At 38.6% G+C, this 72,089-nt stretch overlaps 1 protein-coding gene across 2 annotated transcripts; it reads left to right on the top strand.

Annotated features, from left to right (window-relative positions):
- Nucleotides 1–20,649: 20,649 nt before the first annotated feature.
- On the top strand, nt 20,650–63,964 carry LOC131235470 (magnesium transporter MRS2-F-like). 2 transcript variants are annotated; one of them, XM_058232655.1, is made up of 7 exons: nt 20,650–21,212; nt 29,176–29,541; nt 31,521–31,649; nt 40,305–40,450; nt 45,396–45,531; nt 57,332–57,513; nt 63,784–63,964. In XM_058232655.1, the coding sequence occupies exons 1-7, from the start codon at nt 20,817–20,819 to the stop codon at nt 63,818–63,820; spliced, it is 1,392 nt and encodes a 463-aa protein (XP_058088638.1). In that variant the 5' UTR covers nt 20,650–20,816; the 3' UTR covers nt 63,821–63,964. The 2 variants fall into 2 exon arrangements, with proteins under 2 accessions (XP_058088638.1, XP_058088639.1); XM_058232656.1 differs by having other exon boundaries at nt 20,654–21,212; nt 57,459–57,513.
- The last annotated feature ends 8,125 nt before the right edge of the window (nt 63,965–72,089 follow it).

Below are 72,089 nucleotides of genomic sequence, written 5' to 3'. Positions count from 1 at the left end.
TGCCGTCCTTCTCCACGCGTGATGCGATTGAACGTAACATTTGTCAGCCACCGTACCTTCGCTTATAAAGGCCGTTGTCGATTACCGTCCAAAGAAGGGAGGGAGCGGATTGGTTGCAGCTCCGGTCTCACCCAAGACGGTGAGGCCCTTGCCATCGCCCCCTCCTTATGCATATATTTTATACCCACACCCTTCATCCGTTTTGCCATATTATTTTAGGCCATGCTGTAGAGTGGGTCGCGGACAATTTCATAGTCAAGATGGATAAAAAAAGGTTTAACAGGAAATGGAAGTGCTCCAGACCATCGGATCTTAAAATGAACATATCTCACAAACTATAATGAGTTATTGGACGTACCATATATGATTTTGGGTGAGGACGAACTACTTTAGCCATCCAACCCTGCTATGCCTGGTCATCTGTGCTGAATTTGTGAAATATCATTAGATCAATGGTCAAAATCCTGTCTTAAATTCATTTTTACTATTTATATATGGTTAGTTTTACTTTGAGTATAAATCTTCTTACATTAGGCTCTAGGAGCCGTGCCCAACAAGAAATTTGCTTAGAATAATTAGGAGAACATCATGGTTTGACCAAATAGGACACCATTTTTTTACCGAAAACCATGTGCGCTAGTAAAAATTACAACCATTTATAAATAATAAGTTTAATATTTATAATAAGTTGCGAATTCTAAGAGTTTTAGTTGTAGTTTAATTCTAAAACTTGTTTCATTGCTTAGTATCCTTATTTAAAGGAGTGTAAACTTGTTTATTCATTCATCAATCAAATTATGAATTTTATAGAATTTATTTTATATTTTTCCTATTTTTCTTTTTTCATGGATTCAAAAGTCTCTATGAGAAGTAATCCAGAGAAGCTCCGTGGATTCATAGTTATCCTTGAGGAAGATGGTGACCGACCTCGCATCACGTTCATCCCTGCGTCAGGGCATGAACTGAAAATGAATCAAATCCAAATATCTAGTGGACCATAAGAGCTTGACCCCAAAAGATGAAACAGATCTAAATTTCAGGTGGACCATGCTATAGGAAATCGTGGTGATTAAACGTGTGCCATTAAAATCTCTCTAGAGCCCATTGTAAACACTGATTTGTTTTTATTTGTCACCGAGCTGGTTGATAGTGTTGTATAAACCAGTGTGCAAGTAAAAAATCGATATAAGCTTGATCCAAAACTTGTAGCACATGATAATAAAAAATTTATAGTCAATCACCATTGTTTACTATGGTATATATGGTCCATATGTGATTTGGGTTACTTCATTTCTTAGGCTCATGCCCTAAAATAGTATGGTAAAACAGATGGACGGCATGAATACATAATATATGCATCAAGGTGGGCCCACCATAAGGGCCGCACCATCTTGGGGCGAGGGCCAGGGTGCACCTAATTCACTCACATTATGGTACGTGTCATAGTAGTGTTTTTTAAGGGGTTAACCTTGGACACATATTACATACCGATGCTGCATGCTTTAGGGTGTTTTATGGCTCCGTGATGATATGTGTTTTATCCATGTTGTTCTTTTTTTCTTTTTCTTTTTTAATGGAGAGTTTTGAAGGACTACACCACCTAAAAGCAACGGTGATTGAATGCCTACTATTAAGAAAAATTCTTCTCAGGAAAAATATTATAGTACTAAGTCTCATTCATTTGATATGTATTTTAAATATATCTCTATCAACTAATTTCACCATGAAATCAGCTAGCATCTCTCTAGTTAGATATATAGTTAAGCATAGCTTATCAATTCCACACTTGATCTCTGATATAATAATATTTAATTTTGATGTGCTTAAACTTTTTTGGGCAATTCCAATCCCTTATGAGATTTATAGCGAATTTATTATCTATCATTATCAAGAGAGGACCTTTAGTTAAAGGAGTAACATTCAAAAATTAAAATAATCTCATGATCTATATACTTTCTTAATTTGCCATATAGCATGCATTGTATTTTTCTTCCATGGTTGAAAGGACAATTGAGGACTACTTGTTGGACTATAAAATGACATGTCCATTTAACATAAAGACATAACTTGAAATAGACTTACTTTCTGTTGGGGATTTGTGCTGCGGAATCATGCAGATCTAAATCAAGGATAACAATTTAATGGTAACAAGCAATCACAGAAGAACACAAAGTTTTAACGTGAAAAATCCTCTCGGGAAAAAACCACGGCACAAATCCCCAACAAGTAGTATCAGAGCAATTGTTGGGGCACAGATCTGAATCTGCAGGATTAGTAATAATGGGAAACGGCAAGTTTGATATTGAGAAGTACTCAGGCAAAAATAATTTTGAGTTATGGAAGGTTAAGATGCTTAGCCTGTTAACCAACTAATGCGAGATTAAGGCTCATGAGGAGCGGAAATCTACCATGAAAGATGATGAATGGGAAAACCTTGATAGTAATGATTTAGCCTCTATCCGTTTATGTCTCACGGATGAGGTTCTATATAATGTTTTGAGGGAGAAAACTGCGGCTGGTTTGTGGGCGAAGTTAGAGAACAAATATGCAAAGAAGTCCTCTGAAAATCGCCTACACTTTAAGCTACAGTGTTATTCCTTCAAGATGGCAGAGGATGGAGATCTAGAAGCCCATATCAGCAACTTTAATAAATTGATGTGCAAATTGTTGGATATGAAGGAAGTGGTCAAAGATGAGGAACAGACATGTATATTGTTGAATTCTCTTCCTGCATCATATGAGTCTTTCAGGGACACGATGTGCACCGCAGATAAAACCCTAAGTGTTGACACTGTTATCTCAGTCCTTCAAGGGAATGCTATGAAAAAGTTAAACGGCGATATGGGGGCATCTTCCGAGGCATTAATTACGAGGGGCAGAGATTCTGAGCGAAGTACAGGATCCTCAAGACCTAAATCCAAATCCAAGGGCAAGGGCAAAGGAAAATTAAAGTGTTGGAATTGTGGGTTATCTGGACACGTGAAGAAGGATTGTAAAAATCCTAAAACGAAGAAAGAAAATTCAGCGGCTTCTTCCAAGGAGGCCAACATGGTCACATCTAATGAAGAATCAAGTGGTGGTGATATTCTGTCTGTTTCCATGATTGGTCACTTACACGACATTCATAAAGACGAGTGAATACTTGACACAGGAGCATCTTATCACATGACTCCTCGTCGGAGTTGGTTCGCCAATTATAAGGAATGCGATGGTGGACAGGTTTTTATGGGCAATGACAATGCCTATAATGTTGTGGCTATTGGCACAGTAAGTATCAAAATATTTGATGGGATGGAGCGTACCTTGACCGATGTCAGGCACGTTCCTGATAGGAAGAAAAGTCTGATTTCTCTTGGTGCACTCGAGGCTATGGGGTGCAAGTTCATTGGTATTGATGGTGTCCTTAAAGTTTCAAAAGGGGCACTCGTGATTATGAGAGCGCAGAGGCATGGAAACCTTTACAGGTTGATTGGGAGCACTTCCACAGGTGGAGCGGCAGCAGCTATTACAGACTCCACGTCTATACGTATGTGGCATGCTCCTCTGTGCCACATGAGCGAACGGCGCATGAAGGTACTTTCTGATCGGTGTTTGATTTCAGTTTTTAAAAATTCTGATTTAGATATATGCGAGCATTGTATATATGGTAAACAATCTAGACTGTCTTTTAAATCTAAAAAACATGTTTGTAAGGGAGTGCTTGATTATGTGCACTATGACGTATGGGGGCCATCGCCAGAAGTTTCCCTTGGGGGGTCGTTATGGTTTGTTTCATTCATTGACGATTACTCCGGGAAAGTTTGGGTTTACTTCATGAAATGTAAATTCGAAGTTTTTACCATATTCAAGTAATGGAAGGTAATGGTAGAAAAACAGTCAGGGCAGAAAATAAAAGTTTTAAGGATTGACAATGATAGAGAAATTACTTTCACTGAGTGTAATGATTATTACAAGCATGAAGGGATCATCAAGCACAACACAGTGCGCCACACGCCCGAGCAAAATGGTGTGGCCGAGCAAATGAATCAGACTCTCCTGGAGAAGGCCAGATGCATGTTAAGTAATGCTGCGTTCGGCAATGACTTATGGACTGAAGCCGTTAACACGGCTTGTTATTTGGTAAACCGGTCTCTTTCAATGGCAATTGAATGTAAAATCCCAAATGAAGTATAGAGTAGTCAAAAAATCGACTACTCATATCTACGCATATTTGGTTGTGAGGCTTACTCTCATGTACCGTCAGTTGAGAGAGATAAGCTAGACCATAGGGCCAAAAAGTATATCTTTGTTGGCCATGGCATTGGTGTGAAAGGTTACAGGTTATTCGATAAGGTCACACGCAAGGTCATCACTAGCTATGACGTCAGATTCGATGAAAGCTCTCTATTTCGCAAGAATGATCAAAAGGAGTAAGATGAACGGAAAAAAGTGATCGTAGACGTCCAGATTGATACAGATGAAACACAAGTAGAGACAGATGCGAAGACAGAGGTACATGGTCAGGTGAAGCAGCCACTTATGAGAATGAACCCACCGCATGATCGCAGGTTACCGGCAAGATACAGAGACGATTCTAATATTACATATGCCCTCATTACAGATGAGGGGGACCCGTTTACTATTAAGGAGGCTCTTGATGAGCCTGATGCAGAAAAGTGAAAGTTGGCGATGAATGATGAGATGGACTCGTTGCACAAAAATCACACATGAGAGTTGGTGGAGTTTCCTATGGGCCGAAAAACGATCGGATGCAAGTGGTTATTCAAAAGGAAACATGAGAGATACAAAGCAAGGTTGGTAGTGAAGGGTTATACTCAGAGAGAAGGAATCAACTTCATAGAGATATTCGCGCCGGTGTTTAAGCAGGTATTTATCAGATTCATGTTGGCGCTGGTTGCCCAATACGATCTCGAGCTAAAACAGATGGATGCGAAGACTGCATTCCTGCATGGAAAATTGGAAGAGCAGATCTACATGAAGCAACCAGAGGGCTACGAAGTTAAAGGGGCAGGGAACAAGGTTTGCAGGTTAATGAGGTCGTTGTACGGCCTAAAACAGTCGCCTAGGCAGTGGTATAAAAAAATTAATTCTTTCATGGTGAGTCAAAATTTTACTCGAAGTGAATACGATTACTGTGTCTATTACAAGACACTGAGTGATGCAAAATTCATCATCCTAGTACTGTATGTTGATGATATGTTAATCGTTTGTCATGATATGTTTGAAATCAATGTACTGAAGACTCAGTTATCAGGAACATTTGAGATGAAAGATCTGGGGGCTGCAAAGAGAGTTTTCGGCGTAGATATTCATAGAGACAGGAAGAGGAGCAGACTTTGGTTGTCACGGGTATAATACTTTGAAAAGGTATTGATTAAGTATGGGATAAATCAGGCAAAGTCGGTAAGCATTCCCTACGCGGCTCACTTCAAGTTTTCCTCAAAACAATGTCCTAAATCCAATGAGAAAAAACATATTATGTCTCATGTGCCTTATTCAAATGCGGTTGGCAGTTTAATACATGTCATGGTCTGTACGAGATCGGATATTTCACAAGCAATCAGTGTTGTGAGCAGATACATGTCAAACCCCAGTAAGCAACATTGGAAAGAGATGAAATGACTACTTCGATATATTCGAGGTACGAAAGACTGCGTCTTAACTTTTGAAAAAACAGGGACAAAGTTGGTAGGGTATGTGGATTCTGACTATGCAGGCAGTATATATTCCAGGAAGTTTACTTCAGAATACTCGTTTGTACTATCGGATGGAGCAATCAGTTGACTGTCGAAGCTTCATTCCATGGTGGCTCTTTCCACGACCGAAGCAGAATATATGGTAGTGACAGAAGCGTTTAAAGAAGGTGTTTAGCTTAGAGGCATGATAAATTAGTTGAGACTTCAGCAAGAGCCCATGCCGGTTAACTTGGACAGCGAGAGTGCTATCAATTTGGCTAAAATTTCTGTTTATCACTCACACACTAAACACATTGATATTCGTCACCACTTTATCCAACAGGTACTTGAGGAAGGAGGCGTCATACTGGAAAAGATTCACACTGGCGTGAATCCAGCGGACATGCTCACCAAGGTCGTTCATATAGAGAAGTTCAAGTTCTGTGCAACTTTCCTGGGCTTGGCGATAGCGTAAAAGAAGGTCGGAGTATGCACGAGAAGCATTGATTAAAGCTATGATGCGATGAAGAGATAAGAGAAAAGGTCCAGGAGCTACACGGTTGAAGATTGAAGACATGGTGGAGATTGTTGTCAAATGTCTTAAATCTGAAGATTACCGTGCACGACCGGTTGTGAGACTGCAATGACCGGTCGTGGGAGTTACACGACTAGTCGTAGCCTACTCGACTCAAAGTCCAACGACTTAGGTCTTTTGATGTCCAGGATGCTCGACCGGTCGAGGGGATGTCACGACCGGTCGAGGGGGTCCCACGACCAGTCATAGCCTCGGCTCGACCAGTCGTAATTACGCAGATTCGTTTCCGAATTTGATGTGGACTGTGAAAATTTGAGTCGCCTTTCGCAAGGGTGCAAAAGGGAAGTTGCCTAAACTATAAATAGGTGTCCCTAGGGCTTTTCTAATATAATGAAAAATAATTATAAAGCGTTTTAAAGGAGTTATAGGGAAATTAAAGGGTGTAGCAAGGGTGAGATTCGAGGTTGTTCGAATCGGCCAAGTCCTCTCTCTTGTAAGTTTTTTTTCATAGTGGATTTTTGTCGCTTTGTGCCGTGGTTTTTTCCCGAAAGGGTTTTCCACGTTAAAACTTTGTGTTCTTTTATGATTGCTTGTTACTATTGAATTGTTATCCTAGATCTATATCTGTGTGATTCCGCAACACAAATCCCCAACACTTTCATCATCACTATCTCTTTAAAAATATTAAAATAAGCTTCTATCATTAATTTAGTGCCTTGATACAATAGTAATCCTTTGTGCCTCGAAAATAGTTTTATAAAAAAATATTCTTAACCACTTGCCAATGTGGTTGGTTTGGGCTAATTTGATATCAACACATGAGCTCCATAGCATAACATATATACAATGTATTGCATAGCATCATACACATGAGATTACATACGCGCTAGCATGAGGTATAGAATACATAGATTGATTTTTGAGATCAGGCGTGGAACACATGCTTATACTTAACTTATAATATTTAACCATTAGAGTTTCAACTAGTTTGGAATTATGCATCTAAATCGCTATAAGATCTTCTCAATGCAATATGCTCGTGATAGTCTCAAAAACTACTTAGAGAGAAATCTTGTGGTTTTTCACTCATATAATAAAATTTTGTCTTACTAAGGTCCTGAAATCGCTTGAATTGTATACCACGGCACACATAAGCTTGATGGAGCTTAAAATTCCGGCTAAGACTAGAGGGAGGGGGGTTGAATAAGACCACTTAAAAATTAATTGCCTAGTTAAATCAATTTACCAATTTAAACAAATAAGTCAATTAAAACTTAGGCGTCTAAGCTAAAGTGGGTCTAATTACATAAAATATAAAAGATGCAACACTATAAGCAAATAGTCTATAAAAGAAATAGTGTCTTGTGTATGCATACAAGTTAAGTTCCTAGCATGCAATTAAATTCAAGCATTCATATAACTCAACTAATCAAACACATAAGTATGAATAGATTGCAACACCATCAATCGCAAACACAAAGATGCATATATATTAGTTTAACCACTTGCTTACTCTACTCCCGGTATAAACACTCTTCTCAAGTGTACTAGTATTTCACTATCGGATGTTTTAAATTAGGTTTACCTATAACCTTTACAATGGTTTTTCCTAGGTTAACCACTAACACACGCGTACACTCCTATATTAGATGAACATGTTTCCACTCGTATCGGTGACTTCTGTAGCGATTTAGTTGATTTTTTATCAGTTAATCAACAACCATTAGCAGTCCTAATCTAAGGCCCTATGTGCACAATTCGGCCATACACAATAACTAATCGAGTTTGTGTTACAAACTCTACACCTAATCTTACACAGAAGAGAATGGGAGGGGGCTATTTATAGCCCTAAGCCAAATTTCTTGTAATTCTAGGCAAGTGCAAGATTGAAAATGGTTTGGATTACCTAGATTTGAAATCACCACATAGCATTATCTCAATGGTTGGATTGGATGGCATGGGTTGTAACTTTGGTGTAAGGGAGGGACGTCGAAGTCAATTCATGTCGTCACACATTTAAACCTTCAAAAAGGAGATAGACCACACGTGTTGCCCCTTTGCCAAGATAGGGAAGCTAGCATGCGATTGAGCCACATGAAGCGCCCTGCTTCGATAGGTGAACTCTCGTACACGTGTGGACGCTATGATTCCTAAAATGCTTGGTTGTTGGTGCTCTGGATTTTGAATGGGCTTTTGGTAAATGAGCTTAGATAAGGGTTGGTTTAGGGCCTGATTTGACCATGTGAGTTGATTGGATGGGTTAACCCAGTGGGTTGAGTTGGCGGGTTGACTCAGTGAGTTTAATTAGGTTTTACAGTTTAGGGTTATAAGGCTAGGTTTAGGTATGGTTTAGTTGTGGATTTGGTGAAGTTGACTCGTTCAACTTAATCAACTTGTCAACCACGGTGCGACCCTTACCATAGGGTTACCGTGTGACCCACCTTGATATATTTAGTATGTATCCACGTCGTCCATCCATTTTTCTATATCATTTAGGACATTATCCAAAAAATGAAGCATATCCAATTATCAGGTGGACCATACCATAAGAAACAATGGTAATTGACCATCTTACCATTAAAAACTTCTTAGGGTGGACCTTAATGTAATCACATAAGCCTAGATGAAGGGAAAAAGCAAATATCAGCTTGATCCAAAACTTTTGTGGCCCATTAATGGTCAATCACCACTATTTTTTATGGTATGGTCCACCTGACAATTGGATTTGCTTCATTTTTTGGATAATGCCCTAAAATGATCTGGAAAAAAAAAAGAAGATAGACGGCATGGAAAAATAATACATACATCAAGGTGGGCCCCACGGAAAGGGTCATGTTGTCTTGGGTGAGGTTGGGGTCTCACCTAATCTGCTCTCCGCCAGTCTAGAGCTCGGCACATGTTGGGGCTCTGATGGGCACACCATAATGTGTGGGTTTATCCGCATTATCTATATATATTTCCATATCATTTTAAGATATAAGTTTAAAATTGAGGCAAATCTAGGTCTCAAGTGAACCACATCACGGGCAGTTGCATTGATAATAACACCTATTGTTGAAATTTTCCTAAGTCCCACCATGATGTTTATTTTCCATCTAACTTGTTCATAAGGTCACATAGACCTTGATGAGTGGAAAGCACAAATATCAACTTGATCCAAAACTTCTATGGTTCTAAAGAAGTTTTTAATGGTGAGAGTTCAATCTCCATTATATGGTCCACTTGAGCATTAGATTTGCTACATTTTTGTTCTTATACTAAAAAAAATGAAATTAAAAAATGGATGGACAATGTGGATAAATCCATCCATCATGGTGGATCCTTGGGAGCATTGGCCTCTACGAATGTGGGACTACTTGGTAGTACAAATTTGCGTCCATTTAAAAGGACGTCACCTGTAATCTGACCAATCAAATCTCACTATGTTCCCGTCACAAAATCCGGTTCTAGCCAAGGATGCGGATTTCCTGTGAAAGTCTTTCACAAAAAGTTTGTGCGCTATGATGTTAGGTGGGGCCATTATGATGCTTATGAGAAATCTACTATGTCCATCTGTCTTTCCGGATCATTTTAAGACAAGAGACCAAAAATTAGGTAGATCTCTAACTCAAGGTGGTCGAGCATACAAGAGGGAAAACTAAGGAGAGAGCTTCCTACCTTTGAAACTTTCCTAGGCTCCACCTCGATGTTTATATGCTATCCAAAATACTGTCTAATAAGGTCATTCCCATTGGGCGGAAGTGAAAAAACAAAATGCCTAGTGTAATATGAAACTTTTGTGGCCATACAAATGTTTCAATGGTGGTCAGTAAATCTGCGTTATTTCCTTCATAATGGACGCCTTGAGTTTTGGATCTACCTGTTTTTCAATCTCTTATCCTAAAATGATCCGGTAAAAGAAACGGACATAGTGAATTTCTCACAAACATCATGGTGGGCCCCACCTAGCATCCTATTACATGAACTTTCTACTAAGGGCTTTCAAGCATCCAGATTTCTTGTGAAAGGCTTTAGCAGGAAGTTACTGCATTATGATGTTAAGTGGGGGCCAACACGATGTTTAATGAGAAATTCATACCGTACAACAGTTTTGCCAGATCATTTTAGGATAAATGACACCAAAATTCAGGTGGATCCAAAACTCAAGGCGGCCATATGAGAGGGAAAACTAGGGAAATTGTTTTCTACCGTTAAACCTTTTTGGGCTCCACCTTGAAGTTTATATGCCATCCAAACCATTTATAAGGTCATTCCCATTGGGATGAAGTGAAAACACAAAATGCTTATCCTAATATGAAACTTTTGTGTGGCTATACAAATGTTTCAACGTTGGTCACTAAATCCCCACTGTTTCCTCTAGTATGGACGCCTTTAGTTTTGGATCCACCTGATCTTTGATCTCTCGTCCTAAAATGATTCGGCAAAATAGATGGACGGAGTGAATTTATCATAGACATCACGGTGAGCCCCACCTAGCATATGATCACATGATCTTTTTGCTAAAGGCTTCCGCGCCTTTAAGTTCCTTGTGAGAGCCTTCCGCGCAAAGTTTCTGCACTGTGGTGCTAGGTGGGGCCTGTCGTGATGTTTGTGAGAAATCCACTTCGTCCATTTGTTTTGCTAAATCATTTTAGGATGAGAGACCAAAAACTAGGTGGATCCAAAACAAGGCGGCTATTCGAGAGGGAAAACTAAGGAAAGAGTTTCCTACCGTTGAATCCATCTTGGGCTCCAGCTTGATGTTTATATGCCACCAAACTGTTTATAAGGTCATTCCTACTAGGATGAAGTTAAAACACAAAATGCTTATCCTAATGTGAAACTTTTGTAGCCATACAAATGTTTCAATTGGTGATCATTAAATCCCCACCATTTCCTCTTATATGACCCCTTGAGTTTTGGATCCACCTGATTTTTGGTCTCTTGTCCGGAATGATTCGGAAAAAAAAAGATTGACAAAGTGGATTTCTCACAAACATCATGATGGGCCCCACCTAACATCACAGTGGATTTCTCACAAATAGATGAACGCTCCTTGGGATGCTAGCTGGGGCCCATCGTTATGTTTGTGAGAAATCATTCCATCTATTTGTTTTGCCGGATCATTTACTCAAGACGCTAGGGAAAGAGTTTACTAAATCTTCCTAGGCTCCACCTTGATATTTATATGCCATCAAAACCATTTATAAGGATGGCACAAGAGCCTACCTTGTATTTGTACCTAGGACGTGTATTTATTGGGAAAGCCTTTCCGGCGCATGATAGGTGGGGCCCACTGAGATGTTTGTGTGAAATCCACCCTGTCCATCTATTTTGAGAGCTCATTTCAAGATGTGTAACCAAAAAGGAGGTGTATCCAACACTCAAGTGAGATAAACATGAAGAAATAATGGGAATTCAATGAGCACCGTTGAAGCATTCTTATGGCCATGAAAGTTATGTATCAGGTTATATTTTCGATGTTTTCACTTCATCTCATCTGAAATGACCATATAAACATCTTGGATAGCATAGAAACATCAAGGTGGAGCTCAAAAAGGTTTGAATGGTGAGAATTTCTTTGTCCAATTTTTCCCTTTAGCTCTGTATTCATCTCAAATTTGATCTCACGTCCTAAAATGACCTCGGTAAACGGATGATGGAACGAGAAAAGAATGTATTTCTCAACCACAGGCCCCACCGGCATCCCTGCGCAGGAACTCTGCGGAAGGCTTGGGCAGTAATTCCGCGTCCTTGTATCCATGCTCTGTGTACGTTTTTCATGGGAACGGACTGGCTACTCCCCCTGCCACCAGCCCCTTGGCTAGTGGTCGGTGCTTGTGGGCCCCACCATGATGTATGTGCTTCATCCATTCCATTCATCCATTTTTACATATCATTTTGGGGTTTCTTGCAAAAAAATTGACGAGAATATAAATCTCAGGTTGACCACACCATACGAAAACAAGAGTGATTGGATATCCACCGTTAAAATCCTCCTAAGGCCCACTATACTGTTTATTTAACATCCAATATGTTGATTAGGTCATAAATACCCAGATGAAGGGAAAAAACAAAGATCAGCTTGATCCAAAACTTTTATGGCCCCCAAAAAGTTTTTAATGGTCTAAATTCATTCAGCACTGTTTCCTGTAATGTGGTCCATTTGAGATTGGGATATATCTTATTTTTTCTCTCTTATAATAAAATGATCTAGAAAAATATATGGACGGCATGGATGAAACACATACATCATGGTAGGGCCCACAGAGCACCGAACCATCAGCCATTGGCTGGTGGCAGGGGGAGTACCTAATCCGTTTCTCTTTTTCATATCATTTTATGTCATTTCATGACGTTATTGGAAAAAGGCAAGCAGATGAAATTATTAGGTGGACAATACCAATACCATAAGAAACGGTGTTACATACTGCATTCGGCATATGCAGCTACGCGTTTTCATGTGCCACACTCAAGAGCACCTCTTGCAAGATCCAAAACACTCATCAGGTGTCTCACTCAACCAAAATGTTCAAGCCTAAAAATCAGGATGGACTACTTAGCCCCTGGGCCACGATGGTACATCAAACGTGGACTTTGGTTATCGTGATTGTATCCGTCCATTTTTTTTAGTAGATGCAAAGCCCTCCTTATGAGCCAATTGGCCTGATTCATCAAATAAATAACATTCCCCGCGGACCCAGTTGACATATGTTGGATTTATCACACGCGTGCCACTTTGACAGGTGTGGCACGCTCAGGCGCGATGCTTTGTAAGCGCGTTCACGAGCAGAGTAGCGTTATGAGTTTGCGTGAGCCGGCGCGAAGAAAATAAAAGCGAAGCTGCATGCGTCCTTCCCTGCAGAACTACGTATTGACGGTAGAATCTCTTGCCAGTAACCAACCAGGGGTTACACAGCTCCCCTGCTACCCAAAGCTCTTTGGAGCCCACCATGATGTTTATGTTATATCGACTCCGTCCATCCATTTATTTGGCCCATTTTAGGACATGAGCCAAAACATGAAGTAGATCCAAAACTCGAGTGAGTCACACGAGTGTAGATTCAGCTATCACCATTGAAACTTTAGTGGGGTTATATAAAATTTCAATTACCTTTATATTTGTATTTTTCCATTACTTGGGTGGGAATCAACTTATGAATGGGTTGAATGGAAACTAAGGGATATTTGAATGGTAAGTTATATTTTTAAAAGTTGCTTATACTTATAAGGAGGTTATCTTAATTTCCGGATAACGAGTAAATAAGTATATTTGGGAAACATACTTATTATCATTATCATCCAAGTGCAGGGAAGCATATTTGGTTTCCAACATCCATCGTAATTATAGTTGAAGTTTATTTAGTCCTTTTGTAACGTCTTGGAAAAATCAGTGCAAAGACCCGAGTACCACCTTAGGTAGAAATCACTAAGGACCGAATTCTTTAGAAATTAGACGAAAATTAATTAAGTACTAAACTGAATTAATTAGTATATTACCTTGAATTGCTTTCTATGCAAACTACAAGACCCAAAACCAGCAGAATCGCTAACTCTACATTACCTAAAAACCTAGGGTCAATATCAAAACTCAATTGCTCTCGGGAGCACAATGAAACTCCGTATAGGACCTGGACCGCACGTCGAAAGTCCGATTACCGCGAAACTATACGGTTATGACCGCCTTACTGAGCTTGACAACCATCTCGGAAATCAAAATCTCGGAAATCAAGTCCAAATAGTATCAAGAAACGCATAACTTGAGCTCGGAGCGAAGTGTGTGAGAAACGCGAATATCTTTAAAAAACAGACTCAAACTTAAGTGAATTAGGTCGTTCACTTGCAGGCCAAATATAAGGCTTCAGACCGTGAGATTCTGACCCAACTACACCCTTAAATCAAAAAAATTTTCCTACACATGTCAGTGCACTTGTGGCCCTGATCGAGTGCCGATAGCCATTGAACCGAAACTGGTCCTCCGCGGTCGATATACAAACTCGATCCAACCGAAATCTTAACTTAGCGTAGATCCATTGTCGAGGTACTTTCTCCGGACTGTATATAGGAAATAGACCTCCAGATGAGCTCCGTTGGCCCAAATCAGCCACTCTTTGACTATAACCTAAGTATACCATAACCCTGGGGCCATTGACATCAGTTCTGGGCCTATATAAGGGCTTTAACCTACCCCTCTCTCATTCCATACGAATTTTCAAACCCTGAGAGAGATAAGAGAGAAAAAGAGAAGGAAATAGTGATGAGAAGAGAGAGAGAGTGTAAGATAGTTACTGGGAATCATTTCCACCGCTCCATGTGCGGAATCATCCTACCTATATCGTTATACTTGCAATTTCAACTCCATTCTTGGGTAAGAAATTCTAACCCTAATCTGTGTTAGGTATCCAAATAAAGTAAATGGTGAAATAACTAACTTATTTCATGCTATAGGTTGTCGTTGTGTCGTAGACAAAGACGTAGTGTTCAGACTAAGTACGATACGAGTTTACCGACGGAAGGTGTGGACTATAAACATTTAGGTTATGGTTTCCAAGGCTTCCAATGTCAGTTAATGATTTATGACTGACTTGATTGCTATCACACATGCTTAGATGTGATGTTTTCTGCGTATTACATATATATATATATATGAACTATATTGAAAATAATGCATTCCATGTGTTTGTTTAAATGTTTATATGAATATGAAATTATGATTTGTACTTGCCGTGATTGTTGTTTGGGAATACATGATTGATTATACGCGTGGTAACTCCCTTATGGAAGGATTTGCCATAATATACTTTTTAACTAATTTATTACATGTATATGATATGTGTAGTCTAAATGTTTGATAAAATGGATGAATGAGGAAATGCTTGTTGAAATGTATTTAATGAGGGTGTTGAGATAGGATTCTTAATTCCCTTATCTATAGTTACAGTTTCCTTTATGTAACCTATCTTACTACTACGTGATTTATGGATGAAATGCCTATGTATAATGACACGTGCATTATGTGTCTGTTGAAATATTCAAATGAGATTTATATTTAGATTGGTTGTCACATGCTGTCTCTGACTATCACATGTGAATGCTGTTGTTTTGGAGTGTGATTGGGGCTACGATGTAGTCCAGGCAATCGGTAACGACTTCCAATTGAGTGACTGAATTAGTTTAATTGTGTATACGTCTGATGAATCTGAGTCGTACGGTGATTATCGACAGTGGTTGGGCCGTAATGAGTGTTTACGTGCTCCATGTCGATTAATTCAACATACGCTCGTACTAGTCGAGCTTGTCAAGTAACCCGATTGACCTAGTGTATGTTCACTATGTATGAACGCTACTGCTTGAATCTAAGGTACCACTTACCAGTGCAAAGCCTGTTTAACCTTGGTACCACGATCCGCTAAGACTCATGAGCCAGGTATAATGATGTATGGGACACCGTGGTCAAGCTGTCGGCCTATGCTGGGGTGACGAGTCTCCCCATAGTGACCGGTGAGCAACCCAAACTCATGAACCAAATATGGTGGTGTATGTGACACTGTATTCGAGTTGTCGGCTTACGATCAGGTAACAAGCCTCTCGTAGTGACCTCGAGTATACACTATGACTACGCTAAGGTGACGAGCCTTCCTGTAGTGACCTCGAGTATAAACTAGGCCTGTGCTGAGGTGACGAGCCTCTCCGTAGCGACGTGGAACTACCTATCGTATGTGATTAATTAGGATTGACGACCCTAGATGGATAATTGTTTGGGTTAATGATTTAAAGGGAGGTACTTTAGCTTTCCAAAGTTGTTATATGAATAGGTCTAATTAAGAACTTAACTAATCATGTACATGCACCGCATTACATGTGCCTTTGACGTTAGAGTTGAGCACAACGGGAGTGTTCCATGCGCGACCGTGAGATGATGTCGCAGAGGGAGTGTAGGCGAGGGTATACATCATTATTGCATCCCATCCTTGCATTAACAAGAGTACTTAGGGCATTATTGTTGTATTGCTTTATCATTACTGCTTGATTGAATTGATAACATGTTAACCTTTGCCTTATAGTTCCACTGAGTTGATCACTCACTCCCATTATGGGATGGTGTTTTAAAACACCAACCGGACTCTGTTGTAGTTTCAGATGATGACGAGACTTACGAAATGGAGCTGGCCTTCTTCGATAACGAGGAGGAGTTTTCCTACATGCAACTCTCTAGTAGGTTTATGTAAAGCTGGAGTTGCGTCATCGGGGGCTACGGGGATGTGGATTAGATGACATTACACTTTATCATTTTGTACATTTTGGAACTATGCATGTAATTATTTTACCTGATATCATGTTTATACTTTGGAGACCTACAACCACTTATATGCTTTATATATTTATCACGGTCTTCTGCTTGCGTAATCTAATTGTCTTTAGGATGCTAATTTGGTATAATCTTATTCATGTTTAATGCACTAATACGGACAACATTTGATTGTTATTATATATGTTGCATAAGTGATGCGTTGGAACTCGGGAGTTGAGCGTCTGCTCGACCCTCGATTTTCAGGTCATTACACCTTCTCACATCCACAACCTATTATGTGTGACTGACTTTTGATATGGATCATTCCTTGGTGATTGAGCTCAATAGTTAACAACTATGATATAATAATAACTTAGTGAGATTTAACTCGAATCTCCAAGGAATGAAAACACAACTTATAACTAATGTTAGTCTAATGGTTTGTCTGTGTTTTTAATCCAGTGATTATGGAAATGGTTTTAAAACAATAAAAATAAAAAGATTAAGGATATATTAATCCACTCATAGCCATCATATATTTAATTTACTAATTCAATGTATATCTTAATTGGAATCGAAGTTTTGTTATATCCAACCAGAATATAATTATGTTAAACTATTCGTAAACACTAATAAAAATATAATTTCAATTAATCGATTTTCTCGTGAATTACTCGAATCTCAACCGCAGTAAAAAAAATGTCTAAAATATTCGAAGGTGTCAATAGATCAATCACTTATATAGATTGAATCATTTTCTGATTCAGGCTAAACATTTGTAAATGAAAGCATTCATTATACATGGAGTACAAAGTAAATATATTTATAAATAATTCAAAGAGTTTAAAATAAATTCAAACGAAGTCAATCTAATTTCATCAGTTAAATATAATATTATTGAATCAAATAAACTAAATATTATAATTGAAGTACAAGCTTCATCCATTGGCCTTAGCTAAGAGATTAGTCTAGCATGGCTAACATCTTAGAAAAGAATAGAAAAAAAAATAACTAAAAAAAACAAATTATAAATGAGGTGAAGAAGAATGATGGCTCTGTAGAAGCTCCACCACTCCTAGGTTTTTTCCCCAAGCCCTAATTCATATTTTGGAAGGTTTAAAACATCCATTTAATATAGGAAAATTTCGCACCGACTTGGAATCGATTTGAGATTTACGTACTCTAGCACTCTTCGATTGCACTAGACATCTTTTTTATCGCACATAATTAGTGCTCGATTGCAGATAAATTTCTTCAATTTTCATATGAAGTATGACTCTCTTGGGTCGCACCGAACCTCCCTTTAGTGGCACTGAACTTGGCTTCAGTCACAGCTAAGGTCAAGCCAAATTATCTCTGAAAATTACAGTTTGTTTGTTTGACTGTTTTGTGCACATTCGGTCGGACCGAGCCAACCTTCGGTGGCACCGAATAATTTGTTTATTTTATTATCGCTCTTTATGATTACGCCAGTTTTTCTCTTAAATTTCACCTAGTTTTCTTAGGTATTTGGTACTTGAATTCTTCATTAATGTCTTCCATATATCCAAATATTCAGTGTTTTCAACTTCATCTCCTTTTGTGCTTTAAATCTTCTCCTTGAGCATGCATTTATCCCTAGGTCCAAAATCACTCTACATAAAGAAAACATTATATCGAATTAATACTTAATTACAATGAAAGCTAATGTAATTAAAATGATAAATAATTGTATGAGCCCCACCTTTGATGTGGGTCATTCATCATCCAGAGGCTACCTTGGTTGTGGGCAATTCATTATTAGAGGCCAACCTTTAATATGCATAGTTCATTAAGTAGATCCCACCTTTGATTTCAGTCATCCATCATGTGGAGCCTAACATTGATGTGGACCGTCCATCATGCGGGACCCACCTTGGATATGGGCCACTCATCATTAGGCCGACCTTTGATATGGACCGTCTATCATGTGTGGCTCACCTTGATGTGAATCATCCATAACGTGGGGCCCACCATTATTAATTTCCCAACATGTGGAGCCCGCCTTTGTGCCTTACCTTTAATGTGAGTACCTTTAATGTGAGTTACCCATGATACGGGACTCGCCTTGGATGTGGCCATTCATCATTAGGAGTGGACCTTTGATATAAATTGTGTATAATGTAGGGCCACTTCAATATGGGCCATCATCATGTAGGGCCAATAGATCATCTATCCATTCATTGGATGATTTTCCAATCTCATGAACTCGAAGGGTTCATGAAGAGCACATATATTTCCTTAAATGATTTCTTAAGTTGCTATGTCACAAAAAAAGGAAAAAAGGGAAAAAAGAAAAAAAGTTACTTTTAAAAGTTAAAAAACAATAAAATAATAAAAAATAACTTATAAATGAGTTTTTTTTTTTTTTTTTTTTTTTTTTTTTTTTTAAAGCTATTTATTTTAGTTTAATAACCTAACTAACTTATTTAAGAAAAGTAACTTATAAACTTATATGGCTTAAAAAAAGCTACTTATTTAGTAGTATCCTAACGGCCCTAAATATTAAGGTGGGCCCCAAGAGGTTTTATTGGTAGTTTTATAGGTTAGTGTCCCATTTTCACAGTCGCCTGTGGTGTGGTGAACATGAGTTTTGGATCTGCCTTGTCCAAAGTCAAGGGAAGCAGACTGTGTCCCACCCCATTGTTTCTGCCCTAGAACAAGCAAATCTGTACGGGGGCACATCATGATGTATTTATTATCTATACTGTCTATTCCTTTCTTAAATCATTTTTAAGTATAAGCCTAAAAAATGAGACATCCAATGATCTGAGTAGACCATCAAATGGACAAAGCATTAAATGCAAGAGTTACCTATGATGTGGTCCACTTAATCAATGAATCTACTTCATTTTTAAATTCAAACCTTAAAATAATACTAAAAAAGGGATCGGCAACATGGATAAATAAATACATCACAATGGGCTCCCACATGAGATATGTCCATTCCTTGCAAGATACGGGCAAGGTATTACGCAATCAGCTTCAAAGTCAATGCATTAACATATTACACCGTCCAATTACCAATGCTCATGGGTAGTTAGGCACACCATGGAACCTTACAGGAAACTTCCAAGGCATCCAAACTTCTTAAACGACACAGGAGATGACTTATTTTTTATTGGCAAGTCTTTTAAATGACACGTTAGATGATCTATTTTCCATCCCAGCCGTTCATTCATTCATACAATTAGATATAAGCTATGGTGCAAAATTAATGGGAATGAAGTGATCCTAAGCTTCAGATCAATAACACGAGAATGAACAGTCAAGATTAACCAAAAAAATAAAATAGTTCCAACCATCATCTTAAAACATTTGTTAGATAAATCCTATTCTGTCTTTCATATGATTCTTAAATAACACTTGGATCTAATGATTTTAGCCATCTGATTTATGGCTTGTAAATAATGGGCAATCATAACAAATTGGCCCCATTTAAAGGGTTAGGATCATCTTATCTCCATGATTCCTGTGCCATGAATTGCTACTAATTCTGTGATTGAATGAATGGTTCAGATCAAAATAGGTTAATCTTTGTCCTGTGTATGTGTGTATATATATAGCACCTTCTTAGGTTAGCGCCCGTGCATACCTTCGCACACACGTTGTCGGCACAAAATCCAATCTGTCTACGTGATGCGGCCCCACTTTACGGGCCATGGAAAAGTGAAATAGTTTCCTTCATTGATTTGCCTTTCTCTTTTCTATGGCTCATGGCTTATTAGAGTTTTTGATCAGGCAGAAAATTTAGCTCTTGAGGTTTCATTGAGTGGCTCATCACATGGACCGATCGGATTTTGTACCTATGACACGTGTGAAAAGGGGCATATAGGTGCGCACGTAAGAAGGTGCACAGCTGAGCATCTCTCTGTATATTGAATCTAGACCGTTAAATAACAATAAACGGTTAATTAGATGTCTGCTAAACAGCCAGTTAAGACTTCAATTAAGTCTGATTCTTCTTCCCAGCCCATCTAATGAGCGTCCCACTATTTTTGCTTTTTAACTTTGTGTTGATGATATTCCACGAGTACAATTTATGAGTACATGCGTATGAACCAAAGAGTCCGCCAGAGCATCAACGATTTCCATCTCCTCTTCCTCCCAACTGCTCCGCGGGAAAAAACAAATGACGGTTGCCTCCCGGCTCCCGCTAAAAAAATAAAATAAAATTCCTGAGACTCGAATATCCTACAATGAATTACTTTGATAAACCTTCCTGAGATAGTCTTCACAGTCTTCAGACCATAAAACCCCCGAAGCCCTATCACTCCAACCCTTCGAATGTCGATTCAAAAACCCCAAACCTTAGAAAATGAGATCTCGGAATATCCCCATAAAAGCCGATCGGATCACTCCCGTCTCGCCATTGCTGCCGTCGCAGCAGCAAACGCGGCGGAAGTCTGCAGGGACCAAGTGTTGGATCGTGGTCTCGGATTCCGGTGAGTCCCACCTCGAAGAGGTTGGGAAGTACTCGATCATGCGGCGGACGGGCCTGCCGGCCCGTGATCTGAGGATCCTCGATCCCATGCTGTCGTATCCATCAACGGTGCTTGGGAGGGAGCGGGCCATCGTCGTCAATCTGGAGGACATAAAGGCGATCATCACTGCGACGGAGGTGTTGGTGCTGAGTTCGAAGAGCCCGTTGGTTTCGGCTCTTGTCGAGGATCTTCGGTACCATGTGTTGAATCTCCACAGGACTCCTCGACAGGTAGAAATTTCCGAAATTTATGTCTTTGACCTAGGCTAGGGCTTTAGCTTGCTACTCTTCAAGGCAGCATTTTAACCCGTCTGTTGTGTACATGGCATGCATGTGTCTCAATCCAGGCCACTCACATGATGGGGTCATTGTGCTTGGAGCATATCTCAAAAAATCAGACTGATCTGGGGATCTTAACTGGTCAATTTTACGTGTTGAGTTTAAACCGTTGATTGCTTTCTTTTTAATCGCACATTTGATGTCCTCAAATATGGAGGTGAGGATCATTCTGTCAGTGCAGTTTCTTTGCTCTCCATCTGCAATGGGGCCAATTGCTTGGACAGTGTGGATGGATATTCATGTAACCATTTGTTGTGGATATGCTGAAAATGCTCTCTCACATGTTGCAACATCGCATCTTAGTCCATCTCATCAAATTTTATTTTGTTTTCTATTATGGTTATTGTAACTGCAAGGTGGGTCGTCCAAGCAGGCCCCACCCTCTAGTAGATAGAGAGATGGGATGTGGTGGTTACAGGGTAATTGACTGCCCATTACTCTGGCAGTTTCCAAACTGCATAAGCAGTTTTCTCCTGCAGTTTGATAACCATCGTGGCTGCATTTTCTATAAAATGTGCCAAGGATTCAGGACCAGATTTAAAAAAAAAAGAGATCTGATAGATTTTCGAGCACCAACTCGTGAAGTGCAGAGAGATCAACTGCGAAGGAGAAGAAATCGGGTTCCATCATTTGCGACACGATTTACAGTGTGGATCTTGCTTAAAGAAGAGAGTTCCTTTAGACCTCTTCTTATGCTAGTGAAAGCGGTGTAACCTTCTTCCTGTGATGTGAGACACATCCGGGAAGATCCAACATCCGAGGCTCCATCTTCCACTGCCGTTGGATCCAAGGAATCGCTTCCAGGTAGATGATTTCCTAACAGCTACAGAATTACACAGACTGATGGATCCAAGGAATCACTTCCAGGTAGATGATTTCCTAACAGTTACAAAATTACACAGACTGATGGATCAACTTTCTCTACTAGTATTAGACTTTTGTGAAACTTGATGCAACTACAAGGCCACACAAGCTAGTTGATCAAGGGTCCTCCAAGCATTAAAATTGTCTTGATTGATGATCTGGACCAAATCAATGGTCTGATGATAAATCTGATAAGATCAACAATCAACTTACATTGTGGCGCTGATTAGATCAATCCAATGGCTCTTAATTCATAGAATTTGTAGTTTTAGGTTATATTTAGTCATGGCTTATTTAATAATTTCCCTTTTGAATTTCCATCACTCTTTTGGTGGCCACTTTTTGGGCATCAAACGACGCACGAAGTTGGTCCCGTTTGATAGCATATTGAATCAGTTTTGAAATGCCCAAGATCATGCAATTTCGATGTTGTTTGAATGAGTTATTTCTAATTAACATATTGAATCAGCTTTGAAATGCCCAAGATCATGCAATTTCGATGTTGTTTGAATGAGTTATTCCTAATTAACAGAAGGCCTGTAAGGTTGTACTGAAATTTAAGGGTATTGTACTCTTCTCATTAATTAGGGCTTCCTTTCTTTTATCTTTAGCCTAAGATGAATCCTCCTTACTGGATGTGTGATATTAAGATGCATTGGCAAATAAAATGGCTTTGAGTCTTTACTGTTATTTGCTTGGAAGGGGATGGGTGGAGCACTACTTCTTAACTAAAGGGTTGTGGGTTCTCGCATAAATTTCATTATCCTTTGCATCCTTTGGGTTTGCATTAGTGGGGCTTGTGGTTTATTGGTCCAAATCATTAATAATGTAGGGTCCACTGTGGAGGACCCATGCATAAAGTCTCCCAAATGGAAAAATCTTAACCCTTCAAAAAGGTGGCAAAACAAGTAAATCATTGAGAAAGAAAATACAATATCAACTAAAAAAGGGCAAATATTCCTTAGGCAGGATCTTCCAATATGTGGAACTTTTAGTGCATGGGCCATCCAGATTGAGGCCCATCATGTCAGCAGTTTGGATAACTGGACCATGGGCCCCATTTGTACAAACTGAAAACCCTAATGTAATGTACAAACTCTTTGGTCCCGTAGTGTACATTGCAATACTTCTTAAAATTTTGCTTAAAACATAGCAAGATCCGGTAGATTCCATATTGATACCTTTAGTCACTGAGGAATGATTAAGTGGGCCCCATCTTTATCAATCTAAACCATCCATTTAGTGAATCCTGCCATGGATTGAGTTACCCTTAAAAAAAAATAAAATCTTGCCATGGATTTCTCATGGCATGAAAGTTAATTTGCTTGGCGATAGGCTGATCCTAACCTACTCCTTAAAAAACTGCATTTTGATGGGAGGAAAGAAAAGCATTGATACATCCATGGTGGTTTTTGATTGATTGATTGGAGTGATTTTGGGCCATGGGCTGTCTAAATTGGGGCCCACCTCATTAATGGTGTAAATCAATGATCATATTTTTGGCATAGAGGGTAGGATGGGGGGCAAATCACAATATGTATTGGATATTTGTTGGATCAATCGTACAAATTTTTTGCTTTTAAATTCTATCCAATTATTTGTTCGACGAGGACAAATTTTTGGATTCCTTTTCCTTCATTTTTTGTGTTTATTTTTCATTCCTTGGCAACCAATATAGTTGGTTGTTTTCCCTTAAATCGATTTTGTCTAATACTTTGCCTGGGATTTTTCCAAAGAGACCGAATAGTTATTTTCTTTTTATGAATAAGAAGAGACTAAATAATTGTGCATGAAAGGCTATTCTATTGTTCTAATCATCTGATGTAGTTCCACGACCCATAGTAGGGCCCAACATGTGCAGATTTTGAACTATTTATTATGTATTTGGGGCTTAAATATCAAGAGCCACAACTTACTATTTATGGGAGATATGGGGGGATGTGATGGATGATATGGGAGGATGTGATGGATGATATGGGGTTGTTTTAAAGATGTGATTAAAGATTTTGAGTATTATTTCCTAGATTTACTTTTACTATTATTAAGTTTGTTACCATCTTTGGTAAATTAGATCGATTTGAAATCAACTATAATGATTTGAAATGAATCTCTTAGTTGGGGGTGATTTTCATTAAAGATTCATTTAAGGTCTGTAAAAGGAGTGGTGGTGTAGGAGGTAGACATTCCAAAAATTTTCAAGTGTGAGTTTTTCTTTAGTATTGTATGAAGAGTTTAATATCAATAAAGTTATTTCTCCCTCTCCACTCAACTATTTTTGTGCGTGCACTCTTGTCCATTTTTTTTTTTTTGCAATTCAGGTGTTGATATCTCATTGACTCGATTACCGAGTTGCACCATTTTAGTATCTGTGCAGGTCATCTTTAATGATTTTTTACTCTACATTGTCCCCTAATCGCTTCGAAGGGGGACAAAGGAAGAGTTTGTGCAAATAATCCAATTGATCCGCACACTCTTAGAGCGAGTACATCAACCCAAGCAAACTGTAGGCAATTTCACTAATCAAGTGGGAGAGCTTTGGCATGGAGAGAATCCAAAGACCAAAGTTGGAGTACGTGGACATGTAGGGGGAGGTCCCCACAAAGGTCCTAACTAACAATGGATAGCGCTGGCTTGTGAGGAGACTAATAATCTAATTCTTCAATTGTTGGAACATGATAGAGAACCTAGAATTAAGGTAGAAATTCTAGAAATCCATGTTCATTTGCATATTGACAACTTCATCGATTGGCTAATGAAGGTGGAAAAGGTATTTGAGTACATGGAAATCACGGACAATTGGAAGGTTAGGTTAGTAGCTATGAAGTTTTCCAGTCACACGTTGGCATAGTGAGACAATTTCAAACTAAATGAATCCATTAAGGTAAGGAGAAAGTAAATATGAAAAATAAATTAAAAAGGAAGTTCCTACCTGTGAATTATACTCACGACCTCTATTAAAGATGTTACAATTTACATTAAGGGGGTGTTTGATTTTTCGTTTACAAGTGTAATTCATGGTAAATGAGTAATGATTATTTACCCATGTAAATGCAGTAGCTGTCCCGAGGTCGATATTGACAAGGAGCTTGTTTGCGAATATATTCGCACAATTTCCACGTGTAAAAATTGTGGGGCCTACTGTGATGTATGTTTCTTATCCACATTGTCCATCTGTTTTGCCAGCTCATTTTAGGGCATGAGCCCAAAAATGAAGTAGATTTAAAGCTCAAGTGGACCACACCATAGGAAATGGTGGGAATTGAACGCCTAACATTGAGAATTTCTTAAGGGCCACAAAAGTTTTAGATCAAGTTGATATTTGTATACCCTTCATACATATCAGTGTGATCTTATGAACAGGTCGGATGATAGATACACATCCTTGTGGGCCCTAGGAAGGTTTCAATTTTGAATGGTGGACATCATTAACCCCCCTTGTTTCCTTTGTTGTGGTTCACTTGATCTTCCAATCTGTCTCTTTTTTGGCTCATGCCCAAAAATGAGATTGTAAAACAGATTGTAAAACAAATGGACAGCGTGGATCACACACATACATTACTGTGGGACCCATGGATTTTAAGAGTACCCAATCCCTCTCGATTTCATGCTTTTGGACATTGTTTTCGACATGTGATTATGTAGTTATTTTACTCTTCAAAAGTGTAAAAGTAATTGAAAAGACAAACACCCCCTAAGGGAACAAATTGGTTAGTAAATACATCAAGGAGTTCCATACATTGACATTACAGGCAGGGTTTAGTGAGTATGAAGACCAAAGATTTCAAGACATCTTAATGGTCTTAACCTAGACATCATAAATGAATTGCTTTTTAAAGATGTTTTAAAGATATTTGATGTATACAAACTGGCATTAAAGCCGTGGAGATAATTAATTGGGGACTTGATAGATAATTTAGTGCCCCATGAGGATCGTCATATATGTTGGGGCAACATTCTAACTTACCATGTAAGGCAACCACGGGGCCTCCCATAGGTTAAGGGACAATGGGCCAACGTCCAATAATGAAGCTAAACCCCAACTCGAGAGAAAGTGGTTATGGATGAGGGGCTAGTGCGACCAAGACAGGGCAAAACAATGCTCCATTCATGTGTTTTAAGTGTGGGCATCCAGGACTTTGTTCTTTTCACTATTTTGAACATCAATCCATAATTAAAGTAAATTTGGCTGAGGAATGAGAATATGTTGAAGACACTCTCTATTGCATGTAAATGAAAGCCGAAGATGATACATAATATGATGAACATGCATATAAAGATTGGGTAGATGTTGAGAAAGATTTAGAAGATGTGCACGGTGATAGGAGTGGGTTGTTGGTTATCCAATGGAATATGCCATCGACATCTCGGGTGATTGATGAGGGGTGATGGTTGAAATATAATATCTTCTGCACCATTTGCACTTCTGGTGGGATGATATGTACGATTTTGGTAGATGGTGGAAACATTGAGAACATTGTTTCATAGGAAATGGTGGATAAATTAACCCTCCAAGAACATAAGCATCCACGCCCATACCAGATCAGTTGGTTCAACAAAGGGGGAGAAAATTCTGTCAACTCCAAGTTCTCAGTTTCCTTCTTCATTGAATAAAGTACGGATGAGGTGTGGTGTGATGTGATCCATATGGATGCATACATTTTTTAGGGGAGATTGTGGTTATGGGACCGAGATATGGTGCACTTGACTTGGGCTAACACCTATCCCTTCGTCAACAATGGTGTTAATATCACATTGTACCCAATGAAACATCTTACAACACGAAAATCTGATAAAAAGAAGGGTCAGAAATCTCTGTGTACAAAAGTCTGAAGAAAGGATGGAGACCGAAATCATCTGTCTTAGTTTCTAAAGAAGAAACAAAATAGTTGGATGATTCACCTCTCATGCAGAAGCTCCTCCCTGAATATCAAGCTTTAGTGCCTAAAGAACTCCCAGTTGGACTTCTTCCTATGAGGAACATTCAGTATCATATTGACTTGCTACTAGGTTCGAACATGTTGAATCTTGGGCATTACCTAATGAGTCAATACAAATACAATTAACTCCTACCGATTGAATGGTCTGAAACAAAGAAGTTCAAAAGAAGAAAGAGAAAGAAGAAAAGAAGGATATTAAGGGAGCGGAGCCAAATATCCAGAAGCTATAAATGTACACCACAACAAGAATATATATAAAAAGGTGACTTAGTTATGGTTTATCTCTAGAAAGAAATGTTTCTAAGGGAAACTCACAACAAGCTCAAGTATAAAAAGATTGGTCCATGCTGAGTTGAGAGAAGTTGGGTGACAATGCCTATGAGATCAAGTTCCCAGATGACTTAGAAATCTCGTAGACTTTCAATATGTTGGATTTGTTTGAGTACCATAGCGAGGTATTTGACTTGCAAGATGAAGTCATTATCGATGTGGATAAACAACTCCTGAAGAAAAAGTAGAAAAAAGTAGAACAAGTGATGCACATGAAGACTATTGATACTCGACAGGGCCAATACAAGCAATACTAGATTGGATCCAAACCTCCACTTCTCATATTAAGCGTCAAACTAGCTAGAGTTGAGTTCTTTCCTACCCAGGGAGAATGCTGCAAGCCCATGGCCCACCGTAGGGCCTAAAATGTACTGATTTTGGATTATTTAGTTATAGATTTGAGGCCTAAATATCAAGAGCTATAATTTACTGTTTGTAGGAGATATGGAGGGATGTGATGGATGATATGGGGCTAATTTAAAGATGTGATTGAAGATTTTGAGGATTATTTCCTAGATTTGCTTTTACTATCATTAGGCTTGTAACTATCTTAAGTAAATTAGATTGATTTGAAATCAATCTCTTAGTTGGGAGGATTCTCATTAAAGATTCATTTAGGGTCTATAAAATGGAGGGTGGTCCTAGTAAGCATTCCAAAAAAATTTAAGTGTGAGTTTTTCTTAAATATTGTCGGAAGTTTGATATCAATAGAGTTATTTCTCTGTCTCTACTCAGCTATTCTTGTGGGTGTACTCTTGTCCATTTCTTTGGTGATTCGGGTGTCGAGATCTCATTGACTCAATAACTGGGGTGCATTATCATCCTTGCCCGTGCCTAGGAGTGATGTTTTCTTCGATTTCTCTGTTGGTTGTTTCAGTTACCTTCTTTTGAGAATTTACCTTGCCATGCAATGTGCAAAGCTATCATCCCATTGAATGTATGTACAGTTTATCCATAACCATCTTCAATTACTTGGATGACCATGCTTACAAGACACTATTTTCCCATTACTTCAGCTCCATTTTCTGGTTTTTTGTCTTGCAGGACTCCACTGACAAGACAACAAGCTTAAATCTGAGGTGGCACCCAAGTGCCCACCTGTTCCCCGAGAAAAGTCTCTACGGGAATTCAGTCCAAACGCAGTTTAAACCTGTTACTTGGTTAGATAGCATTAGGCCCTTCCATATCATGGTTGTTGAGGCTTCCAAATCGTACTAAGTGAGCTTGGTATTTGGAGTGGCAAGGAAATGCAATCCACATTAAGCGGGCCAGCATTTTCTCTGCCCCAACAAATGGTTAAGATAAAAAGAGGGTTGAACCATTCTTATTAACATCTTCAAAAAAAAGAGTTCCTATGAACTCAACCATGTTTGACACTAGACTTTTTGACAACCTCGAGAACCGTCGGACTCCAAGTACCTAAATGTATCCTTGTGTACTTAAGAGTAGTGGGTTGAAATTTGTAAAACTACTGCTGCAAATAGTACCCCACTTCTTTGTGTGGCCTAATATGGACTACTTTAAGGAAGCACTTTTGAGCTGCAATTATTAACTCATAGTTGCTATTGGTATAATTTTATCACACAAGCAGGGAAGTATTGTCATCGTTGCAGAGAAAATATTTTCTCTTAGATATCAAATGGTTGACATAAATTAGTCTATTTCTTTGAGGACATGAATTCTTACCTTAACTTTCACTGATAAACTTTTTTTTGTTGATGAAGGCAGCTGAGAGCAGCGATACTGACATGGGGGTGACAAACAAGGGTCCATGGTACTCTCCATCATTTCTTCCTCATTATGAGCCAGAAAGCCCTTCTAGCGTGGGAATTTCTCAACAGCGTCATGTTTCATTGGAAAATTCTATGATGATCCCTGAAATGAAAGACTGCAGTCCTAGGCCTTCTACCATGATCCCTCAAATGAAAGACTGCAGTCCTGGGTCTTCTACCATGATCCCTGATATGAAAGACTGCAGTCCTAGGTCTGACTTGGATGGGCCCAAGGATGGGTGTCCCAAGGTGCTACCTTTTGAGTTCAGCGTGCTTGAAGTCTGTCTTCAATCTGCTTGCAAGTGCCTTGAATCCGAGGTACATCTTTTACTTGTTTATGGAATCTTATTAGCGTCTCCTTTCATTTCAGTTGAATAGAAAGATAGTTTGAGTTTCTTTATCTTATTAGCATCTCCTTCAATCTGCTTGCAAGTGCCTTGATTACAGGTCAGTTTCTACTATATATGAGATTTCCTTCTGCACATTGATCAAGTTCAAAACCCACAGATGCCAGCGTGCACCTGTGAGCATGTGCACACACGTATATACATTCAGACACAAAGTCATATGCATACACGGATACACACATACACGAATACATGCATATATATGCACAAACATATAACACACGCACAAAGACAAGTGGGCATGACATGTGCACTGCATGTGAAGAGAGAGATGCACAAGCTACTTGCATAAAATTTTAAAATGACAGAAATGTCTCTGGAGTGGGTAAAATATAAACCGTTGGTTGCTAGGAGGGAGGGAGAGAGGGAGGTCTATATACACGCACGAGCTATTTGCATAAAATTTAAAATGGCAAAAATGTCCCTGGAGCGGGTAAAATATCAACCATTGGTTTCTAAGCATGTAGAGACAATCCAAATTACCTGAATACCCTTGTGCTTGAAATCCCTTCCAATATCCTTTTAAAATGTAGAGTTTATGAATCCACAAAGACTACTTGCATGGGTAAAATTGTCCCTGGTTACTTGTGTTATATATGGCAGAGATATATATAGGAGAATGCTTCAATTGCGCCAACACCATCTTATATAATGGTCATGACAGGCTATTTTTGGGCCCATGTGGCATGTGTAAAACATCCAATTCCAACCTGTTCAACTGGTGCACCCCACCATGATGTGCACCTCCTTAAAAAATCAGGTGAACTAATCATCAGGTGGGCAATGCCATAGGAAACAATGTACAATAGCCCAAAATCCCCAATGTTTCACATGGGGGCACACCTGATGATTCGATCGGGCATCCATTTTTCATCGGGGCGACACTGTTGGGTGCCATAGACACACCACAGCAGGCCCCATATAGAATTTGAAGGCTTTTGGTTGGTTTTCCATTGTTCTCTACAGTGTTGCCCACGTGATGATTAGGTTGGTGTGATTGTTGAGCTAAGTACATATCATGGTGGAGGGAGGGAGGGATACGTATTGTACCAGCTGCTGCTCTTGCAATGAAGTACTCTATGAATGATCCTACTCCTTTTGCCAATGGTCAGCTACTTGCATGGTTTGTAGATATTTAGTGCCCTTTATAAGGAGGGAGGCCTTTGACTTAGCAGCTGCATTTTGATGGTGTGCCAGTTTGGCTTAATTCTGTGAATTTTGTTCCTCTCAAGTACCTTTTGAGGCTAATGAAAATACACCCCCCCCCCCCCCCTTTTTTCCTTCTTATTGTGCAACATTAAAATTTATTCTTCTTCTTTTACCAATTAAGAATCACATGGTAATTTTCTGCATGTTGGGGGTATATTTGAAACATTCCACAAAGGCCCTGTTTGTTTTGCCAATTACCCCACTAATGTAAAGGAAATGTATCATCATTATAATTTTACCACCACCAAACCAAATCGTGATCAAATGCAGATGTGTTCAGGAGACAGGTAAAGGAATTTGTAATCATTGCACCTTTTTCATGGCATTACCATGAAAATCTCGAATCCAAACAGCAAATTCAATGTATCTTGGTGATGATTTGAGATTAAAGTGATGTAAACATGCCATCATTTTGATTTTACTACCGATAAACCAAACATGAGAATTGGTGGCCAAATGCAGATGTTGTTAGGAGACGGGTAAGTAATTTGTAATCATTGCATTTCAGTTCTTCCTTTCATCGTTAATTTTGCTGAAGAGTTATATGTTGCTGCTGCTAATTCTGCATGCAACTTATATTTGTTACAAGACTTTCGGCAGTTTGGTTGTTAAACTGCTATTTTTTCTTTATTATTATTCTGAATAGCACAGTTAAAGTACTTCTACCTTACATTTATTCAGACTTCCATACTGGAGAAAGAGGCTTATCCTGCTTTGGATGAATTGACCTCTAAAATCAGCACACTTAATCTCGAACGTGTTAGACAGATAAAAAGCCGCCTAGTCACAATATCTGGGCGTGTCCAGAAGGTAAGAATGATGAGTTAGTTATTACTCTTCCTGGAAGGCATGAATAAGATAGCGAAACTTAATTCATTAGTTATTTAATATTAATCTGGAAATGAGTTATTTGTATGCCAAGGGACCATTATTTTTCAATTTGAATGTAGCTTACTGTTTGGGATGTATTATGACTTGATTGATTGCTCATCTTTTATTCAGAGCAGTTTTTACTGGGAATCTTTGTTAATCTTTGGTTCCTGCTGTTCCAAGCTTTTATTTAAATACATTCATGTTTTTTAATTCTTCTACCCAAGTGGACGTAAATTGCAAAAAGAGTTGAAAATTAATAAAGTACTATATCGAAGAATGGAGTTTGGATCAATTGTCAAATAGTCAACGTCTCTTTCCTGATGATTGTAGTCTGGAGAATATTTACCTAATTCACTACGTAACTTTGTGAATTGCATTCTGAACCAATTTGGGGCAGTTCAGGTATAATTTGGAAATGGCTATGAATTGTACAAATCGAACAATAAATTTTGGTTCCCAACATGTTAAACTATATTTCTTATTTTGGTACATTGAGGAGAGTGATGTGGTATGATGATGGAGTATGATAGCCATATATTTTCACCTTCAATTGTACACATGGCATCTATGGAATCAAATTCTACAGATCAGCGGATGCACTGTAGATAGGTCATCCCTAAGTTAGAATGATCCTACCTGTGATTAATGAACATTTGTTTGTCAAATTGGGACTACTGACCATCTTTTAATTTTAACACTTTATCAGATGCTCACCTATCTCCAAATTTATGCATCAGCATGGTAAAACTTCTGGTCTATGACCCATCTATGGTGAGGTCCACAAGTGGACTATTTAATTTGTCTAACACTTGCCAGTTAATTGAAGGAGAATAGTGGAATACTGAACTAATGTTCTCAAGCAAGCCAATAAGCAGCCTACTTGTTAATTAAAATATAGTGAATTGTGAAGTACAAACCCAAACTCTTACACAAGCTAACAAGTTGTAGACACCCCACCTGACATGAGATTTCCTTAAAATCATCTGATCAGATCAGATCAGGAAGGTGTTTTTCCAAAGCTCCTACTTCGCAAGGTTTAACACTGCAGTACCAGACTGGCAACAAGCCCATTTTTAAACTGAAAAGCCAAACATCAACTTGCAAAGCAATAGAAAGGGTGGGACTGGGTTGTGGCAGAACCAGACCCCATCCACCCTTTCAAATTCCATTAAATTTGGGTATGGAAATTGGTTTTCTGAATTACCATCACAACAACCTGCTGTAGTGAAGACAAGGAATTCAGATTTCTGCTCACAACTGACACTGGTTTGGCGGGTTCTGCTCCTTTTGTTAGAAAAATTCTAGGCAGTCATTCCTTTTTCCCATTGGCAGGTTTTTTGGGGAGATACCATGTGTCCCCTATGCATGCACCCTTGCCCCTCAAACCTTCCAAATTACCAAAGACCAATACCAAAATCTATAAATAAGACCCCTTGCCTCCGGGCAGAGGGCCTTTGAACCTCAATCATGATCTACACTTTTCCTCCATTCTCTTCCCCTTTGCTTCAAGAGAAAAACCAAAGAACCATCATTCTTTGAGGAGGAGCAACAAACACCTAAAGATAAGCTAAGGGATTTAAGAGCTTTACAATCTTCTTCTTAGAGATTGGCAAATAAGTGAGCCTCAATCCTCTGAGGTTTTGAGAAACGGCGTCAAACCTTTGTAGCAGGAGAATTTAGGTTGTTCTTTCCTCTCCCAGAGCTTTAGGTCCTGGCCGTCTGTAGAGGGCGAAAACGATTTCAAGATAAGTACTGAGATAATTATACTACTACATTTCTGTCATCTCTTACACCCCATGTCTTGCTTGTCTTCTCTTTATTTATTTATTTTAGTTGAATATCTTTTGCTTAAAGGTATCCTAAAATTTTTAATTCCTGTCAAAGTAGAGACTCTATGCAAGTGCGGGCAGTGAAGGTGCCTAAAACCTTCTCCATAATAGAGGCCCTTGCTTTGAATCTTTGAGAAGCTAGACTGTAAGTGGAGTTTATTCAATCAAATCTCTAATACTAACTTTTGGGTTATTTGCCCCAGGTTCCTAGCCTCCCATAGATTCTAAGAATTTTTGGCTAGTGGTGACTCCTAGCCTCACTTTTGCAGAAATTTCACTGGCAGGTTTGCCGGTCCATTTCACACTAGTGTACTAGGTAACTTTGGTTTGGAGTGTTATTTATGCTCGTGCATTTTCAAATCTGCACGTGAATTTGTTTCATATTATGTGGATTGATGCCAGAAAGTTAAAAGCTATGTATGTTCTACATAGGCATACCGAGCACATAGTGGTTGGTTTTATGATTTGAAGCAGAGCATGCATTGGGTCAATTTTTATTTTGCATGTGAATCTTTCTTTAACATTTTTCAACATTTGGATGTAATAGTAAAATGCACGTGCCTTGTGTAAGTAATACATTTTAATTGGAGTCATGATCATGTTAAGTAAGCCACTAATGTATGTTGAATTTGGCTTGTCGGACTTTTCTTTCTAACTGCCCATTTTTCTCATATATGTTTGACCCGCCGTATTAGTGGGCCAACTTTATTTTTGGTCCATGGCATGTGGAAAGTGTACCCTGCCTGATGAATGGCCCCATTATCCTTGACATGTGCATTGTCCCGCTAAATCTCTAATTGATGAGGACATCACTTCACGTACATCCTTGCGTACGTATTAGAGGAGGCGGGCCACACTGATTTCCCCGTGGCTTGGCGTATTCGTGATCGTGCTGAAGACCCCATATGCATGTGCAAGCATCTGAAAGACCCCACACTGGGAAGATGCACATGGATTGCTTTATGGAGTGATCCAGACCGTTGGATCGGATGGACGTGATAATCGGGTTGTTGGATCACATGATCGGACCATTGATCGTGGATTGTCCACACTAGTTTTCCTCAGCTTTTATCAATTTATAGGATTTAGTTTTGTTTATGTTATGTTTGGACGCTATTATGAGTGTTTTTAGTTAGGCTAGTGCTATTTTCGTCAAAAATCACAAAACAGGGTGTTTATTGTAATTTTTGAACTTTCTTGATGCTATAAAAGAGGGTGGGTGTGCGATCCTCTCCCTCATTGGATTTTGTGATAAAAAAAGGAAGAGAAAAGCTCTTGCTTTCTTCTTCCATCTTCATGCGATTTGAATATACTTCTATGCGATTTGGAAGCGAGATTGGTGTGAGGCTAATCTTCATAAATGAAGGTGTGAGGTTTCCATCTATCCCCACACCATCTTCTCTCTTCTTCTCCATCAAGGTATTTTCTTTGAATTCTTTGATTCTCCCGTCCTAAGCCTTCATCCTTTCATAAATCCATCTTTCCTTTACCTATCCACAATCCCAAACTCTAACCGTCCTAACCTGTCCATCCTATGCCACATGTGTGATCGTACGGCCACACGTGTGAATCCTTCGGGTTGGCCGTACAGCCACACCTTGCCCCTTTTGGCTTTCCATCATCTTTATAGCAAAATCCCTTTCTTCCATTCCCAAAATCCTAACCCCAAACCTAAAATCCCTAATTTTCCTACTTTCCCAAATTATCCAAACCCTAATTTTTACCATAGGTTGTATTATGTATTCTACATTCAAATAGACTATATCCTATGCTAATTGGATGTCTCTACTACATCCATTAGATCCTAGTTTCGTTTTATTTAATGATCTTGTGTGATGATGTTGGTAACTTAGGCTAGGATCATGCATGATGTTCTTTTGGTTTTATGGGATTCGTGATGATTATGGCAATGCTTGTGTTTTTTTGTTAATTCTGCTACTTGATCTCACATGTTATTTGGTTTATGCATTGGTCTTGCATCACTAACACATTCCACCACCTCACATGAGGACCCTTTGTTGAATCACGACTCTTTCAGTTACCCTTTTTTTATTTTTTATTTTTGTTTTTATTTTATTTAGGATAACCAGTCCAAACAGCAATTGATTGTATGGCTGGAAAAGTGATTCTTGAAAGCTATGGTTAATCATGAGTGAAGGATATCTGATAGATAACAGTCTAGATCAATGATCACACATTTTTCAAATCAATTTTGACATTCCATTTCTCATTGATCTAATGGTTATCAATGCCTGATAAAAGTGCGTTGAGAGTTATGGTCATTCAAAGGTGGGTCCTACATGATAGGTGGTTTAAATCAATAATCAACAGTTTTTTCTTTCCCTTTCTTTTCAATGTTATTAATTGAAATTGCCCTTGATTAAATAGCTAGAATCGTCCAATAATCATTGATGAAATGGTTATGGTCATCCAATTAAATTGATTCTTGAGAGGCACTACCAGCCAAATGTGGGCACCATATGTATGATCCAGAATGATGGCTAGGGTCTTTCAATTTCAAAGATTTTCATGCATGATCCATCCACCATATTGTGGGAAGAGGATAACTGAACCATGGCCACACTGATTAGAGTATACACACTTCAAGTCTTCAATATACTATTTGAACGATTTGGATATATGTCTGCATGACATGTGCAATGCAATATTAGCAGGTGTATTTTCTTTACATGAATTGCAAAGGTCTTTGGTATTTATGCCCTTCAATTTTAATTTTCCTATTTCTATTTTCTATTTTTCTAAATGAAATAATGCAAAAGCGCACTATCTTGGTTCCTAAAATAGAAAAATAATTGTAAGATAAAAAATTAAAGTGATTGTAGATATCATTCTCAAATAAATATCCAAAGTGTAGAAAACTTGGAGCAAGTCTTCTAAAACAAGCTTATTTTACAAGGGTTGTCTGTGGAGCCACTTTGATGTGTAGCAAATCTAACCTTGTTCATCAAGGTCACCCAATCGTGAAAGTTGGATCCACAATCCAACTGTCACGTGTAGCACTTGTGAATTTTGAGGTTTTGGATCATTGTTGGACAAGCATGATTTGTGGGGCATCCCATCATCAGATGGGAGCTCACCTAATGCATGTGTTAGGTAGTACCTACTCACATATATTGGTTTTTTCCAACTTTCATGTGGGGCACCTTGTGAATTTAGAGGTTTTTGGGTGGTTGTCCATTGTTTCTTATGGTGTGACACACTTTGTGATTGGACAGGCTTGATTTGTGGTGCATCCCATCATCAGGTGGGGCTCATTTAATGCACGTGTTAGATGTGTTAGGTAGTCTCCACTCGCATATATTGCTTTTTTCTCACACACCACAACTCCAATTGTGTTTGCATGTATGATTATGAACCTTGTGTGATTTGAGCTTTCCGTAATGTGAGAAGCAATGTTTGGATCTTTTGTTGAGGAAAAAAAGAAGAAAAAGAATTTCACTATTCACCAATAGGTAAAAAGACAAGGGAAAGTAGACTTAGATGGTTTGATCAATGTACAACGGAAACCAAGAATGATGCTGGTTAGGAATAATTGGTATAAGTTGAAGGCTCTAGAAGGGCAAGGGGAAGGTTCAAAAGGACGTGGGTGGAGTAAGTAAAAAAGGAGACTTGATGACCTATCATCTAATTGTAAGTTAGCCAACCCCAATTAGTTGGGATAAGGCTTAGATGATGTTGATGATGATGGTGTGGGTGACAATGTTCAAAGCAGTGTTTCAAATAGTGCTTGTAGCGCAGCGCTACATAGCATAACTCCACTGTAGCGTACGCTACAGGGGTCATAGAGTATGCTATAGCTACGTAGCGTGTAGTGTTTATAGCATATGCTATAATGTAGTTTTTTTTAAAAAAATTTGTGTTTTCTAAAAATTGTGTAAAACTCACATCATTAAAAAAAAAAACTTAAAATGTAGAGTTAAAACCAAACCTTCCTATGTTTACTTTCACTTAAAATGGTGGTGATCCTTTGTTAAAGTTGGTGTGAAACTCACACACTAAAGACCTTTAAAACTAAAAAGAAAAAGGGTTTAGAAAGCGGGTTTTTGAAAACCCCTCTTAAACTGTGAGATTTTTATTTATTCTCATGCTCGTGAGTTGTGACTTGTGGTTTCAATTAGACATTATTAATTAAAGTGGTTTGCTTATAAAGTTGTTGATGCAGTAATTGTTTGATTTGTTTCATAACTTTATTGATTTTTTTATCACTTTATATCTGTGGATTAGCTTTTGATAAATGATAATTAATAACTTGTTTGAACATGCTCATACTTGAAGAAATGAATCATTTGTTAGGCATTTATATATATATATTATTTTTTTTCTTACAATTTATTATATTTTTCCTATTTTAAAATTAAAAAATAGAAGTATCATGTAGCTTAAGCTACATGCTACGCTATTTATGCTACACACTACCAAGGGTTAAACGCTATTTAAAACACTGGTTCAAAGTAAGTTGATGGTACAAAAAGTTCTATTTTTTTTAAACAACCATTCATTTTTTCTGATATGATGTGGCCCACATGATGGTCTGACTTCATGTCAGAAGAGCTAAACGAGGTAGCACACCTGATGGAAAGCTCAGATCTCACAAATGTGTCACATTAGGACTCTTGTGCCTGCTTGTGGATGTGTGCGGGTCTCACGCTGTTGAATGAGAAAACCTCAAAAATAGGATAAGTGGATAAGTGGGAGAACTAGAATCCTCGACAACATCTGTTTTACTCAGCATGTAAAACGCTTGAGCTCTTTGGGACCCACCATGTGTGTATGTAAAATCCACTTCGCCCATCAGCTTCCATCCTAGAGTGCAGGCCCAGGTAAAAATAGCCATATCCAAAACTCGAGTGGGCCACACCCCACAGGAACAAAGGGGATGGAATGCTAACTATAGGTTTTAGTGGAGTCACCACATTGAGCATTTTCATCAAAACCTAACCAAGATGAAATGAAGATACGGAAATTAGATCCGCACAACATAAAGATTTTAGGAGCAATTTTACAATGTCTCGTTGGAGTTTTTTATCAGTTTGATCTTTTGTAAGTATGGTTCAAATAATAGTTCTCTCTCTCTCTCTCTCTCTCTCACTCTCTCTCTCTCTCTCTCTTTGTAGCTTAAAGAGGAGGCCGCACGTGACTTTGGAGGTTTTTGGATGGTTTTTTGTCGTTTTTATGGTGTGGCCACAATACGATTTTATAGGCCTGATTTTCGAAGAACATCATCATCATAGTAGAATCATGTAATGGATGGTTCGGATGGCATAGAAAACATGGTAGGGCCCACCATAGACAACAACGGACAACCATCCAAAAACCTCCAAATTCACATGGTGCCCACATTAAGGTTGGATGGGCTTTATTTTTTGTGGCATCCGACTTTCATGGTGGGATCACCCTGATGGACGGGTTGGATATGAGTCATATGACACGTACACCAAGGTGGGGTCCACACATAAAACTTGTAGGGATGTGTATGAGGAGCTGGCCTCATGGAAAAATGAAATTGTAAAGTCAGGCACATTTAGTACGTGGACTCATAGGGTATTTGTCATTCAAGTAGCGGTATTTTGTGCGTGCAAAAGTTCTAAAACACTGAATTATATTTACTTTTATATGGTAGTATAGATTTAGTAGCTCGTACATATTCTTTTATGTTTTCTTTTCATGTTGCCATGTCTCCTTTCTCAAAGGGAAGGGAAATCCAGGATATTTAGTCCACTCCCCAATCATTCCGAATTATTCTTTCAAATAACAATTATCCGCATGGGAGAGTTGTAAAAGTAAACCTTGACTATATGGGTAGGTTCTACTGAAGATGGGTTTTTGTCCTTTGCCGCCTACACTCTAATCAAATGTGCCTAGGCTTGTATCTTGTCACCGATTTGTACAAGCTAGTTGGAATCTTGGAATATGTTAGTTGTATCTTCTTTGTAAATTTATTAATGAAAAGGTTGTTCAGATTTTGGATATTTGTTTTTTTTTAATAAGGATATGATACTCTTGCCCAATGTAGTTTTTTATTTTCAATAAGCCAAGAACTAGTGGAGTCTTGTCAACTATTTTGAAGCACATGATTAACAAGTGAAACCAATGATAGCTTTGGTTTATTGAAATCTCAACTCCGTTCCTTGCCTCTTATTTTGTATAATTTTATAACTTTTGCTTTGGCATTGCTGCTAAGTTGGGAAACTCCATATTCAACTTGGAATGCTGATAGTTCTAAGAACAAATTCTGTTAAATCCTTTATCAACTTACACAGGGAAAAGAAAATCTCCAAACCCTATCATAGATTGATCAAACCATGGTTTGATCACTGATAATATTCAGAAAGATAAGGATAGGTAGATTTTCCTTTTTTTGCACAAGAGCTACAAGGTATATATGCTTACCCATCAAGCTTGACCTTATCAAATTTTGTCCTGATTATTCTATGCTAAAATTAGTTGTACCCAACCACTGTGCTTGTTACAAAATACTACCCATATACACTTATTTTACCATAATTGTGTCATTGTACAAATATTCTGCTCTTAGCATATGTTTAACGCCCTGGACCAAACACTTATTTTTCTTAACGCTTTCATTTTTTACCTGGATTTGGCTTCTCAGTTAATAACTATCAGTTCTATTAACTGGCTTCCTATTAATGCCACGTCACTAGTTTCCAGGATTTTCTTTCTCTTTTTGGTACTTTGAGTTATACGCCACCAATCTTATTTGTTCTATCATTATCTTTTCTAGGTGAGAGATGAGCTTGAACATTTGTTGGATGATGACACGGATATGGCTGAGATGTATTTGACAGATAAGCTTGATCATCAGCAATATGAGGAGACCTCCTGGAGGGATGAAGTAGATGATGATGCATTTAAAATAGATGATGAAATGTGAGTCAATTATTTGTGTATCATGTGTGGATATTCAACTTCATTGAGCTCTGTGAAACATTCTTGCTGCCCATCAATCCACTACAAAAATTCTAGATGCATCAATTAATGATTTCTCTTTCACATGACCTGGTTTTTAGTTTTTACATGGCCATGATGGAACTATACATATTAAAACTTTTAGGAGTCATTATGCTCTGTGGCAGTTGACTTTTTTTAGACATGATGGTAAAAAATCCAGCTATATAGAGGTTGATATATCCTCAAATTTTCTTTCATAGAGAAGCTGTGAAATTTATCCAAGAAAAGCCAATTACGAAGTACATGATCTTGGTTCACAAGGAGGGCTGAAATCCACATACAAAGCTGGGAACACCCAATGCTGTAGTTAGTGGAAAAGCTTGCTAGGGATTTTGCTTCTCCCTATTATCTACCCACCTACACTATGAAGTACAAGATTTGTGCAAAGGACTCATCAATCCACTTTCTTACATCAGACCCTTTTTGCCCATGAAACAACATTGATGGAAGTCTCCTACTAAATTAAGATGATTAACCCTACCTCCAACTTGGGAGCATTTTAAACCAAAGAGGAGGATATCTTATCCTGGCAATAACAAAGCCATTGCACACTGTATGCCAACTTATCAAGAAGAAAAACTACTCTCTTAGTTGCTACAACTACGTCAAAATGAGTGAAAATGAGTGACTTCTTGGAATTTGAGAGAGAACGATGCTTAGGGAAACCACTTGACCAATATTATAGTTCAGAAACCTTGTGTTTGATTACTCTAGGAAACCAAAATCATAGAACCATCTTTGGGTGTGACCTTTTCTATATATATCTAGGTTTTACATATTATGAAAAAACCTTCCTTTTGGAACTCTATGGGGGCATTTGGATCCTCAGTAATTTATTTAAACATCAGAAAGGAAACCTCTCAGCAACATTCCTTTTCATGCAATCGAACATCAGCATCTTAGTATTTCTCCTAGCAGTTTGGGGTTGACTTTTAAATGGCAGATTGGCAAAAGTTCTAAAGTTGGCTGCCCACCTGATTATTACTCGGACTCTTGGGTTCTTTCTTATTAGGTGATAAGCACAGGCACCCAAGTTGTCATTGAGACACAAACAACTCGATCGGATAAGAAGTGTAAAGGGCAGCCTCAATGAATAGTAGGAAGCCCATTAATGCATGTTTATCAAACACCACTTGCAAGCCAACACTATCATCCCCAACACTGCACTTGAGCCTAACTACCTAGGCAGGATCTGATGACAAAATACCATTCCTGCATCTCTAGCACCAATTATAATTATTAACTATGTGATTGAATAGAACAATAACCACGAATTGCATAAACTATTTCCCTATACGTCCAACAGGTCAAAGAACAAAAAAACGACTACAATCTACAAACACAGCTTTAGATAAAAACTATTCGGGTGTGCAAAATACAGTATCCTATGCAATGTAACATACATGTCTTCAACAAGAATTTTGAGGGATACAAAGAGAAACACTGGCATAAGTATGCACCGTGAAAAGGTACATTAATGTCTTTTTACCTACAATATAAAAGCAACCCACATGATAAGATGTGCTATGGTAAGTAAAATCACAAGGGTTTGTTTATGCAACTGATAAAAGATCTTTTCCATGCAAACAATGTGGTGGATCCGTGGATGTCAAAATTCTATGATTTACAATTTATGATTTAGGTCAAATCTTAGGATAAACTATTTGAATTCTACACTAAATCCCTTCTTAGATGAATCATACAATTCTATAATTCAAATCCTATGATTTTCGATCAACTTGACTCTTATTTTTTACATTTTGTGTGGCTTTGAATCTATGTTTTTAAATTGGTAGAGGCTTTGAGAATCTTCTAAGAAGGGGCAATTGTTTTATTTAACTCTTTATAAGACACTAAATGATGGATCTCCTCTTCAGCCTTAAATTGTGGAGCTTTCTAATAGTTTCTTACTTCTTGACTAGTTGAGACACTGACCTGATCTATGAATTATTTGGAATGCTTTTTTGAATGGCTGTGGTCATGGGAACTATTGTAGTAATGGCAATTAGGATTTGACTTCAACTTAAAGACGTATAATTTATTTTTTACATGCATCTCGTAATCAAAGTTTTCTTGTTGTTTGTTGTGTGTTTTTCAAGGATTCCATTATGTGATTTTTAACTCAAAAGGTTTATTTGATTCTTCATATGATAATGGAAACTTATAAAAAAAAAAAATTTCCCTTCTAAACCTCATTAGGAATTTGCATGACTTTGATTGTGAAAAATGATGGCTTTTATGCTTCATGGGGAACATTATTTTAAAGTCATCAAGTTGTTGTCAATAAATATGTTAATTGTATAGCATATCTGCATGAGACTTTAAATTAATGATTTGGCACAGTTTTTAAAAGCAATTCTTTTTGAGTCCTCAAAATTTAGACTTTTTGGAAAATCCTTTTGGACTTCCAATCATCTCACTTTCTTGATAATGTTACTCTCTATTTTGCAGTCAAGTTTTTCAATTTAACGCTTAGGTAATTTACTTTATCAGAACCTTTGAAGTAATGAAACGACAACATTTCGCTTGATTTTTATTGAAAGAATGTTACAAATGTTCTGTAGTTATATATTCTACATGATCTAATAGTTATGATGATAGTTATTTGATCCCATCCTCCTTTTTTATGAAATTATGAAAACTATTCAATTTTTTCTATATTTTGTGAAAAAGATGATAAAAATTCTGCTATTTTACAATCTCAATCCTTAAGATTTTACAATCCTATTAAGCTATCAAAGTAATTGGATCATTTGTTTAATGTATGATGGAATCAATGAAATCCTGGAGTCTAGAAATCCTTGTGGGGGGAAAGCAAAGGAACTTCATGAGTCATTTTGAATGGTGAGGAAAACTTACTCCCCCATATTGAAAAACGTGTACTAATCTATAAGCATGGTAACTTCTTTGGGGCTTTCGGATTGGATGTTTCGGGGAACAAAAGTTATTAGGACCCAAAAGCAGAAACCAACAGCTCTTTTTGAATGGCAAGGAAACTTTCCCAATGACCCGTAACATGAAACTTAGCTCTTTTCGAATGGCAAGGAAACTTTCCCAATGACGCATAACATGAAACTTACTCCTCGTAATTGAAAACAATTGGATCATTTGTTTAATGTATGACGTAATAAATGAAATCTTGGAGTTAAGAAATCCTCATGGGAGAAAGCAAAGGAAATTCATGATTCCCTTTGAATTGCGAGGAGACTTTCCCAATGACGCATAACATGAAGCTTACGTCCCCATTGTTCGGACTCTTCGGAGTATCCCCGATATTATCGAAATATCTACAATATTATCCATATCTCTAGCTCAGAAATACCGATAACACTGGTAGCAACATCGATAACACTGGTAGTCTTAGAAATTCCAGGTATTGGCAATATATTGCTATGTGTCACCAAGATTTTTGATTGCGTAAATTCCAAGTGTCGCTTGTATCACTAATTTATTGATATCGCCAATATTTTTGACTATGTAAATTCCAAGTGTTGCTTGTATCGCCAGTGTATTGACGATATTTCGTTAATATCGTCAATGTATCGATATCGTAAAAAAATCTATTTATTAAAAAAAATTCCATTTCAAATTTTTATGGGCACATGGTTGTGTATAGTGTTCAAATTGTTGATGAGAATATCGATCATATCACGATGTTATCTTTATCACAACGTGTGTGATGTTGAGACCAAAATCTTTTGTTTTCTTTCCAGTTGTCGACGATTTCTCAGCAAAATATCATGTGTGATATTTTGAAATATTGACGGATGTTTGGATGGTTGGATGGATAGATGGGATTGTTGGATTGGTTTCTTATGACAACATAGGCTTTTAGCCTCCCATTAAATGGAAACTTATTATGTATACATTATTTTTATAATTTTTTGATTCCTAAATATGCAAATATGTGTATTTTAACATCTCTTGAAGTTTCATTGAAAAATTCTACTGTTTTCCCCATTGTTTCCCTCCATTTCCGGTTATTGGCGAAATCGATATTGTTTTCGTATCCCCGGCTAGTGAAACTTGCAGTGATACCGATACTTCGAACACTAACTCCCCATAATTGAAGTATGTGTACTGATCTATAAGAACGGTAAGTTTTTGGGGCATTCGGATTGGCTTCCTCCGGGATCAAAAGTTATTGGTGCAAAAAGCAAAACCCAGCCTCTCTTCTATGACTAGATACATTTCTGTTGTCATCATTTTGTAAGTCTTTATTTAAAGAACTATTTGCATTGTGAAGTCTTGTACTTATGAATGTTCTCAAAGAAAGGGATCTTGAAGATGCCAATAGGGCTGATGAATAGAAATACCACTTGGGTATCCGGTAACAAATGAAAATCCAATAAAAAAAGGTCCTCAACACATTACAGACAACTGCTAATGACTTTTCTATTTTATCCTTTTTCTCTCTAGTTCACTATTGTACTTTGTTCTGCATTGTTAATTTAACCATTTTATCTAGTCTAAGGGAGTGACATTGTTAGCACTTAGTAGTATCCTAATTATCATTCTTATGTTCCATCTAATTGATGGTATCTTTTGACACACCTTGCAAAGAGTCGTCCTCTCTAATAAATAAAATCATGAGATGCATGGCATGGATCTAGAATCCTTCACAAAAGGATCAACATAGCCATAAAAATATAAAAGCATTGCTAATTCTTATACAAAACCAATAGATATGGCTGCATTTAAGGTCTGCAAAATGTTTATATGTGTTTTATATGAATTGGAATATTTAGTATCAATGGAAAATGAAAATGCTTTTACCATTTGATTGAAGATATTTCTTGCAATATTTCCTGTAGTCCGATTCGATTCTTTCTTAATGTGTTTTATCGTTTTGGTTGCACATCAGGGATGAAGACTCTAAGAGCAAGGCCAAAAGCAGCTATATAAGCTCGAATGGTTTTAAGCCGAATATTGAGGAGCTAGAGATGCTTTTAGAAGCATACTTTACACAAATAGAGGGCACCTTAAGCAAATTATCAACTGTACGGCATGCTTCCTTTTGGTCATTTGTGGCCTGTTCCCTAATTCTATGCAAATGCTCATTTTTCAGCAAAGCATCTCCTTACCATTATTTGTCTATCCTTCAATACTCATGTTTATGTCTTGCTTGGATGCGCAAGTGATTTGAGTTGCAAACATTCAGTTTTATGAAGAGAAAAAGACAAAGTGAATGTTTTGAAGTGTTCGTGATGATGAAATAGCTTCAACATCTCAATGTAGGCTTCCATGATTTGGAAAGTGGTGTATAGGATGGAAAACTTGTTCGTGAATGGTGTTGTGTATACCATTGGCTATGGCTCCCAGGTTAGATTCTGGGAGGATACTTGGTGTTGGGTAAGACCATTTTATTTTGAATTTTTTAAATTGTACATGCAGGGTATTGCCACTGAAAGAAGTGAAGGTTGGACAATGTTATTCATTCCTAGATGTTAGCTGGTGTGGATCCTGAAGTTCTAGACAAATCTTTGAGACGATGGGATTGATGACTCTTTTCGCCCTTCGCTAGTTGCAAGGGTGCAGCTGGTATGTAGTGGTAATTGGTAAGGACAATTGGAGGTGGAGATATGGGGCATTGGGAATATTTTTGGTGTATCCTTTTATGCATCATTTCAACAAGGAATGAATGAATGGAATGTAGCTCTGATGTCATAAATTTGGTCATACAAGGAAACCCCGGGGTGATTGCCTTTTGGTAGTTGATTGGTAAGGTAAGGTTCTTACTATGAATCATCTAAGAAGACGTGATAATTATTATTTAAATCAATGGAATGAGAGAATGAAGCGAATAGAAGGAACAAACCAACAATTATGTTGTTGCTTTCTATTCGACAAAGTGACAATCTACTTCAATATGCTTGTTTCTCTCATGGAAGATTGACTATTAGCAATGTGAATGGCAACTTGACTGTCACAACAATAACACTTACAACCTTTTTAGAGTTGGCTTTGTGACTTGAGGACCTAGCTTGTTTTGAGTTACTCCAAGCACATGCACAAAACAAACACATTCATACACCTTTGAAGGAAGAGAAAATAATACCAACTTCGGTTTTAAAACTTCCAATGGGAAATTGACATCAAGAATTGGAGTGGGCATCCTATTTCTACATGTAGTAGTGAGTATTGCTTCATCCCAATATATTTTAGGAGATTCCATACTTGAGATATTTTTTTTAAAAAGATTCATATCTGAGATGATATACCTAATAACCTCTAAAAGATGATGGTTATTTCTCTTAGCCATCCCATTTTGTCGAGGGGTATAAAGACATGAGTTTGTGATTTTATACTATTTTCTAGATGGTATCTGTGTAGATCACAAGGTAGATGCTAATGAGCATTCTCGGACCTAACAACCTTTATTTTTACCCAAAATTAAGTCTATACCAAACATTTTCTTAATGGATGGAATTTCATCTCTCTTTTCATAAGATATCTAGTAAAATGTGAGCAATCATCAATAAAAGAGATAATATTTTGGTGAAGGTCCCACACATCAGAGTGGATAAGAGAGAAACAACTAGAGCTCTATTTTATTGGAAACAACAAAAAATAAAAATAAAAAAATCCTTATAACGTGTAAAAAAAACTAACATTTTTCATATTGAGAATTCAAATCTCTAACAAATTTGTTTAGAAAAAGGAACTGAAGCGAAAGGGAATAACACGAAAGAGTATGTTATAGATGTTCATCCTCATTGACATTAGACGACTCATGAACAAAAGTAGACGAGCCTTTTCAGTCTTCAACAAGTGTTGTCTTCATGACCGCTGCCAATATGCTTCCTGGTTCTTATGTCGTCAATAACATAGTAAGACGAAAAGAATGGGGCAATGCAAGCCAACCTCTTTGTGAGAGAACTAATAGGCAACAAATTGGATGGACAACACCAAATAGGAACATTAGATGGTAAAGCTAAAGATGGAGACAGTTACTACCCTCCCTTCCTAATGGAATCAGAGGATGATCCATCGGCTAATCTTCTACCACTAAAGATGGAGGATTAAGAAATGAAACCATCCTTCTTTCTTGTGAAATGGTTAAAGGGACCCCCAGGGTGATTGCTTTTGGGTGGTTGGTTGATAAGGTAAGGTTCTTACTGTGAATCATTTTAGAAGGGAACATGTAATAATTATTATTTAATCCATGATATAAGAAAAGAAAAGGAATAGTAGGAAGAAGAAAGAGAAGGAAAAGAGAGCTTAACATCTCTTTCTTATCATCTTATGTTATGTTAACCCTAAACAAAACTTAATAAAAATATGGTACATCACAGGAGTATTAAAGCCCATGGACCATATGTGATATTTCTAACAATTACTAATGATGCATTTTGTCTTTGGGAGGTGGAAATTGGGATCATCTTTTTATTCACCAAACTTTAATGATGGATGTGTGGTGGCGATTTTCTTTTACCTTTGTTGGTTGGGGTGGGTGATGCCCAAGTTAATCCTGGGTTTGTGGGATCTTGGAATTGGTGAAGGCATGGTGAAAGAGGGCAAGCTCTTTGGATATAAATCTTTGCTAGGAGGATCATAAATGATTTGGAAAGAAAGAAAGAAATGACATAATGTTCAGTAACAAGGTAGTGAATCTGGAAGAGGTGTTTCAAAGTTCAAGAAGGATGGTGGCATGGCTTACATGCTACCACATGTGCCCATTGTTCAAAGTATCCCCGATATTAAGATAATATCCTCAATATTATCCGTATCTCCAGCTCGGCAATACCTATTGTCAGATTTGCTCAATGACCCTCAATCGAGTGGTCCTTTTCTTATATAGAAATCATTTTCCCTACTTACAATATATCCCTTAATTGCAGCATAACAGCAACCTCTATATCCCCTAATTACAACCCTTAATTACAGCATAACAGCAACATCTATATCCCCTAATTACAGCCCTTAATTACAGCATAACAACAGCATCTATATCCCCTAATTACAACCCTTAATTACAACATAACAACAACATCTATATCCCCTAATTACAACCCTTAATTATAGCATAACAGCAGCATCTATATCTCCTAAATACAGCCCTTAATTACAGCATAACAGCAGCATCTATATCCCCTAATTACAGCATAATATCCCCTAATTACAGCAGCATCTATATCCCCTAATTACAACATCTATATCCCCTAATTACAGCACTTAATTACAGCATAACAGCAGCATCTATATCCCCTAATTACAACACCATATCCCCTAATTACAGCACTTAATTACAGCATAACAGCAGCATCTATATCCCCTAATTATAGCCCTTAATTACAGCATAACAGCAGCATCAATATCCCCTAATTACAGCCCTTAATTACAACAATATATGGTACAACAATATATGGTAGGTTTGTTGTCTATCCTACTAACATCCCCCCTCAAATTGATGCTGGTCGATCAAGAAGCATCAATTTGCCAACAAGAAATTGATGACGTAGTCGTGTCATAGCTTTGGTGAAGACGTCCGCTATCTGAAGATCGCTTGAGACATGTGGAAGAGAGATAACCCGAGTATCAATAGCTTCCCGTATAGAATGACAGTCCACCTCAATATGTTTGGTATGCTCGTGATAGACGGGATTGGTAGCGATCTGAATAGCACTCGTATTATCAGCATGAAGAGGAGTGAGAGTAGACTGAGGAAAACCTATTTTAGCAAGTAAGTCAAGGAGCCACATAATCTCTGAGCAGGCTGCCGACATGGCACGGTACTCGGACTCGGTCGAAGATTTGGAAACACAATCCTGTTTCTTACACTTCCAAGAGATAAGTGAATCAACAAGAAACATACACCACCCGGTGACAGACCGGCGAGTATCAGGACATCCTGCCCAATCAGCATCACTAAAAGCCACAAGGCGAAGAGGAGTACCAGACTACCAGTAGAGAAGAACAAGCCACGGTGAGAGAAACCCCGGAGATATCGAATAATTTGGCGGACTGCAGCAAGATGAAGGTGGCGAGGAGATTGTAGAAATTGACTGACTGGCTGGACAGCAAAGGAGATGTCAGGTCGTGTAATAGTGAGATAATTGAGACTACCAACTAACTGTCGAAACACCATGGGATCAGGAAGGAGATCCCCCTCCTCACGTCGATACTTGACATTCACTTCCAAAGGGGTATCCACTGAAGAGGAGTCCTGTCAACTAGAAAAGGAAATCAAGTCCTCCGTGTATTTATGCTGATGCAGGAAAACCCCAGAGGAATCGGACTGAACCTCCAAACCGAGGAAATACCGGAGAGGACCAAGATCCTTCATATGGAATGAATCATGAAGATTTTACTTGAGTTGATCAATGAGGGCAGAATCAGTCCCAGTGATGACAATGTCGTCGACATAAACTAGAAGAAGAATGATACCAACAGAAGTCGTTCGAAGAAATAACGAAGAATCATACTGGCTTTGGATGAAAGAAAATCGAAGGTAGCTCGGAACTTATCAAACCAAGCCCGGGGAGCCTGTTTCAAACCATACAGAGAGCGTTTCAGCTTACACACATTTGACGTTGATGACGAGCAGAGGCCAGGAGGAGGTGTCATGTAAACATCTTCCTGTAAATCACCGTGAAGAAATGTGTTCTTCACATCCATCTGGCAAAGGGACCATCCCTGAGAGGCTGCAATGGCAATAATAGTACGCACAGTTGTCATTTTAGTGACAGGAGTAAAGGTCTCCTCATAGTCAACCCCATACTCCTGGCGGTTACCAAGGGTAACCAAACGAGCCTTATAACGGTCCACAGACCCATCAGGTCGAAGTTTCACAGAAAAAATCCACTTACACCCAATTAGCTTGACATGAGAAGGACAAGGGACCATGTCTCAAGTCTGATTTTCTTGAAGAGCTCAAAGTTCTTCCTACATAGCATTTCTCCAACACTCATGTTTATCAGCTTGTGAGTAGGAATTAGGAATCGATACAGTTGATAAGGTAGCCGTGAAGGAGGTATGAGGGAAACCATACCTATCCGGTTGATGAGAAGTACGGCCAGATCGTCGAGGAGGGTGCAAAACGGGATCAGGTGGCAGATCAGACTCAGGAAGGGGTAGAGTTGGTCGACGACGTTTATACACAAAACCAGGCTTGAAGCGTTCAGGAGGGCACATCAAATCATCAAAGTGAGGAAGAACAGAAACTGCAGGAGATGATGTAATAGAACTAGGAAAGAAATATTGATGCTCAAAGAAAACGACATTACGAGATATATGAAATTTATTGGAAGAAGCATCATAGCACACAAATCCTTTTTGAGATAAGTTATATCCCATAAAGACACATTTCACAGATTGCGCAGAGAGTTTGTGATGTTGATGCGGAGGTAGATGCACAAAACAGACAGCCAAAAGTGTGTAAGTCAAGAAAGCTAGGGTGTTGTTTATGCAGATGATAGAATGGAGAGTCGAAATTTAGCACTTTAGAAGGCAACCTATTAGTCAAGTATACTGCTGTAGCTAAAGCTTCAACCCAAAATTTAGGAGGAACAGAAGATGCAAGTGACAAGGTCCTAGCAACATCTAACAAATGTCGATTTTTGTGTTCAGCCACGCCATTCTGTTGAGGCGTATAAGGACACGAGCGGTGAGAAACAATTCCTTTGTGACAAAGAAACTCAATAAATTCATGAGACATATATTCTCCATCAGAATCAGATCGTAAAGTCTTAATGCTAGTGGTAAATTGATTCTCAACATATGCTAGAAACGATTTGAAAACAACAAAGACTTCAGACTTATAGCGCAGAAAATATTCCCAAGTATGCCGACTATGGTCATCTATAAATGTCACAAAATATTTATAATGAGCATGAGAAATGACAGGAGTAATGCCTTATACATCATTATGAACAAGGTCAAAGCAATTCTTTGCCCTACTCCCGGAAGAAGGGAATGGAAGAATCTTACTTTTTCCGATTTTACATGTAGAACAATCAAAAGACAAAGCATGAAGCAAAGAAGAATCTTTTTTTCCCAACGAACCAGAATTCAGCAAATGAGATAAAACAACATTGTTTGGATGGCCTAAACGTTTGTGCCATACTTCACAATTATTGGAAATAGTAGTACAAGCTAAAGAAATGATAGTAGGAATGGAAACAGTCTCCCAACTTTAGGCCCCTTCGCTATTGTCCTCCCCAACCCCGGATCCTGCACATGACAACCATCACGAGAAAACTGAACATTGTAATTATCATCCACTAATTGTCCAACCGAGATAAGACTCGTAGAAAGCCCAGGTGATACAAAAATATTAGTAAGTGATGGTGTGATATCACCAACCCCAGTAATCGGTAAACGATGGCCATTAGCAACTTGAATATTATAAGAACCAGTGTACTTACGAACATTGCTAAGCATATTAGGAGAACTGGTCATGTGATTGGATGCAGCAGAGTCAACAAGCCAAGATTGAGAGGGTATAGTACGTATAGTACCCTTACCTTGCAGCCCTAAAGCGGAAAATGCCGATACAATTATTTGCTGCACCATTTCTGGTGTAAGGGCAGGTGTAGCAGCAGTGGAAGATGACACTGGAGTGAGATTTTGAGTGTTGATTACCCCATCTGAAGTGTGGCCAGTAGTAGTAGCATGATAAGTATTCACGGGTCGGTTTTGAGGACGTGTTGGGCATTCTTTGATGATGTGCCCCTTCTGTTTATAGTAGTTGCAGAACTTTTTAGCACAATGGGCAGCAATATGCTCATAATCTTTACAACTGTAGCACTGAACTGTACGCATGTCTCGAACCCTCCCTTTGCCTTGAGCAGCGTATGCGACAACATTCTCTTGTGGAAACAAAGATTGAGTAAGAAGACGTTGTTCCTCTCGAAGAAGTGCTCCAAAACACACGTCAAGAGATGGTGAAGGATCCCTGTGCATCAGGTTGGAGTGAATAGACTCGAATTCTGGCCTTAGTTTCATTAAAAACTGGTCTCTTTTGCTAACTTCATGAACTGCTTGAACAATAGAGAGGGACTCGGTCGACACGTCGGCATGCACAATGTCGGAAAACTCAGCCCAAAGATTTTGAAAACCACAGAAATATTCCTGAACAGAGAGTGTACCTTGGGAATAGGAAGCAAGATCAGTTTCCAACTGAAATCGCCAGGCGGAATGATCGTGATGATAAACCTTTTTCAAGTACTCCCACATCGATTTAGCCGTCTTGTGCGGCCTTAAATTGAGTATAAACAGTGGATCAATAGACCCAAGAATCCAAGTCATCACGCGAGCATCTTTCACCTTCCATTGAACTAACGTCGTAGGATCGGTAGGCACTGGATCACTCCCATCAACATGACCCCACAACTCCTTTCCCATGACAAAAAGCTGAAACTGAAACTCCCAGACAGCATAATTCTTCCCTGTAAACCGAGTTTGAAAGACTTCTGAGTTGGAGTTGTTAGCCATAACTAGAATCTCTCGAAATGCACCAAAAAAACTGCAAACCAAAACTTGGACCCAAGAAACTAGAAAACCAGAGCCTAAAACCACGAAGATTGGACCAAAGACAAGGTTGCAGAGAGTGGCTTTGATACCATGTCAGATTTGCTCAATGACCCTCAATCGAGTGGTCCTTTTCTTATATAGAAATCATTTTCCCTACTTACAATATATCCCTTAATTACAGCATAATAGCAACCTCTATATCCCCTAATTACAGGCCTTAATTACAGCATAACAACAACATCTATATCCCCTAATTACAGCATAACAGCAGCATCTATATCCCCTAATTACAGCCCTTAATTACAGCATAACAGCAGCATGTATATCCCCTAATTATAGCATAATATCTCCTAATTACAACAGCATCTATATCCCCTAATTACATCATCTATATCCCCTAATTACAGCCCTTAATTATAGCATAACAGCAGCATCTATATCTCCTAATTACAGCAGCATCTATATCCCCTAATTACATCATCTATATCCTCTAATTACAGCCTTTAATTACAGCATAACAACAGCATTTATATCCCCTAATTACAGCATCTATATCCCCTAATTATAGCCCTTAATTACATCATAACAGCAGCATTTATATCCCCTAATTACAACCCTTAATTACAGCAATATATGGTACAACAATATATGGTAGGTTTGTTGTCTATCCTACTAACACATATAACACTAGTAGTATGAAAAATTCCAGGTTTCGGCAATATATTGCCAAGTATTGCCAATGTATCACGAAGGCAGGGGGATCTTATATCCCCATATTTGTTCATATTGATAATGGAGGCCCTTAGTGGAATGATAGAAAGAGGAGCCAAGGTCAACTTGGTTAATGGATTCAGGATGGATAATTTGGATATTCAGGTTACACACTTACAGTTTGCTGATGATACATTATTATTTTTTGAAGTGGATGGATCAATCATTGTATGCTTTGAAGCGGTATTGGGTTTGAAGGTAAATATCAGCAAAAGAGAACTATTGGGGGTGGGTATCTCTAAGGAGAAAGTGGAATCCTTTGCGAGAATTTTCAAATGTAGGGAGGAAGCTCTTCCTACCACGTACCTTGGTCTTCCTTTATGTATTGGTAAACCCACGAAACATTTATGGGATAAAGTGGTGGAGAGATTTGAAAGTAAATTGTCCTAATGGAGGCGTAGCTACTTATCTTTGGGTGGAAGGTTAACTCTAATTCAGGTGGCAATGTGTAACCTTTTGGTTTATTATATGTTGTTATTTAAATGTCCAAAGTTGGTGTCGAGCGGGATTTCTTATGGAAGGGGGTGGAAGACAATCACAAATTTCATCTTATGAAGTGGGAGGAAGTTTACAAAGTGTGGGATCAAGGGGGAGCAGGGTTAAGGAGTCTCGAGGTCGTGAATTTGGTCTTGTTAGGGTAATGAGTTTGGAGGTTCGGAGCGGATGAGCGTTCATTTTGGAGAGAAGTGACATGAAGGAAACATGGGGTAGATGAAAAGGGTAGGTGGACAAGGTCATCCTCATTGTATAGGTCATCATATCTTTGGAGAGTTGTGGCATCGATGAAAAGCAATGTATGGGAAGGGGTAGGATTCCATTTAGGGGATGGGAAATCTGTTGGGTTTTGGGAGGACATTTGGGTGGGGGAACATAAGTTGATCTAAAATTTTCCACGCTTAGTGAGGTTAGCTTTAGAGGGTGGCTTCTATGGACAAGTGCTTTTCCATCAAATAGGAGCAAGTCCTTTGGGCTCCGCCATGTAGAAGGAATTTCGAGGATGAAGAGATAATTGGGTTGCTTCAGTTGTTGTCAAAAGTGCAACTATCTTCCTCAGAAAAGCATTCCTTGAAATGGTTATATGAAAAATTAGAAAAAATTTCAGTGAAGTCCTACTATAAGGGTCTTAAGTGGAGTTAATATATTTGATGAACCTAGTCCGACGGCTTTCATTTGGCGATATGGTGCTCCTCCAAAGGTGGCGGTGTTTGCTTGGTTAGTGGGAAGCAAGAAGGTTTTAATAGTTGATAACCTTCAAAAAAGGAAGTTAATCCTTCTGAATGCTTGTGTCATGTGTTATCAAGATGCGAAATCGGCGAACCATCTTTTCCTGCATTGTTTATTTACAAAAAGTTTGTTGGATTGTTTCTTTAAATCTTTCGGTGTAGATTGGGTGATTCCAAGCTCTATTGATTGTTTATTTTTAGCATAGCATGGTGGATGAAAAGGAAAGGTTGGGAAACATGTTTGGTGAATAAGTCTAGTAGCGGGTATTTGGTTCATCTGGTTAGAAAGGAATGACCATTGCTTTAGAATTTGACAAAAGGAATGCTTTAGATGTTTTCTAAAAGGCGAAATCTCATATCAAGGAATGGGTGTATGCATTAAAGGTTGTTAAGCAGTTTCCGGATAAATAGGCAGAGTTGTAATTTTTTGTTTTAGTTTTCAGTCTTTGTATTATTTGGTTGTGGCATTTTTCAATGAATTTATCATCGTTTTAAAAAAAAGGGACAATGTATGATGATGACATCACGTCACGTACACCCTTACGTACGTATCAGAGGAGGCGGGCCGTGCTAATTTTCCTGTGGCTAGGCGAGTACCTGTGATCGTGCTGAAGACCCCATGTGCATGTGCGAGCATCTGGAAGACCCCACATTGGGAAGATGCACATGGGATGCTTTATGGAGTGATCCAGACCGTTGGATCAGTGGGACGCGACGATCAGGCCATTGGATCACATGAATCACATGATCGGGCTATTGATCGTTGATTGTCCACATTAGTTTTAGGCTTCATCATATTTTTGGATTTGGTTTTTGATTATTTTATATTTGGACATATTATGAGTGTTTTAGTTGATTTTATTTAGATTAGGGCTATTTTCGTTAAAATTCACAAGGCGGGGATTTTTGTAATTTTTGAAGTTTCTTGGATCTATAAAAAGAGGGGGGGGTGTGACCTCTCTCTCATGGAATTTCGTGATTTAAGAGAGAGAGAGAGAGAGAGAGAGAGAGAGAGAGAGAGAGAGAGACTCTTGCTTTCTTCTCCCATATTCATGGATTTGAAGATACTTCCATGCGACTTTGAAGGAAGATTGGTGCGAGACTAATCTTTATCAACAGAGGTGCGAGGTCTCCATCTATCCCCACACCATCTTCTTTTTTCTTCCCCATTCATATATTTTCTTCAGGTTCTTCATTCTCCCAATCACAGATCTTCTTCTCCCAAACCCATCCACAATCCAAACCCTAACCCTAAACCTAAAATTTTCAATTTTCTTACTTTTCAAAATTACCAAAACCCTAATTTTCACCCTAGGTTGTATTACGTTTGTTATTTTGAAATAGTCTATACCCTATGCTAATTGGATGTCTCTACAACCATTAGATCTTAGTTTCTTTTTATTTAATGATCTTGTGTTACGATGTTGGTAGCTTAGGTCAGGATTATGCATGATTTTCTTTTGATTTTCATGATATTTGTGATGAATATAGTGATGTTTGTGGTTTTTTTGTTAAATATATTAATTTAGTTATTTGATCTCATATGTTACTTAGTTCATGCATCGGTCCTGCATCAATGTATCTCCAATATTTTTTTATTATGTAAATTCCAGGTGTCGCTTATATCACCAATATTTTTGGCTGTGTAAATTCCAAGTATGGCTTGTATCACCAATGTATTGACAATATTTCAATAATATTGCCAATGTATCAATATCACCAAAAATCTATTTATTAAAAAATTTTCATTTCAATTTTTTTTATTTATAGATGCATGGTTCTATGATATGCATGGATTGATGGATGGATGTGTGTGTGTGCGCGCACCTGTGTTTGTGTGTATGTGTGTATGCACGCACGCATGCATGGATGGATGGATCATGCATGTGTTTGTATGTATGTGCATGCGTGGATGGATGGATCCATCATTTTCCCTATGTTTCCCCAATTTTTCCTTGAGTCATCGATACATGTTTTTAGGCTCCATTGAAGGGAAACTTGTTATTTGATTCCCAAATATGCAAATTTGCATATTTTTCATTATTATTTGATTCTTAATTATGCAAATATGTACATTTTGGCATCTCTTGAAGTATCGTTGAAAATTTCCACCATTTCCCCCATGTTTCTCTAATGTCTCCCGAAGTCAGCGTTCCATGCTTTTAGACCCCTATTTAAGAGAAATTTATTATGTATGTATCTTTTTTTTTTTTTTTTGGATTCCTAAATATGCAAATATGTGTATTTTAGCATCTCCTGAAGTTCAATTGAGAAATTCGACCATTTCCTCGTGCTTCCCCAATGTTTCCCTTAGGCGCTGATGCATTTCTAGGTATCAACAATAATATTGGCGATATCGATAAATGTTTCCATATCCCCAGCCAACAATACATGTAACGATACTGATGCTACAAACATTGTTGATGTACCATCATCGCATATTGATGTCCATCCAACAGTTTTGTTCCACTGGGTAGTCTCCAAGCACCAAAAGAAGGCCACTTCACTTATCTGGTGAGTCACGGTTTATTAAACAAATATATGGGTAAAAAGATTTGGCCATGTTTTTCTACTTTGTCCACTTGTTTTTATCATTGTGACTCAGGCTCACATGCTGAATTGACCAACATGATTTTGTGTCCAATCATCTGCATGTTTTCCACCCATGTGATGAATGGATGGGATGTAGCACTACTGTTCCATGTTGCACATTTGGTGGTGGGTACAAGGCTGCCATAATCTGAAAATGCATGTTGAGCTCATTGATCATGCTACTTTGTGACAGAATTGTAGACTTACCGATGGAGGTTCAGAAATGACATCTGGTTATTGTTTTCATTTATCATTTATTGATCCTCACTCATAAATCATTATATCATTTTTTCCCTATCTTATCATCAACATTAAATCATTTCATTCGTTAAGGGAAAGATGGTTGAAAGTGGACATTTGGATTGGGCAGTTTTCAATCTCTGTTCTTTTTTGTGAGATATCTTCAGGTTTTTAATGGTCCTTTTCAGCAGTGTATGGACTGAGCAGTCTGCGAGGTAGATCTGCATTTTGGGAGGAACTGAATGTATACCATAATAAGTGGCCCTCGCCTTGATGTGTGGGAGCAGATTTCAATGTTGTGAGATTCTCATATGAAGAGACTAATGTGAGTAGGGTGGCTAAGAGCATGAAAGATTTCTTGGATTGGATTGCCAATGATGATATGGTTGATTTTTCAATGGGAGAAGTCAAATTTATGTGGTCAAATGGGCAAGTGCTATTAAATCCAAGTTGGATAGATTTTTGGTATCTTCGGATTTGCTAGAGAAATATCTACTTATTCATCAAAAAGGATTGTCGAGGCCTATGTCAGATCATTGTCCAATTTTTCTTGAGGCGGAAGAGTATTGGGCCCCTTGTCTGTTCATATTTGAACTTGCTTGGCTTGAGATGGAAGGTTTTATTGAGAAAATCAAGGAGTGATGGTCTTCTTTTTCAGTTGAAGGTCTTGTAGGCTTTTCACTGTTTCAGAAATTAAAGCTTTTGAAAGGTAACATTAACATTTGGAGAAAAGAAGTGTGATATCATCACAAAGAAGAGACTTTGAAATTTTTACATAACATTCAGGCTATTGATATCAAAGAAGAGGAGGGGGAGCTTTTAGAAGAAGAGAGGGCTTGGAGGGAGTTGTATAGGCCAAAGTATAATGCTGGGATAAGAGAGGAGGAAAGTGAGAGCATTCGTGGACTCTTTGGTTAAAATAGAGATAGGAATACAAAGTTTTTCCATGCCATTGCAAGTGCGTGAGCCAGAACAAATAAAATAAAAAATTTAATGGTGGAAGGGGAGAGAATTGAACGTGAGGATAAAGTTTGTTCAACAATTGTTTACTTCTATAAAGCACTTCTTAAGAGGGAAGAATGGGTAAGACCTAAGCTTGATTACCTTCTGTTCACCTCTTTTTCAAGTTCGTTAGTGGAATGGCTTGGAAAGACTTTCTTTGAGGAGGAAATTAAGAGGGCAGTCTCAGAGTTGGGTAGAGATAAGCCTCCACATCCGGATGGTTATCCTATTGCTTTTTCTTTCCCTAGCATTGGCTTCCAAATTTAGTGCAGTTCTTAGTGAAGTGATTTCTAAATCTCAAGGGGCTTTTGTGGAAGGAAGATAGATAGTGGATAAAGCTTTAATTGCTCATGAGTTTATCGAATCTCGCAATGGGAAAAGTAAGAAAGGAGTTATTTGTAAGCTAGATATTGAGGCATATGATCATGTAGATTGGGATTTTCTCGGTTATATGTTGGGCCAGCTGGGTTGCAGAGAGAAATGGAGGTTTTGGATATAAACTTGTGTTAGATCGAAAAAATATTCGGTTTTGGTTAATGGTTCTCTGAAGTTTTTTTTTTTTTTTTTTTGCAGCTTCCAGAGGATTGTGGCAGGGGGATCCATTATCCCCATACTTATTTGTTGTAGTTATGGAGGTGCTTGGTAGGATGATTGAGCAAGGTGTGACAGTGAGCTTGATGAATGGTTTTCGGGTTGATAATTCAAACTTTTAGATTTCTCACCTTTAGTATGCAAATGATACCTTGTTACTTTGTAAGGTGGATGAGCGGAAAGTTGACTACTTTCGGATGATCATTTCATGTTTTGAGGTAGCCTTGGGTCTTAAAGTCAATATTAAAAAAAGTGAGCTTTGGGGGGGTGGGGCTTTCTAAAGAAGAGGTTGCTGACTATGTGTCTGTTTTCAGTTGGGCGGGGTGGTGTGTGGTTCTTTTCCTTCTTCTTACCTTGGCCTTCCCTTATTTATTGGGAAGCCGGCCAAACACCTATGGGATCGAGTGATTGAGAGATTTGAAAGAAAATTGTCATCTTGAAAGGGTAGGTATCTCTCGTTGGGTGGTAGATTAACTTTAATCAAGTCAGCTGTCTAATCTTCCATATTATTTTATGCTTACTTTCAAATGTCCAAATCAGTTATTGCCAAGTTAGAAAAATTAAGGCGAGATTTTTTGTGGAATGGGCAGATGCTGCAAGTCATAAATTCCATCTTGTGAGGTGGGATGAAGTTCACAAGCCATTCGATAAGGGGGGTGTAGGTTTGAGTATGGAGGTTATGAATGCGGCATTATTAGGTAAATGGTCTTGGAGGTTTGGGGCTGAGGAAGGGAGTTTTTGGAGAGAAGTGATGGCTAAAAAATATGGGGTTAAGGGTGGGCGTAGATGTACAAAGTTGTCTTCATTGTATAGGGCTTCTTTCCTTTGGAGGTTGGTGATGTCTTTGAAAAACAAGGTTTGGGAGGGGGTGGGTTTTACTTTAGGAATGGCAAGAAGATAAGATTTTGGGAGGATGTTTGGGTTGGAAACCAGAAATTGAGTCAAGTGTTTCCTTGGTTGGCTCATATTTCGGTTGAGAAAAATATCACAGTTGATCATTCTTTTTCTGTAATCGGTGCAGATTTAATTTGGGCTCCTCCTTGTAGAAGAAATTTGTGTGATGTTGAGGTGGAAGATTTTATCAGCTTACTAGAATTTCTTTTAGAGGTCTGTCCTTCTATTGAAGAATCAAATTCAATGTTGTGGTTAAAAGAAAAGTCAGAGTATTTTTGGTAAAATTCTTTTATTCGATGTTTGATGATGGAAATGGTGAGGGGTTTGCTTCTCACACAGCTTATGGCTGGTGTGCTCATTTAAAGGTGGCAGTTTTGGCTTCGTTCGTGGGAAGAAATAAGTTTCTTACAGTCAATAATTTGCGAAAGCAGCATATGAAAATTCCGAATATGTATCTCATGTGTTACAAGAATGAGGAATTGGTTAATCAGATCTTCATCCATTGTGCTTTTGCCTTTCATATTTGGATCAAGTTATTTTTACTGTTTGGGGTGGATAAGGTGATCCCTTTTTCCATCAAACAATTTTTCTTAGCTTGGCATGGAGGGGGCAAAGGGAAGATTGGAAAGTGTATATGGCATCTTTGTTTCTAGCTGGGTTATGTTGTATCTGGTTGGAAAGAAATAACTGTTGTTTCAGGAATAGAAAGTGGTGCTTTTTAGAAATTTTCAATAGGGTGAAATTGTTTGTTATGGAATGGATGAATGGTTCTAATATTTTAAGCGTAGATCGGTTCCTTGTTTTATGGCTTGAGTTGTAATTTTATTTGTATTTTTCGTTTCTTTGTATTTTTGGCCTTTCTCAATAAAATTTTCATCGTTTCAAAAAAGGGGGGGGGGGCGGGCAAGCACCAACCACGTTCTGAACTTTGTTCTAGTTTCGATAGCTAATCTGGCTTAGATGGACCCTCCATATATAAATATGCATGTCTACATCCTAGCTAAGCTGTGTTTAGAGTGTTAGACAGTTTTTGGACCTGCACACAGATTATGTGTGAACAAGTTTTCAAATGCATACATGTTTAGATGCACTTGCGTATGCAAATACACATGCAACACATAAATCTTTATGTGCAGATACCATCACCTACATATGTATATAGCCTCTACACATAAGAAATTACATGCATGCATATACTTCTACACATAAGAAATTACATGCATATGCATGTGCAAAGTCATGAAAATAAAGGAATTTATACTATACTATTGTTGAAAGTATAATGACAAAAATTATGTAGCGTGTGGTGATAAGAGGAAAGCTAACATCATCCAAACACTTAATTGACCAAAAATACCCTTGTTATTAGAAAACAAAGGAAAATTAAAAACCAAGACAGGCCATTTCTTTTTGCTTCCCTACTGCACCACAGCCACCCCTCTCTGCTACCCCTTCTCCATCACAACCAACGCCATTAGAGCCACCCTACACCTCACCATTCTTTGATGATTTTCCAAGCAATGGTGTGGAACTTTGCAGAGAGTGGGACTTTTCTTTCTAGCTTTCAGATGCTAAGGTAACCCATACACATCCAAATTTGTCCTGTTGGTTTGTTCTCTTAAAAACCAGCATGTTTTTTGGTGAATAGAACATAGGCATGAGATGCTAACAGTTAAGTGGAGGCAAGAACACCATCAGTCCTGTAACATATGGCACCTTGAGTATTTATGCATAAAATGGTTAATATATCATTCCTGTAACATCTTGAACGATCAAAGATTTTGGACGAATGCTTATTATTGGTCCAAAATCCCATGCCTTCAAACCTTTCTCCGACCTTTCTCCAATGATGGGATAGCAACATCAAAGGAGTGTCTCACTTCTGAAGAATGGGAATGTAGCATAGTTCTAAAACTCCGTGGGTCAACTCAACTCGGCCAGATTTCGAGCTGAGTTTAATGGAAACTTCTTGACTACCCTGACTCAGTCGAGTCTCAATATGACTCATTGAGTCAGCTCAAAAACTTGACTGACTCAATTCCACACGGCATGACTTGGCCGAGTCACTCGGCAGCCAGAATATCATTCTAATAATAGGAAAAAAGTCAAAGGCATGGAGATCAAGCCCACAACCTCAGGTGAGTGTCAAACCATGCTCTACCAACACCGCAACATTGTGAATCTGTTTGGTTTGCTCATTTAAATGCTTGCCCCTGTTTTAAATACTCGTTATTACTTAAACATCACTTAATTAATTTTATCGAGTCAAATAAAGACTCGGTCAAGTCTTCGAATCTACTCGACCCGGCTTGATATCGAGTTTTCAAGCTTTTGAACTATGTAATGTAGTCCAAATATAGGAAAATTGCTACACAAGGTGCCTTCTGTTGAATGCTTGATGATAGAATAGAATGATAAACGCCTTCTGTTGAATGCTTGATGATAGAATAGAATGATAAACTTTAACTGACGTTGTATCTTTTATACTGTCAATTTATGAATTATCATGCGCTGTTGCATCAGGACACATACCCATACTAGTAGGGTCCATGATTTGGTGGTTCAGATTTTAGACTATTTACCTGATGTGTCTCACAATGGGTGGGGATACCCAAAAATATTCCATATTGGAGGATCCTAGCCACTATTATTTGGCCCTTTCTCTCCTAATTGTTGCTGTGTTGTTTCTTAGCTATTTGTAATCTGCTAATCAAGGGGCATCCACATTCAAATGGAGGCCCATCAGATCAATAACTTGAAATGTTAAACCATGGGCCCCACTTGCAGAGATTTGCAGATCAGGACACTGTAAACTTTCCTATGCATCAGGAATCTATAATTCCTCTTCAATATGCTACTCCAGCATGCCATCCCAGAACTACCATCTAAGCCATGCATTCCATCCTAGAAGTCTTTTTCATCATCTGTTCTATTCCTGGTATCATTTAATATACGTATAGTATTGGTTTTTCTAACTGTCCATGATTAAATTTCCATGCATATGATAAGTAGGATCGTTGTCTTGATGTCATGTTTGTAGTTGGCCCTTTCAGGAGGTAAACATAGATTGAATGGTCTGGATTAATGAACACATGCAAAAAAAAAAAAAAAACCGTCGGTAATTGTGGGGCACAGTCACAGTGCTGTAGATTGTGTTATTATTCCTCAAAGGGACAATCTATATTGAATCTGGAACATCCAATGGATGGACTGCCTCTTGAATGGACCATAAACCCAAATACCACATCATCAACTGTCGAATCAACATTCAGAAGTATACTGGCTTCTAATGGGTGTACATTTTGGACAAAGCCTTATCAATGAGAAGAACTATACATTGGATGGTCCAGATGAACGAGCATGTGGCCCAATGAATCATCAACATGGTGTATTTAGTTATTTCTCTTATTTGATTGCATGACTGTGATTACTACTATTCACATTTCCTTCTCTCTTTTAATGAAGCTGCGGGAGTATGTGGACGACACCGAGGATTATATAAACATAATGTTGGATGACAAACAGAATCAGCTGCTGCAGATGGGAGTGATGCTCAGTACAGCCACCTTGATAACGAGCATGGCCATTGTTGTGGCAGGCATAATGGGCATGAACATCCATATCGACCTGTTTGAAACTACACAAGTGCAATTCCTACAGACGATCTTAGGGTCTATTGGCGGCTGTGTCATTCTATACATCATAGCCAACCAAATAGGAACATTAGATGGTAAAGCTAAAGATGGAGACAGTTACTACCCTCCCTTCCTAATGGAATCAGAGGATGATCCATCGGCTAATCTTCTACCACTAAAGATGGAGGATTAAGAAATGAAACCATCCTTCTTTCTTGTGAAATGGTTAAAGGGACCCCCAGGGTGATTGCTTTTGGGTGGTTGGTTGATAAGGTAAGGTTCTTACTGTGAATCATTTTAGAAGGGAACATGTAATAATTATTATTTAATCCATGATATAAGAAAAGAAAAGGAATAGTAGGAAGAAGAAAGAGAAGGAAAAGAGAGCTTAACATCTCTTTCTTATCATCTTATGTTATGTTAACCCTAAACAAAACTTAATAAAAATATGGTACATCACAGGAGTATTAAAGCCCATGGACCATATGTGATATTTCTAACAATTACTAATGATGCATTTTGTCTTTGGGAGGTGGAAATTGGGATCATCTTTTTATTCACCAAACTTTAATGATGGATGTGTGGTGGCGATTTTCTTTTACCTTTGTTGGTTGGGGTGGGTGATGCCCAAGTTAATCCTGGGTTTGTGGGATCTTGGAATTGGTGAAGGCATGGTGAAAGAGGGCAAGCTCTTTGGATATAAATCTTTGCTAGGAGGATCATAAATGATTTGGAAAGAAAGAAAGAAATGACATAATGTTCAGTAACAAGGTAGTGAATCTGGAAGAGGTGTTTCAAAGTTCAAGAAGGATGGTGGCATGGCTTACATGCTACCACATGTGCCCATTGTTCAAAGTATCCCCGATATTAAGATAATATCCTCAATATTATCCGTATCTCCAGCTCGGCAATACCTATTGTCAGATTTGCTCAATGACCCTCAATCGAGTGGTCCTTTTCTTATATAGAAATCATTTTCCCTACTTACAATATATCCCTTAATTACAACATAACAGCAACCTCTATATCCCCTAATTACAACCCTTAATTACAGCATAACAGCAACATCTATATCCCCTAATTATAGTCCTTAATTACAGCATAACAACAGCATCTATATCCCCTAATTACAACCCTTAATTACAGCATAACAACAACATCTATATCCCCTAATTACAACCCTTAATTATAGCATAACAGCAGCATCTATATCCCCTAATTACAACCCTTAATTACAGCATAACAGCAACATCTATATCCCCTAATTACAGCATAATATCTCCTAATTACAGCAGCATCTATATCCCCTAATTACAACATCTATATCCCCTAATTACAGCCCTTAATTACAGCATAACAGCAACATCTATATCCCCTAATTACAACATCTATATCCCCTAATTACAGACCTTAATTACAGCATAACAGCAACATCTATATCCCCTAATTACAACCCTTAATTGCAGCATAACAACAACATCTATATCCCCTAATTACAGCCCTTAATTACAGCAATATATGGTACAACGATATATGGTAGGTTTGTTGTCTAGCCTACTAAAATCCCCCTTCAAATTGATGTTGGTCGATCAACAAACAGTTACATTGATATGATTATCTAAACGGCTGATCGGGCAACATCTAACGGATGGTTAAGATGGAAATTGTCAATGTTCCATATTCAACAAACAACTATGCATAAATTATTGGCTAGGATCATAAAATCCGTCTGATTTTCCAGTAATGACCTCTATGGTTGGTCCCGGTACTTGGAACATCACAGTCTGCTGAGCATCAGTTGACTCCCCAGAAGATGTATTTGGCCCTCTGTGTGTGTGAGCCGAATTGTAGGATTAGTGGCCTGCATCTTCGACCGTGTATACTAGAGTTTTTAATTTGGACAGGTGGGACCCATGGTTTTGAAATCCACACCGTTGGTCTGTTGAATTCCGTAGTGGATGGAACATGCTCCAAAAATCTCTCAAGAGTGGATCTCTAAGGAAAATTTTGGGACCTTATTCAATTGAATGCGGACTACTGTTTTATCTCTCTTCTTAACCGTCTTTCTTGCAGGCCACAAATCAAAAGGTTAATATTGTCCACTTGAATTTTCTCAATCTGCATGTAGGTTAAGCGGGTCACGCATGCACAGAAAATAGAGATTTTTAAAGAATGAAGCAAGTGGTCTACATTCAAGATAGATTGGTTGCCTAGCCGTAAATATCAAGTGGTCGGGCTAGGCCAGGTCAGGTCGGCCTAAAATGATGGGAGCCCAAGCCTAACTAAACTGATTTGATGCCCAAACCCAGCCCATGGTCAAGCTAGTAAGTCTAAGCCCATGCCAAAGCTAGGTCGGGCTCATTGGTCAGGCAAGCTACCAGGTAGGTCTGGGCTGCTTGGCCTAGCTGTGTGTAGGGGTGCACACGGGTCGGTTCGGTCCGGTTTCGGGGTGAAACCGGAACCGAATTGTTCATAACGGTTCTAGGAAAATCGAAACTGGAACCAGACCTTTAACACCCTAGAACCGAACCGGCGGATCGGTTCTACAGTTTTGGAAAATAGGGAGGGGGGGACGGCTACAGCAAGAGCGGCGTGAAGACTGAAGGGAATGAATACTAAAGGTTTTTTTTATTTTTTATTTTATTTTAAATAATTTAATTTAATTTTAAATATATGATCCGGTTCCTGGTTCAATTCCACGGCTCGGTTCTATATACCCCAAATCGAGAACTGAACTGAATTAATCGGTTATTTGATTTTTGAAACTGGAATCGGTGCACTTTAGAACCGGACCAAACCGTATGGTTTGGTCAGTTCCGGTCTGGTTTACCAGTTCTATTGGTTCCATGTGCACCCCTAGCTGTGTGACCTAGCTTTAAAGGGCTAGGGCTTGGCCCAAGGGTTAAAGCTTGAAATCTAAGCCCATTGTTCAGACGGTAGCAGCAAGAGCGGCGTGAAGACTGAAGGGAATGAATATTAAAGGTTTTTTATTTTTTATTTTTATTTTTTTATAATTTAATTTTATTTTAAATATATGGTCTGGTTCCTAGTTCAATTTCATGCCTTGGTTCTATATACCCCAAATCAAGAACTAAATTGTACTAATCGGTTATTTGATTTTTGAAACCGGAACCAGTGCACTTTAGAACCAAACCAAACTGTACGGTTTGTTTAGTTCCGGTCTGATTTACCAGTTCTATTAGTTCCATGTGCACCCCTAGCTGTGTGACCTAGCTTTAAAGGGCTAGGGCTTGGCCCACTAAACTTGGCCCAAGGGTTAAAGCTTGAAATCTAAGCCCATTGTTCAAACTGCTCTGAGCTAGGGCGAACAATGAATAGCCCATAGCTTGGCCCGAATAGCGAGCTTAGATATTAAGCCCTAGCGTAGCCCTTGAGCCAAGTTTAGAGGCTAAAGCCCTATCTCTTTAGGGCCGGGTCACTCAGGCCATTACCACCCTCGACTACCCATCTCTCCACGGGACACAGTTTGACCTGAAAATCAGGTCTCCCCATATGCAAGGCCTTACGATGGATGGTATATATCTAAAAAAATCATTCCTATCAAACAATCCTATCCATCTTATCTTTGTCTAATTATAGTGATGTTGGAAATAAAAACTTACTCATTGCAATATTTAGATTCTTTTCAATTACCTGAACTGTTTATGTTGATAGGACTCCTATTCGATCGTGGACGGATGTGATTGTTTCCTGAGTTGTATTTTGAGACGTAAGCCATAAGGCTTGGTTGCCAGTACATGGGTGGATCAGATGGGAGAAGATTAGGTGCAGCCCCAGCCTCACCCAGCACTGTGCGGTCAGGCCTGTCAGGCCACCTTGATGTATGTATTTTATATCCATGCCGTCCATTCATTTTGACAACACATTTTAGTGTCCCAAAAATGAAGCAGCTCCAAATCTTAAGTGGACCACACCACATGAAATAGTGGTGATTGACCATTAAAAAGTTCTTGTAGGCCACACTAGTTTTGGATCAAGTTGATAAGGGAAGGCTAAATTAATAAATTCATGAATGTTATCAGACATATTCAAGTTATGTAATGTAAGGGCCTACATGGTCAAATGTCATATGCTAAGGATGCAATACAGCATGTCAATCCTCCACTAGTCCATATATCATGAGAGTTCATATTTGTATCATCACTAGACGTGTACACAAACTGAGCTAGCTTGGTTAGCTTACTTGACTCGACTTGAAAAAGCTCGATTCGACTCGGTTTGAAGCTGAGTTTGAGCCGAGTCGAGCTGATTTTTTGAGCTAAAAAATGAGTTCGAACCGAGTTCGAGCTGGCTCTAGCTCGACTTGACTTGGATTGAACCTAGCTCGAATCGAACTCGGATCGAATCAGTTTGATGGCTCTGTTACTTTGATATTGATGTTGCTCACCAAGCGCTTGATGAAATGACTCAAAGAAGTGTGGCTAGTGGCAAGGAAGGTATGTATATGAAACTAACACCCTTTTTTTTTCTTGATTTTTTATGTTGTTTAGAAGGTGTTTGATAAAATACTTGTAAAACTATTGCTGCTATCTCAAATACAATGAGATTTTAAAGGTGCAGTCCAAGTGTTTGTGAAAATGCTACATTGGCAAACTCGGCTCGAACTGGCCAGAGCTGCTGACCGAACCGAGTCGAGCTGAGTTCTAGCTGAGGTTAGCTAGTGGCCAAGCCGAGGTCGGCTAGTGGCCAAGTCGAGTCGAGCTGAGGCCAGCTCGACTTGATGTACACCCTTAATAATCACCTAAGTCTAGTACACTTTCAAGATTGGTCACCGCCCATTGTGCACAAGACCAAGCAAGTGCAAGAGACCTCACTATCCGCCTTGTTAGTAGTATACAAAACCCACTCAGTTCGTTGATAGCGAACCCATTTCACGAGCTAGTTAGACTCAACGTAGCATATATAGTCCTTTACACCCGGGTGGGTAAAGTCAAATCCCCTTCCAACTGGCCTCAACATAGTGGGAGATGTAGCCTACTGGTATCCAGCCATTGTTTCCTTATGAATTCACTTGTTCCACTCATTGGATCATCCTACTAGTACCACATGGTTTAGAGACTTTCACCCAGGCACGTCTGTGACTCCTCGTAACATTTATAGATTTTCGGTGTCTATAAACTCATCTGCCAACCACAATAACACTACGGTACTACATTCCTGGTGTCGCTTGTGAGTAGATGCAATGTGACATATATAATGCACAGTATATGAATCACACTATCCAAAAATGCATCAAACCTGTGCATACTACACGAATTACGCTAGGTGACCCTATCTCGTATAGGTCCCCCAAGTATTACAAGTCAAAAAGCATATGCTATGATCAATCATCATTCATAACAAGCATATAAATGATGCGTATGAACATATAAAAGGGATGATGTTCATTACATTGACTATATTATAAGTTTGACATATGAGGCTAAGCACACTAGCAAGCTGTCAAACATATCATATGATAATTGGCCTTAGGTAGCCTGCAAATATAGAGAGAGTGGGACCTGAACGGCAGGCCCCACTGGTAATGAAAATATCTTTATGGTATGGCCCACTTGAGACTTGTGTTTGTCCCATCGTTGGGCTCATGCACAAAATGATCTAGTAGAGGGACGACGGATTAGCTACCGACAGTTTGTGATGTCACCTAGCTCTGTGGGTCTTACCATGATGTATGTTTTGTATCCCACCCGTCCATCCGTTTGGGGAGATCATTTTAGGTCATGAGCCAAAGAATGAATCAGATCGAAATATCAAGTGGACCCATCGCAATAAACAGTTGAGAGAGTCACGCCCACCATTGAAAACTTCTAAGGGCCACAAAAGTTTTCTATCAAGCTGATATTTGTGTTGATAACTTATGAATAAGTTGGATCTCAAATAAACATCACGGTGGACCTTAGGAAGGTTTCAATGGTGGGCGTCACTCTCCCCAGTGTTTTCTGTGGTGGGGTCCATTCCAGCTTTGGATCTGCCTCATTCTTTTGATCATGCCTTAAAATGATCTCTCCAAATGGATGGACAGTGTGGATATAATACATACATTATAGTGGGCCCCACAGAACTTGGTGACATCACTTCAATAGCCAGTATCGCTACTCAACTAACTAATCCGCGTTCAAAATAGAGGAATGGAGAGATCTAATTCATACATGAAGCTGGAAATTAAGGCGGACAGGTTAGGCGAAGAATAAACATTACGGTACACCCTTAGGAGTTTTTAATAGTAAGCGTTTAATCACTACTATCCTAGTGGGGCCCACCCAAAATTAGGCCCCACAGTCAGGTTGGATGAAAAATAAACATTACATAGGTCCTATGAAGTTTTGTGAGGGCAGGCATTCAATCACCACGGTTTCCTTTGGTGTGGGCCACTAAGGGTTAGTTTGGCCTTATTTATGGGCTCGTGGCCTAAAATAGCATGGAAAAATAGATGGACGACATGGATAAAACATACACATCATGGCAGGTCCTGTTGCCCATACATCACGGTGGGTCCCACCGACGGATGGGCAGCGTGGATGAAATACAAACATTATGGTGGGCATACCTGTGACCCGATCCGTTTGGACCAAGCTGATATTTGGGTTTTCCCTACAGAAATGCCTGTGTGACTTTATGAACAGGTTGGATGGAAAATAAACATTATAAATGGGCCCAAGGTTCACGCAATGTTTATTTTCCATAATGTCAAGATGACCTGGATAAAGGGTAAATACAAATATAAGGTTGATCCAAAATTTTGGTGATTCATAAAATGTTTTTCAATGGTCATTCATCACTTTTTCTAAAATTGTGGTTCACTTGAGAGTTGAATCTTCTTACAATTTGAGATCACATCCTCAAATGAGATTTAAAAACAGATAGACGGCATAGATATACAAAAAAATACATAAAGATGGCCCCATACCAGTAAGTTGTGAACGCATATTGGTCCTACCCCGCCCGTTGCCGGCTGGTAACTGTTAGGAGCTTTAAATGGCCACCGTGGTGTATGAGTTTTATCAGATAATCCATCAATTTTCGGTGTCATTTCAGGATACAAGCCGAAAATAGAGGCAGATTCAAGACACAGGTGGACCACACAATGGGAATTAATTTCTTACCGTTGAAAACTTCACTGGGCCACAGACGTTTTGGATCAAGTCAATATTTGTATTTTCTCTTCGTCCCGGTCCGTGTAACTTTATTAGTAGGTTGGATGGCAAATAAACATTACGGTGAGCTCTAGCAAAGTTTCGACTGTAAGAATCATTATTAATGCTTCTTTCAGTGGTGTGGTACACTTGAGCCTTAAATCTTCCTGAATTTTAGTCTTGTTCTGTAAAATGCTTTTTAAAAATAATAATAAATAAAAATAAATAGGCAACGTGGATGAAATTTATACAACATGGCAGCCGTTCAAAGCTACGGCTGATTCCCAACAGGAGACGAGGGTGTAGGACTCGATCCGCGTTCGCCGGTCCAGCGTGTCTCCAGGTGTGAACGTGAAGGAGCATTGAATGGCTGCCCTGATGTATATATTTTATATACACTGTCCATCCATTGTTTAGTGTCAATTCAGGACACAAGATCAAAATTGAAGAAGATTCAAGATACAATTGGACCACACAATGTGGATTGATTTCTTACCATTGAAAACCCTTCTGGTCACAGTATTTTTGGATCAAGATAATATTTGTGTTTTCTCTACGTCTTAAATCTATGTAACCATGCGAATAGGCTGGCTGACAAATTAACAAATTAACAACAGCTCTAAGAAAGTTTCAATGGTGAGAGTCATTATCATCGCTTCTTCCAGTGGCATGGTCCACTTGAGCCTAAATTTTAGTTTTCCTAAATTTTAGTTTTACATTTATAAAATGTCGCAAAAAAATGGATGAACGGTGCAGATAAAACCGTTGACACTCAAAGCTCCCACCCGTTCCAGTTGGAGACGGGCGGGGTAGAACGCAATCCACGTTCGTTAGTTGTTACCCGAGTAAGGGGAAACAGCTAATCCGCCCACCGTTTGGGAGGACGTCATGCCTGACATTACGTCAGCCCCGAGTAGAATCCGGTTCCGGCCACGGAAGTGTCACTTTGACCTTCCAAAATGCAGAATGCTACTCGGCATTT

The sequence above is a fragment of the Magnolia sinica genome, chromosome 19 (genome assembly GCF_029962835.1).
Source record: "Magnolia sinica isolate HGM2019 chromosome 19, MsV1, whole genome shotgun sequence".
In the NCBI taxonomy this organism is placed as follows: domain Eukaryota; kingdom Viridiplantae; phylum Streptophyta; class Magnoliopsida; order Magnoliales; family Magnoliaceae; genus Magnolia; species Magnolia sinica.
The sequence above is the reverse complement of the archived record's forward strand: the minus strand, read 5'-3'. Positions and strand labels throughout refer to the sequence as shown.

What these genes read in the sequence shown, in the direction of transcription:
- LOC131235470 (XM_058232655.1), top strand. Translation starts at nt 20,817, where the DNA reads ATGAGATCTCGGAATATCCCCATAAAAGCCGATCGGATCACTCCCGTC. An exon ending in GCAAGTGCCTTGAATCCGAG is followed by an intron (nt 29,542 to 31,520) that starts GTACATCTTTTA and finishes ACATTTATTCAG; the next exon opens with ACTTCCATACTGGAGAAAGA. An exon ending in AAGGCCACTTCACTTATCTG is followed by an intron (nt 57,514 to 63,783) that starts GTGAGTCACGGT and finishes CTTTTAATGAAG; the next exon opens with CTGCGGGAGTATGTGGACGA.